Below are 72089 nucleotides of genomic sequence, written 5' to 3'. Positions count from 1 at the left end.
TCTCTCGAGCTAGATTCAATTTCTCTCTTATTTTTTTTTGTAATATTTAAATTTTAGCTCCCATCTTACCGTCTATCTCATTCAACTGTTGATCTTTATCGAAATTTACATATAAAAAATATATTAAACGTTTAGTTGAAGAAAAATATGTTCTTACTTTTCAAAATAAAAGCATGAGATTCTTCTCTCGTTGGTGGGCCCTTTTTTTTCTCTACACAAAAATAAAGTTTCTAATGCTTTCTCAGTTGGATTTTCTGTGTCATTTTTTTCGATTGCTTTTGTTATCAACTAAAGTTTGCTGATGAAAAAATTATTATGTCGTTACCGGTTTTGTCATAGATATATCATATATCACAATATGTGTCACTCGTGTGTCAGGGGCGGAACCAGGATTTGAGCATAGGGGGTGCTAAATAATATAATATAAAAAAAAATACATAACACAATATAATACAAGATAAGAAAATCCTTCTCTATTTGATTTCATAAAGGGCCTGTTCGGCTGCAAACTAAAGTTTACTGTTCACGTGGGAAAATGAAAATTCACTCTGATTGAATTTTTTTTTCCCACGTGAACAGTAATTTTTAGTTCAAAATTTTTGATTCCCGTACCCATTCCTATTTCCACTGGTGCAACCGAACAAAGTGTCATGTCTATCAAAATTAAACTAAACACATAATATTTATATATTTTTATTTAAATTTTGCCCTATGATTTCCTAAAAGATCAAATGTAGTAATAATCTCATATGAAGTAATATTATTAGCTATAATAAATATTATTTGTTTATTCGTTTCCAATTCTTTTCTAATTTGTTTATTACATTGTGCAAAGAACAGAAGGTCCAGGCCCAAATAGATCAAATGAGTCAAGTTATATTTTTTTAAATTTACATTGAAGCCCTCTAATTTAAATATTTTTATAGGGGGGGCTTGTACATGTAAAATGAACAATATAATATAATTTCTATATAATTATAATAAAAAAATTGCAAAGTTGGGGTGGCTTAGCACCCCCCAGCTATAGGTAAGTTTCGCCCCTGTCGTGTGTCGTCCAATATTACCCTTCAATAGAAAATAACACGTCGCACAAATTCACCTGATCACGTCTTGTCACATTACATGACTAGTTTTTTTATTTAATTTATTTGCAATAGTTTTTGTATATTATTTTTATTATTTTATATAAATGAACTTAAAATCATAAAAATAATTAAACATGACGTAACTATTTGTAAAACATAACTGTTGTTTTTTTACTATTTTAGTTATATCACATCATATTATGTAAAAAATATTTTATTCGTATACCGTGATATGACATGACCAGCGGCGAAGCTAGAAATTTTATCAGGCATAGGCAAACATATATAGTTGCAAAAAAAAATTTAACAAAATAAAAGTTACAACATCAATGCCTTAAAATCTAATTTCTTGAAATTAAAAATCATGATAATATTCTAAGCGTTAAACCGAGAATTTCAATACAAAGAACTCGAAAAATCTCCAAATGGTTGATTCTATATGGATTTTACAAGATTTCACAAGATACGAATATAATTTTGGGTGCAATTTGGGTACAACCAAAGGGAAACTGACCAATGGGACACAGAGAAAGGAGGCAGCACCATGTCATTTAAATTTTCGAGATATCCCTTCGTTTTGTATAAACCTAGACCACCTAGACCATGTGAACCTTGTTCAAATTTTCATACAAAACATACGTACCCGAATTCAAGACATAAGCTAAAGAGATGGTTGTGAGGCCAACATATAGGGTCCCTTGATCAGATCCGTCTCCCTCTTCTCCAACTCGTACAAGGCCGGTTTGAAAGCTAGGAAAACAAAAAAAAATGAAAAAAAGTCAAGAAGTACACTTGATAATAATCAAGAGAAAATGACTTTCCTGAACAGAGGCTAAGGATAAGCAACCCAAAAAAATTCTGATCTTAAAAAAAAAGAAAAATTCTAATGGCAGACAAATATCTACCTCTATAACACAGTAGCTTCGCCTCTGAACATGACTTAACTAAGTTTTGCCATATTAATTATGTTAAATTCTTTTCATCAGCAGCATTTGCCAATAAAATATAACACCTTGGTTTGGATCATATCTTATAAAAAAATGAATTCGATGGATAATTTGTTGCAATTGTCAACCTTTTCCCTTTCGTGCCGCTCGTTTTCAACCTTTTGAGTATAATTTTTTCTCTACTTTTTGTCTTTCTCCTCTGCTTTTTAATTTAATATGTTGACCCTCGTCTTCAGTTGTAACTTGATATTAACACATGACAAACAAGGTTAAATAATTATTTAATCCACACAATAAGTGCGAGCGCATCCTTTTCAGGGACCACGGACCTGCCATTCAATAAATTTAAAAACTAATATTAATATTGGTTTTATTTTCAGACACCGATCATACGTTTTAAAATTAATATTGGTTTTATTTTTTAGCTTTGGCAAGACAAAATAAACACGGATCCTTCATCCGAGAAATTCGCATTCACTTTTAAGTTTTAACCATAAGAAATTTCACAATCTAAAATCTCGTACTTCCTTAATTCCTTTCTAACATTACACGTCATTTCTATTCTCCGTACACTGCCTGCATTAAAAATTGTTGTGTCAAAATCTTCACCACCTAATTTTTAGAATTTTTCAAAATCAGTATTTTTTATTAAATAATAAAATTTAGAAAAACAATGATTTTAAAAAATTCTAAAAAATAATAGTAAAAGATTTTCCAAAAATATAAAATTTGGTCTCGAAGCACATTTCAATATGAATAACATATTAAGAAGTTCGGATTGACTATTTGAACTTTGAGACTAGAGATATGAGTGCAAATTAAAAAATCAACTTTAATTTGAAAAGCATGATATCCTATCTCATATATAGGAACTTGCTAGCATCCTACGCATAACATAGCTCCCCTCTATGCAACGGCTCAATATTCAAATTTTCAAAATCCTAACGGTCGATCCAAACCGTTCATCTTGTTCTCCATATTAATATGTGTTTGGAGACCAAATTTTACATTTTTTGAAATTTTTTTACTATTTTTTTAGATTGATTGAAAATCGTTGTTTTTTTTATGATCCATATTTGCTGAAAATAGCGATTTTCAATAAATCTATGCTACGCGTAGCATGCTAGCATATTCCCTCATATATATATATATATATATATAGAGAGAGAGAGAGAGAGAGAGAGAGAGAGATGAGCTACGGTGAGTTGCAAAGTAAAGCGACTATTTTACTTCACGCTCATATTTTGCGATTTTTAAGTTCAAAACGTCGATCCGAACCGTTCATCTTGTTCTTCATATTGAAATGTGCTTGGAGACCAAATTTTACATTTTTTTGGAATTATTTTACTATTTATTAAGCAATTTTGAAAGTCGCTGATCTGATGGTCTAGAAAATTTTACTGTTTTTTACTGTTCACAGCAAAACAACAATTTTAAAAAATGCTTAATAAATAGTAAAAAAATGTAAAATTTGGTCTCCAAGCACATTTCAATATGGATTAAACATCTAACGGTTCGAATCGGTCGTTTGGACTTTCAAAATAAAAATACGGCGTGAAGTCGAAACGCGTTTTACTTCGCAACTCACCGTAGCCCACCTCTATATATATATATATATATATACAAAGAGAGAGAGAGAGGCTACCATACATTGCAATGGATAGACATTTTTGTACATTGAACTATAAATTACGGGATTCGAAGTCCAAATAATCGATCCAAACCGTTAATCTTATTCTCCATATTAATATGTGTTTGGAGACCAAATTTTATATTTTTTGGAAATTTTTTACTATTTTTTTAGATTTATTGAAAATGATTGTTTTTTACGGTGATTTATGATTTTACTATTTTGTTAAGCCACTGTTGGATCGGTGATTTTCAAAGTGGCTTCATAAATAGTAAAAAAAATCATAAAAATGTAAATTTGGTCTCCAAGCACATTTCAATATAGAGATCACATCTAACGGTTCAAATCGAGGTATGTTTATGTAAGTAGAGTAGCCAACATATATATATATATAGAGGTTGGCTAAGATCAAAGTGGTAGTTCCTGAGCTTTGGTGCTACTAATTAGTTTTTCAATTTTCAAAGTTCAAAATGTCGATCCAAACCGTTCATCTTGTTCTCCATATTAATATGTGCTTGGAGACCAAATTTTACAGTTTTCTGATCTTTTTTTACTATTTATTAAGCCACTTTGAAAATCGCTGATCCAACAGTGGCTTAACAAAACAATAAAATCAGAAGCCACCGTTGGATCAGCGATTTACAAAGTGGCTTAATAAATAGTAAAAAAATTTAGAAAAATGTAAAATTTGGTCTCCAAGCACATTTGAATATAGAGATCAACTTGAACAGTTCAGATCGACGTTTTGATCTTTGAAAATTGAAAAACTAATTGGTAGCACCAAAGCTCAGGAACTACCACTTTGATCTTAGCCAACCTCTATATATATATATATATGAGCTACGGTGAGCCATGAAGTAAAACACGTTTGTACTCCACGCCATATTTCCATTTTGAAAATCCAAACAACCGATTCGAACCTTCCAACATGTTCTCCATATTGAAATGTGCTTAGAAACTAAATTTTAAATTTTTTTCGAATTTTTTTATATTTATTAAGAAATTTTGAAAATTGTTATTTTGTTGTGAACGGTAAAAATTTCTGGACAATCGGATCAGCGATTTTCAAAGTGGCTTAATAAATAGTAAAAAAATTCCAAAAAGTGTAAAATTTGGTCTCCAAGCACATTTCAATATGAAGATCATGTTGAGCGGTTCGGATCGGTCGTTTGGATTTTCAAAATAAAAACATAGTGCCATGGAGCACAAACTCATTTTACTCCATAGCTCATTTTACCCCCAATCAATCTTTATTTTCTTCCACAAGTCTGAAACGAATCAATAGAGTTAAAGACTAGTATTTCCTGATTTTCTTGTGGATCGATACCCAAAGTACTACAAGGATAGATTGTGCGCTTGCATCTGACCATTCTTTGAGTATTTAGATTTATAAATTTAAAAGTCTAAAGAGAATAAAAATAAGCATAAAATCATATACTTAAAATACTCAACAGTAAGCACTTCGCACTTCGTCGAAGTGCTACCGACAACAAATTATATATATATATATATATATATATATATATATATATATATATATATATATATATATATATATATATATATATATATATATATATATATATATATATAAAGGTATGCGGTAATATGTGGTTGAATATGCGGTAATAATATGTGGCCGAATATGCGGTAGTAATATGTGGAACTGCATATATTGACCGCATACAGATTTATATGTGGATTACAACCGAATACGCATATGCAGCCGCAGAGACGGAACTATAATATTGAGATGAGGGAGGCTAGAAAATAAAGGGTAGTGTAATTTTATTTTATAGAGAGGACTAAAAATATTAATACATATAAAATTTATAGAACTCTATGGATAAATTTACAAATTTTTAATACATCAGGGTGGCTTAGCCTCCTTTTGATTCTATTATCTGCCGCCTCTGTGCAGCCGCATATGCGACCGCATAGACCAAATTTATTAGATGAGTATCCCAAACTTTGAGTGTGTTTTTTGGGAAAATCTCAACCTTCAAATACGTTCTGCACAAATCTCAAACCACAAGTAATACCACCCCCCTGCGCTATCGCACCTACACGTCGGTCACACAAAAGTTGATATATCTCATAAGATACGAACTCCTAAATTCGGTCGTCGTGTCGTGTGTCAAATCAAAACTGAATACTTACATCTCGCTATCTCAGAGGATACGCACTCTCTTTATTCTCGTGCCAAACCGAGAAACCAGTTGCAGTGACTAGGGACTAATGACTAGTGAGTAGGGTCATAATAAAAACGAAAATTTCAAAAGTTTGCGAATTTTGTTTAAAAAAAAAAAAGTTTAAATGGTGCGGTAAAACCATTTCACGTGGAATTTGAATTTTTTTTTAAAATAGAATTAAATTTAAATATTTTAACAAAACAAATAAGCTGAACTTGATTTTTATGAAAAATAGTTCCACCGATCATGAGAATCACCTCCAGTCTCCAGAATCGGTGAAGGCAGCTACTATGTTTACTGTGCATGTTTACTATGCTTACTTTTTTGCCTCTACCAATCCACAGTATCAGTGAAGTTGTTTTCATAAAAATAAAATTCAGTGTGCTTGTTTCGTTGAAATATTTAAATTTGATTCTATTTAAAAAAAAATCCTGAAATTTGCCGAGATAAAGAACATTTGATCGGTATAGTTGGTAATTTAATACAATTCCATTAGATATTATAACTCAATTTAACCTATTTATATGGGCAAACAAGGAAGAAAAATATTTTACTCTTTTCTTGTTATCATCAAGTGCTGTAGAATGTTCCCAACCAATGTCTAATGATTTACTCGTATCTTTACCTCTACTAGTCATATCAATATTAATTAACAAAAGCAACAACAAAGAAGAAAAATAGTAAAACACTAACATTTTTTTTTCTTAAAATATGATTGATTATTGTAATTAAATAAGACATAGCACCTGAAAATGGAAAATTGAGAATTTCTTGTAAGTCCTTCGAGTTGCTTTCATACCTTTCGGTTGTTCGAAAAGTGACTTATTCATTGGTCGCCCATCGCAATTTATTCAAGCCAAAAGATTCATCACTTTTGTCAATTTCATTCAATCACGAGTGTTTAAAGTCAACTTACTTTCATCAAATGTAAATAAAGTTAAATGGAATAAAAAAAAATATTTATGTTGTTATAAATCCACCTAAAAAGATCTTTTAACTTATTTCACATTATTGTTGTTATTAGCATTGTTATCTTCATTATTATTTTTGTCGTCATCATCATCATCATCATCCGAGAGAGTTGGAAATTAAAATATCAGTCACTTATTATTATTATTACTATCATTACAACAACAACAATAATAATGATAATAATTGATATTATTATTATTATTATTGTTGTTGTTGTTGTTGTTGTTGTTGTTGTTGTTGTTGTTAATAATATTTAGAGTTGCTAGCTAGTGCTACTGATATTTAGAGTTGCTGGCTAGTACTGTCAAAACAAAGTTGACAAAGAAATTAAAGGTTTATGTAATGTGATCTGTGCTATCACTTAATTTGCATTTTCAACTCTAGTTTAGTATGTTGTGTTCTAAATTACTCAATGTTACGTTAGATATAAATCATGAATAACATCAATATGTGGCACTGAAAATCAGTCTTTAATATAATGACAAAAATAATACGTACGAGCGGTCGTATGTTCAAAATCATGACAAAACCGTGCTTATAAATATTAAATAATTGGTTGTCATGACACCTAATTCTTTCTTGATATAACACCGGTGCATGCTAGGAAATAATCATGTGATTAAAATTATTTTTATTGTGTTAATTATGGGCAAAATAATTTCTATTATTTCCTGATAAAACACCGACGCATGCTAGGAAATAATCATGTGATTAAAATTATTTTTATTGTGTTAATTATGGGCAAAATAATTTCTATTATTTCCTGATAAAACACCGATGCATGCTAGGAAATAATCATGTGATTAAAATTATTTTTATTGTGTTAATTATGGGCAAAATAATTTCTATTATTTCCTGATAAAACACCGATGCGTGCTAGGAAATAATCATGTGATTAAAATTATTTTTATTGTGTTAATTGTGGGAAAAATAATTTATGTTACGTTCTTTGTGGATTCAAGGGGTCACTCCATTAGGACATTGACATCAAATCCTAGTGGAATTTAACAGGAATCATGCTATTTGCCTATTTGTACACCAGTAGTTGAGGTTTTTGGTTGTCATGGTTCTCACATGGCAAAACTTTTGCCACAAAACAAATGCAAATCACATGTTATTATTTCTTTCTTTCTTTCTTGTGATAACACACGTTATTCTTTTTTATTTCAAAGTCTTATTAGTGCTTGGCGTCACAATCACATCCACTTAGTTCTTCCGTATTTTATGGGGGACCATTTTGGCATTTTGCTCTTGCTTTTGGTGTTCTGTTTGTCTTGTATATAAGAGTACAATTGAAGTATGATTAGAAGTAGGGGTGGCGAAAAGGATCGTAGATCGTGACTTTTGGTTTAGTTTGCTCGTCAGTTTACGAGGTAGCTCGGTTAGGCATTAATATTTGAATATGTATGAATTTTTGTTCATTTTCTACTGTCCAGCTTGGTTCGGTCAGTCCATTTCAGTTCAAAAATTTGAAAATTTTATTTTCTTCTTAATACAAGATCCAGCTAAACCCAGCGAGCCAGCTCATGAGCTCGCGAGGTAGCTCGGTCCAATTCGTGACAATTTCAAGCTAAGATTTTAGCTCGGACTCTTAAAGTCAGCTCGCTCGTGACTCAAACGAGCTAACTCATGACAAGTTCAAGCTGGACCCAGCTCGTCACCACTCCTAGTATGGTGGCCCGTTTTGGCATTTTTCTCTTGTCTTTGGATGTTTTATTTGTCTTGTACGTGTGTATAATTGGAGGATGATATATATAGAGAGAGAGATGGGCTATGGTGCATTGCAATGCATGAATCTCCTTATGCATTGCACTATAATCACGGATTTAAAGTCCAAACGACCGATCCGAACCGTTAGATGTTTAATCCATATTTAAATGTGCTTGGAGACCAAATTTTACATTTTTGGAATTTTTTTACTATTTATTAAGCATTTTTTAAAATTGTTGTTTTGCTGTGAACAGTAAAATTTTCTGGACCATCAGATCAGCGACTTTCAAAATTGCTTAATAAATAGTAAAAAAATTCCAAAAAATGTAAAATTTGGTCCCCAAGCACATATTAATATGAAGAACAAGATGAACAGTTCAGATTGGTTGTTTGGACTTTAAATCCATGATTAATAGTGCAATGCATAAGAGGGTTCATGCATTGCAATGCACCATAGCCCATCTCATATATATATATGTGTGATGGGCTACGCTACTTCATGAAGTAAAATGCGTTTGTACTCCGCGCCATATTTTTATTTTGAAAATCCAAACAACCGATCCGAACCGTTAGATGTGATCTCCATATTGAAATGTGCTTGGAGACCAAAGTTTACATTTTTTGCTATTTATTAAGCATTTTTCAAAATTTCTGTTTCGCTGTGAACAGTAAAAAATAGTCAAATTTTCTGGACCATCGGATCAGCAATTTTCAAAAATACTTAATAAATAGTAAAAAAATTTCAAAAAAAATGTAAACTTTGGTCTCCGAGCACATTTCAATATGGAGATCACATCTAACGGTTCCGATCGGTCGTTTAGATTTTCAAAATAAAAATATGGCGGCATGGAGCACCAACTCATTTTACTCCATGGAGTAGCGTAGCCCATCCCATATATATATATATAGGAGAACTAGGGTGTTCTTAAGCTCACCAAAGTGTTTGGTGAGCTTAACTCTTAAAACTCAGCAAATCGATTTCAAATGACGAATCCGAACCGTTGGAATCCGTCTACCTTACGAGTGATGCGTCTACATGTAAAAAATTTAAATATTTGAATTAATTGAGTATAAAGTAAATCAGTCAAAATTAGAAGGTTAATAAATTCATTTTACTGCATTCATTTTTTGAACGTTTTTTTGACCGCTTGACTTTATACTAAATTAATTCAAATGTTTAAAATTTTCATATGTAGACACATCACTCGTAAAGTAGGCAGATTTCAACGGTTCGGATTCGTCATTTGAAACTTATTTGATGGGTTTTGGAGTTAAGCTCACCAAACACTTTGGTGAGCTTAAGAACACCCTAGTTCTACACACACACACACACATATAGAGAGAGAGAGAGAGACTAATGTGCATTTGTATGCATATGGCCCGATATGCATACGTTCCAAATTTAAAATTTCAAAATCAAAAACTTCGATCCGAACCGTTCATCTTGTTCTCCATATTAATATGTGCTTGGAGACCATATTTTACATTTTTCTGAATGTTTTTACTATTTATTAAGCCACTTTGAAAATTGCTGATCCAACGGTGGCGGCTGATTTTACTGTTTTGTTAAGCCACCGTTGGATCAACTATAATGCACAATTTTTTAGAAATTTTTTTACTATATATTAAGCCACTTTGAAAATCGTTGCTCCAACGGTGTCTTTTGATTTTACTATTACAGTTGGATCAACGATTTTCAAAGTGGCTTAATAAGTAGTAAAACAATTCCAAAAAAATATAAAATTTGGTCTCCAAGCACATATTAATATGGAGAACAAGATGAACAGTTTGGATCGGTCATTTGGACTTTGAATCCAGTGATTTATAGTCCAATGCACAAAATGCCTATGCATTGCAATGTATGGTAGCCTTTCTCTCTCTCTCTCTCTCTATATATATATATATAGGAATATGCTAGCATGCTATGCATAGCATAGAACCCCTCCGTGCAACGGCTCGGATTTTGAGTTTTCAAAATCCTAACGGTCGATCCGAACCGTTCATCTTGTTTTCCATATTAATATGTATTTGGAGACCAAATGTTACATTTTTTAGAATTCTTTACTATTTCTTTAGATTTATTGAAAATCGCTGTTTTTTTATGGTCCAGATTTGTTGAAAACAGAGATTTTCAATAAATCTAAAGAAATAGTAAAAAAATTCCAAAAAATGTAAAATTTGGTCTCCAAACACATATTAATATGGAGAACAAGATGAATGGTTCGGATCGACCGTTAGGATTTTGAAAACTCAAAATCCGAGCCATTGCACGGAGGGGCTCTATGTTATGCATAGCATGCTAGCATATTCCTATATATATATATATATATATAGAGAGAGAGAGAGAGAGAGAGAGAGAGAGAGAGATAGGCTAATGTGCTTTCGGTAGCATATGGGCCGAAATACACGGTCCAAATTTGAAATTTCAAAATTCAAAAAGTCGATCTGAACCGTTCATCTTGTTCTCCATATTAATATGTGCTTGGAGATCAAATTTTACATTTTTATGAATTTTTTTACTATTTATTAAGCCACTTTGAAAATCGCTAATCCAACGGTTTTACTGTTTTGTTAAGCCACCGTTGGATCAGCAATTTTCCAAGTGGCTTAATAAATAGTAAAAAAATTCAGAAAAATATAAAATTTGGTCTCCAAGAACATATTAATATGGAGAACAAGATGAACGGTTCAGATCGACTTTTTGAATTTTGAAATTTCAAATTTGGACCGTGTGTATTTCGACCCATATGCTACCGAAAGCACATTAGCCTATGTCTCTCTCTCTCTCTCTCTCTCTCTATATATATATATATATATATATATATAGGAGTAAAGCTAGGGTGTGACATGCTCACCAACAAAGTTTGGTGAGCATAACTCCAAAAATATATCGGATCGACGTCAAATGCCGAATCCAAACTGTTGAAATCCATGTACTTCATGAGTGATGCATAAACATGCAAAATTTTGAAAGTTTCGAGTTTATTTGCTACACGGTCAAGTGGTCAAAGAAATAATAAAAATTGAATATATAAAATAACTTATAATAAAATGTTCATTTGTTTGACCACTTGACCATGTAGCAAATAAACTCGAAACTTTCAAAATTTTGCATGTATATGCATCACTCATAAAGTACATGGATTTCAACGGTTTTGATTCGGCATTTAACGTCGATCTAATATATTTTTGGAGTTATGCTCACCAAACTTTGTTGGTGAGCATGTCACACCCTAGCTTTACTCTATATATAGAGTTAGGCTGGGGTGCTATGGATAGCATAGTGGCCTCTATGCTACGGCTCAATATTCGAGTTTCCAAAATCCAAACGGTCGATCCGAACCGTTCATTTTGTTCTCCATATTAATATCTGCTTGGAGACCAAATTTTATATTTTTCTGAATTTTTTTACTATTTATTAAGTATTTTACAAAATTGTTGATCCAACGGTGGCTGCACAAAACAGTAAAACCGTTGGATTAGCGATTTTCAAAGTGGCTTAATAAATAGTAAAAAAATTCAGAAAATTATAAAATTTGGTCTCCAAGCAGATATTAATATGGAGAATAAGATGAACGGTTCGGATCAACCGTTTGGATTTTGAAAACTCGAATATTGAGCCGTAGCATAGAGGCCACTATGCTATCCATAGCACCCCAGCCTAACTCTATATATATAGAGAGAGAGAGAGAGAGAGAGAGGCTGTGGCTAATTTGTTGCCGGCAGCATTTCTGCCGGCGGTGCTGCTGCCCCTTTTTTTATTTTGTGATGTCCAAACAACAAATCCAAACCGTTAGATGTTTATTCTATATTATAATCTACTTGGAGACCAAATTTTACATTTTTTGGAATTTTTTTACTATTTATTAAGCTGGTTTGAAAACCGCTGATTTCAATGCTGCAGAAATTTACTGAAAACAACGGTTTTCAAATTAGCTTAATAAATAGTAAAAAAAATCCAAAAAATGTAAAATTTGGTATCCAAGTAGATTATAATATAGATTAAACATCTAACGATTTGGATTTGTTGTTTGGACATCACAAAATAAAAAAAAAAGACGGCAGCACCTCCGGCTAAAATGCTGCCGGCAGCAAATTAGTCGGACCATATATATATATATGAGTGATGCTTCTGTGCATACAAGGACCTATTTGTAAAATGAACATATTTTTATTTTCAAAGTTCAAACAGTCGATCCGAACCGTTCAACTTGTTCTCCATATTAATATGTGCTTGGAGACCAAATTTTACATTTTTCTGAATTTTTTTACTATTTATTAAGATGGGTACAAAATTCAATGGTCTGAATTTGATATTTTTTTTGTACTCATCTTAATAAATAGTAAAAAATTTCAGAAAAATGTAAAATTTGGTCTCCAAGCACATATTAATATGGAGAACAAGATGAACGGTTCGGATCGACTGTTTGAACTTTGAAAATAAAACTATGTTCATTTTACAAATAGGTCCTTGTATGCACAGAAGCATTTGCCTATATATATATATCAGTACAGAATAAAATTTAGAAGCGTGTTAATTATTGTTTCGGAAACGATTGTCTGATTCATCCGGATGTGAGCATAAAAGTTCAGAATTGAGCACATGAATTTGATGTGTCAGAAAAGATGAATTATATAAATTTTAAATTTGTCCATGGTTCATTTTATAAACGAACTAATTTAATCAGAGAAATGTTAAAAATTTCCAATTAATTATTTTTGTTGTACTTTATATTGCGCAAAATTAAATTATATTAAAATGATTAATTATGTATAAATTTTTGATATATCTGAGAAAATGTATTGAAGTTTTAATTTGAACATAATTTACTTTCTTCAATACAACAAAATTATATCTGAGATTAAATTGCACGCAAGGAAGAAGAAGCTCATGGCGGAGGTTTCTGACATTATTGCTGATGAGATGGTGTGCGATTAGTTGGTGATAATGTTGTTCTGCTTTGTAGTGAATATTTGCGTTACACTTCCAATCCACTAGTTGGTTATAATTTCGGTACCATTAATTAGTGATGGTACAAAATAGTAGTTATTAGTACTAATTTTGTGAGTATGCCAATGTGTAGTAGTTATAGTGCGTCACTAATTGCTATCATATATAGCATTGTGATATTTTTTTTATCAGTTAGGTTTTACATAAAGAGGAGGGTTCAAATGTCTCATTTTTCGTGTCTCAACTATGCCTTCATTTTTATAACGTGAATAAATCAAAATTTAAATTATAAATGTTAAAATAAAACCATTAGATGTGATTTATGTTATTTTCTCTACGTGCTCATAAAATTTTATCACATTTAAATTTTGCTTTTATTTGAATCAATAAGTTGAAAAATTAACGTTTAGAAAATTTCCACATTAGTACGTTTTTTCAAGCTCTTTATCACAATAAAAAAAAATTGAATTTTTTTAATATTTTTAATATTTTTTAAGATAGGTACAAAATTATTGTTTCTAGAATCTGAATCATTAAAAAATAGTGATTTTCTACCTATCTAAAAACATTGTAAAAAAAATTCCAAAAATTATAAAATTTGACCTCCAAATATATTTTAATATGAATATCATATTGAACGGTTCAGATCGATATTTTAATCTTTGAAAATGAAAATATAAAATGTGAAGCATGATAAGGTATGAAAAACATAAGGTACTAGAAGCCTCCTCTTTAAACACACAGCACTAACTCGTCCTATATGAATTATGAAAGCCTACGGACTAAAACCCAAAAAAAAAAAGGAAAAAAGTGAAACAATTTACTAAAAATTCACAATCTTAAGTATTTTTAGAAATAAAAATCTAAGTTTCTAATGATATAAAGATATAGTACTAAATCATCAATGTATAAAATTTTACGGCTAAAACTGAGAAAAGAAAAACAGTGGAAAAGTTATTGCCACATGATTTTGTCAGCATGTTCAAAATTTCCTAGGCCTCTGGCTCTTAGCATTTACCAGAATATTATTTAGGGCATTTGTTATTAATCAAAACGAAAATAAAAGATAATGGGTCACCATGTTTTAATCTCCTTTTGCAACTAAAATAGTTAGGGGTGTCAATGGGTACGATACGGGTCGGATGGAGGCATTTTTATATTCGAATCTGTTATGATAACGAAAAAAAAAATCTTTACCTTTATTCTTATTTTCGAATACAGTACGAGTTGGGTAAACAGATAAGAAAGTGTCATTAACATTTCGATTTGTGTTTTCGATAAAATATTTTTCAAAATAAGAAAAAAAAATAATAATGAATACAACTAATTTGTATTATGAAAATTTAATAAATACAAAACTTAATTGTATTATATATCATCTTCATACAATTATATGAGTGAGACTACCATACATTGCAATGCATAAGCACTCTTGTACATTGGACTACAAATCACCGGATTCAAAGTCCAAATAACCGATTCAAACTGTTCATCTTGTTCTCCATATTAATATGTGTTTCGAGACCAAATTTTATATTTTTTGAAAAAATTTTACTATTTTTTTAGATTTATGAAAAATCGTTATTTTTCAGACAAATCTAGACCATAAAAAACAGCGATTTTCAATCAATCTAAAAAAATAGTAAAACATTTCCAAAAAATATAAAATTTAGTCTCCAAACACATATTGATATGGAGAACAAGATGAACGGTTTGGATCGGTTATTTGGACTTTGGAACCGGTGATTTGCAGTCTAATATACAAAAATGCCTATGCATTGCAATCAATGGTTTAAATAGCGATTATAGCGGTATAGCGGGACGGTTTAAAAAAAATAAGCTATTGCACTAAGTAGTTAGTTATAGCTAGCTATTTAGAACACTTATTGCAATGCATGGTAGCCTTACTCCAATTATATATTTATATATATATAATTTTATTTTTAAAAATTATCTTATATGAATACAAATAAGATAACAGAAAAAAAAATCATTATCCTTATTTGTATCCGATAAGCTAATGAAATTTTATTTTACGTTTATCTTTATTTTCACTTTATCTATGTTTTCGAATATGATATGAATGGAGTAAACTGGAAAAAGGATGCCATTGACACTCCTAAAAATAGTTCCTTGTTATAATATTAAACCTGATCTTGAAAATTGACTGGTCTTGATTTGAATAAGGTTGGTGACACGTGGACACGTAGACGTTTCTTCAATACAATCTGACCATCTTTCTTCCGTCAAATTTCAATCCACGACCTGATTCATATAGTCGTATACTCGTATCCATCCACAAAATCTCATTTTTATATCGTGCTTGAACTATTTTAAATCATATACAGCACAGTAATGCATCTTACATGCGTTACTTCTCTTCTCTAGGTCAAGAATCAAACCGTAGCCCGGACTCGGTCACGGACACACTATGTGTGCTGTAATCCGACACATTTATGTTCATACTGGTCACTGGTCAGATTGATGCGTCGCATGAAGAATTTTCTGTTAATAAAGATATTGACAGAGTCAATTTAGCTTCGTGCAGAATACTATCACTTGGAAGAAATATCAAAATGTGTTATTATTAGTGTGTTGTATAAAGTTAAAACAGCTCTGTCCATTGAGAAATATGTTCCTACAAACAGAAATTTGTACGCATTTCTAACGACAGATGTAAACGCGTATACATGACGACATGTGCTTATGGTCACAATATTTCTTGACCTTTTTTAGTTACTAATCGAGGTCTAATTTTGACTTCAAACATCTGATCGTAATTTGAATTCGTTACCACCTCTCGTAGCAACTTTTGGTCAATTAATTATTGCAGTTGCCTACGGGCACTTTCTCTCAAAAAAATAAAATAAAAAATAATAATTATTATCATTATTCCAGTATTTTAAATACAAGAAAGCTTCCAAAAAAAAAATCAAACTCTTAATGTGCTATAAATATTCAAAGAAATGAATAATCATATTTTAATCTAGTGATAAAAATAATAGTTTGTGTGTGGATATTAAATAGTTAAGTGATTTGACCTCTGATATTTATTGAAAAAAATTGAAAAAAATATCTAAAAATGTTTTAATAAACTTATAATATTAGATACATAGAGCTGGCTTTCTTATGTATTCATTTTTTTTTTGTTATAATTAATATCAACATTGTTATATGCAAACTTTATAATTTATTTTGATATTCGTATTAAATTTGGTTGAATTTAAAGTATGAACAAAAATAAATTACACAAAATTTATTTTGTAAATTTTGACATGTGCCGTATGAATATTTGATGTGAATATATATATATTTTACATGCATGCAAATAGTATTGAGTGTATCTACCAGCATTTATTTTGAATTTAAAATTTTAGATTGCCGTTTTGTATCTGTAAGATGAAAGCATTAGAGCCATCTCATGAGATAAAGATTTTAAATATAGTACTGTTTTGTTGGATTCTAGACATATGAATTAGGTTCTAGACATGAAGTAACTAACTATTATCTTAAGAAATTTCTTTTATATCTTTTAAAATTGTGAAATTATATATTTCTTCTTCAAAATTGATATCATATTCACCTTTCTGAATTTTATCACAAATTTATCTAATTATTGTCTTTTCTTTTATTAAAACTCATTTGAAATTTATAAATATTTTTGTTTTTCCTTTCTTAAAGTAATAAAAATTATGTAGCATGTTTAAGAGAAATGTTCAACAGCTTAATTAGTTATTTTTTTACACTGATTAACGTATGTATAAATGTCACTGCATATGTGCTACTAAAAGAATGATTTTTTTTTTTTTCAATCTTATGAAGAAATTGAACCAATAATTCAGTTCCTTTGACCTTCATTAAACCATCAATTTGATTCTTTTGAACAAGGAACCGATAAACCTAACATATGATTCGGTCTATTATTATTTATTTATTTTATTTGATTAAACGGTCTAGTATACCCTAGCATTTTTACATGCTATCAATCAATTTAATTCCTGCTATCTGTGCACCGTTAAATCTCAATTTTTATTTAATATCACTGTCACAAAGAAAAAAAATACAAATTATGAGAAATTTGAAAAATATCAAGACCTCTAATTCAATCTGCGGCTCTATTCTTGAGGCCGAATATTAAATTGTAAACCCCAAAAAATACACTCTAATATACTGATATTTAAGTTTTTGAGACCGCAAAGTGAATTAAAGGCCCTGATACTTTTCAAATTCTCCAATTTCAGTGATGTTTTGATTTTTTGATTTTTTTTAAAGGGTCTGAATTATGACCCAATAGTTCAGTACATTAGTCTTTTTTCTAAAATTACCGAATCAGAAGTTAAAGGAACATCAGATAGGCTGTAACACAGTTGATTAGAGGAAAAAAAATTAAACGTAATTTTAAAAAATACTCCATTTTTTTCTAATTTTTTTTTAAATATTACCTAAAATAAAGAAAATTCAGGCGGATGCCAATGGAAAATAAATTTCAACCCTATTGTGGTATTCATAGGACTACATCAGAACCGACAACCGACATGACTCAGCAAAAATGCCAGATGTATATCTTGATTCTTGAGAGGCGCATATACTGACAAAATCGCACAGTAGAACAGGTCATAACCCACCATCCATTATATATAATTGACTTAAATCCGAATTGACTTGGATCTATCATCTAACTTGTGGTCTGGACCTTGTTCTTAAATCTTGATTCAGATCTAATTATGAAATAATAGTGGGTGGACTCTGATGGGTTGTATTTCAACCGCTCTATTAATGCATTTTAATTAGGGGTGCAAACGGATCGGATACGCATCGGATAGTGGTAAAATTATATCTTAATCCGTTTTTATTTTTCAGATACGGATACGCAAATGGTTACAGATTAAATATTAAATAAATATGGATACATATATTTATTTTTTATAATAGTAAATGACATAACTTTTTTTCTAATATTTGAATATTGAATATCAATATCTAATTTTTAGATATAGATTCGCGTACGGTCAGATAATATCCGACCGTTTGCACCCCTAATTGTTTTAATTGGATTGCACGTGTTTGATTGCAGATTTCCGTTGGTCAATTAAACCTATTTGAATCAAGACGAATTGTCAAAGCAAAATTCGCTCTTTCATAAAGAATGGTCTGATTATACACACAAAATTTGATTCTGTTTTACACTTCTAATTGGCGTAGTTGGTCTTCTTATATAATGTGTGGAATTATGTTGAATCTCTACAGGCTGCATTCAAAACATCTTTTTTTTTTTTTTTTTCTTGTTTTGGTTTTAAGTGTATGTGGGCACCTTCGAAAAGTACAAACTTTGACGACAATCAAAATTTCTTCCTTTGTGATCATTTTTCCGAAGGGAAAATGAGATTGACAAACTTCACACGGATGTTTTTACGCATTCCTACCTTCTTTTTATAGCTCATGCATGATCAGATTTAGTTCCACATACTAGCGCAGCTCATGTTTCTATTTGATGTTTCTTTAAATTTAGTTTCACTTATTCGCTATACGTATTTTTTATATAAATAAATTGTATCATTTTTTTATTGATCATAATTTATTTATATATTTTAAATATTATTTAAAAAATTTAATTGATTGATAATTAATTAGTTATATCTTCATTTCTTTCTATTATTGTTATATCATTTAAGAAATATTATTTGTTATTTAATATGGAATTTGTTTTATGAACTTAAATCAAAAAGATAAAATAAATTTTATTTAAGAAATATTATTTGCATGTATATGTTATTTGAGCAAAATTATTTGTCATTTAGTTAAAAAAAGTATTTTTATGAAAATATATTTTGTATAAAAGAATTTTTTTTTCTTATAATATGTTTTCGTGATAACGCACTGATACGATACTAGTATCATGTTATGCAAATTAAAAATAAAGATAAAGTTAATTGTTCTTTTCATATTTAAGATAGTCGTCAAACTAGCTTAGGAAATGGATATAGTTACTTCTTGATATATTGTTTTAGCATATGGTCTCGGGCAAACCAAAAGCATCTCATACTAGAAGAGCCTGTTCGGCTGCACCATGAAAATCACTGTTCACGTGGGAAAATTAAAATTCACTCGGACTGAATTTTTTTTTTCCACGTAAACAGTAATTTTCAGTTCAAAATTTTTCATTCCCCGTACTCATTCCTATTCCCACTGGTGCAACCGAACAGGGCCGAATTGAGATCAACTAAAATCTCCAATCCCAATTTCAAGATTCTGAAATCCCTCCTGTCTCTCTTCTCTCTTCTCTTGTTCACATGTTGGATCAACCCAGACTTCGTCGTGGTTGATTTTTTAAAAATTTACTTAGTTTGATTATTTTTAGCATAAGATATGAAAAGTCAAAAATTTCAAATTACCTCAATGTTTCGTCATGTTTGACCAACTTTTCATTAAAAATAATAGCATATTCAATAAATTAGCATACGATATATGGACTCATTTAACCTCCGAATAACACTATCATGATCGATCTTGCAAAAAAAAAAAATACATATAAGTTGACCATAAATAGAGCAAAACATATTAATTATAAGCACCAGTACACAGCGTCTTTTAATAAGGTACTCTAATTAACATTATAATAATCATTCTTTCCATTGTTAATTACCTATCAAGTAAGGAACTCTAGCTGGATCACCAGTTCTTTTGTGGGCAGAAAATTCTGGTCTCTAAAGTCACTGACACGTGAGTTCAGAGTGAATTTTGACATTTAAATATTATATATAATTTTGCCTCATTTTAGATTCATGTGTCAGTAAGTTTAGAGGCATGAATTTCCTGCACATAGAAAGGCGATTTCATGAGACAATTCTAAACTTACATTATAATTGTATATCTAATGTCAATAACTTTAGATGCATGAATTTCCTGCACATAGAGAGGCGGTTTTATAAGACAATTCCAAACTTAAATTATAATTGTATATCTACACAGAGAGGTAGTTTCATAAGGCAATTCGAAACTTACACTATAATTGTATATCTAGTGTCACTAACTTTATATGTATGAATTTTCTGCACATAGAGAGACAGTTTCATGAGACAATTCCAAACTTACATTATAATTTGAAACGAATACAGAGAGAAAGAGAATGCAAGAATTTATTTTGTAATTCTTGATCAATCTGTTTATGGTACAGGGATCCCTTTTTATAGGGTATCAGTATCCTAATTACAATACTAACTATGGTTAATTATATGCTAACCACAGTTCTAACAATATCTAACAAACTCAACTATTTGTTACAATAATTAACTTCCTAATGCTTCTGTTGACTTTGTGAGCTGATTCTCTTCTGTGTTCGGAACAGAACTGGAAGTATCCAGTGATGCCTTATTATAATTATATATCTAGTGTCAGGGGCGGATCCACTGTAGTACATGGGGGGGTCAGCTGCCCCCCGCTGGATTTTCAAAAATAGTGCTAAAAATCTGTTTTTCGGACCTCTGCCCCTCCCTGGAATTCAATTTGCCCCCCTGTAGTCCATTCTGGAAGTCTAATAGACGGAACGAGATCCATATAAATTATGAGCGAAACAAATTAGCAGAGCCCAAATAGGCACTGATCCCAAATAGCGAAAATTAGTTGAACCAAAATGTTTTTTTTTTTTTTTTTTTTTTTTGAATTTAAAGGCAGAGGCTGCCAAGTTGAACCAAAATGTTGATTTCAAATTCTTTATAAATGTTGAATTTTTTATTTTTTTCAAGTAATTTAGGATTTTTATTATATTGATTGGTTTTTTTTGTTATGTTGAATTGTACCCGATAAGCTATTGGGTTTGAACCCGATAAGCTATTTGCATCTGATTATTGCCCCACCCTGACAAAAATCCTGCGTCCGCCCCTGTCTAGTGTTATTAAATATTAATTATGAAATGTTTTGAAAATTCTCCAAATAAGTAATGGAGGGATATATCATATATGTACCGTGTACCGTGTACGGTGTTTAAATTCAAAAAGGTGATTGATTAATTAATTAGAGTAATTTGTGTTTTTAGTCATCCGACCGAGTGGTGAGAGTTCCCCTTTCCCCACTCAACAACCACCTCATTTCAAGTCATTTTCAACTCGGTGATCCTTTCGTCTGTATATAAATAAGCGCATCCTCCTCCTCCATCTTAATTAACTAGGTACCAAGTCTTCCTCAGCTGATCAATTCTCTACAACAAGAAAACTTAATTCAAGCTTTTATATATGTCTCTAGCCATGGCAGCACCCCACACCACCACCATAGCACCTCGCCATGTCTCTCCTCTAAACCCCAACTCTCGCACCTCCTTCAAAACCACCACACCTGGTACAAGTACAACAACTAGTACCAAAATCCATCTCTCTAACCTAGACAAGCTTCTCTTAAAACATTCACAACCAAAGCAAGATCAAAATCCAATAATAACAAACAAAGAGCAGCCACCTCAAAACCACCATGAGAAAACACCCTACCTTCTACACGCCCTAAATTTGCCTTCTTTATTCCCTTTCATTCGTAAACCCGCACCCTCTGACGAGATGTCCCCACGCAGCCTTACTCATCTTCAACGCCTCCTGTCGGACTCGTCACGGCCATCTCCAAAGAACTCGATTGCATCACGTTGGCACATGTACCACGGTCAATCGGATTGGTACGGGCTTCTTGACCCGTTAGACGAGAACCTACGTCGAGAATTGGTACGGTATGGTGACTTTGTTCAAGCAGCGTACCATGCTTTTCATTCCATGCCAAAATCTCCTTCAAAAAACCGACACATGATACTACCTGACCGGTCGTACCGGAGCACATGCAGTCTTTATGCTACGTCTTCTCTGACACTGCCTGAGTGGGCCCACCGACCTGGTACACCGGAATGGCTGACTCAGCGCTCTAGCTGGATTGGCTACGTAGCTGTCTGCGACTCAGAAAAAGAGATTGCGCGCATGGGAAGGAGAGACATAACCATAGTTTTACGAGGCACTGCCACGTGTCATGAATGGTTCGAGAATCTACGGGCTTCTCTAACTAACCTAGAGGAAGAAGAAGAAGATAACCAAGCGCACGTGCCAAAGGTGGCAAGTGGATTTCTAAGCTTGTACAAGAGCGCAAGCGAGGAAGCAAAGAGCCTCTCAAGTTCTGTAATAGAAGAGGTGAAGCGATTAATGGAGGTATACAAAGGAGAGGAGTTAAGTATAACCGTTGTGGGACACAGTCTAGGGGCAGCGCTTGCTCTGTTAGTAGCAGACGAGATAACCGCATGCGCACCAAACGTGCCTCCGGTAGCCGTGGTTTCCTTCGGAGGTCCCAAAGTCGGAAACAAAGCCTTCGCCGAAAGGCTCGAAAACAGAGGAGTTAAAGTCTTGCGAGTGGTCAATGAAGGTGACGTCATCACGCGCGTGCCAGGTATTGGAATCGAGATCCCCAGGCGCAATCGTGCGAGAGAGGGATACGAACACGTGGGGGTCGAACTGAGGGTAGATTCGAGGGTTTCACCGTGTCTCCGGTCCGACGCGGGACTCGCCTGTTCTCACGATTTGGAGGCGTATCTTCACCTGGTCGATGGGTTTACGGGAACCGGTCAACCATTCCGGTCCAATGCGAGCAGAAGTATAGTGAGGCTTTTGCGGCATCAGCGAACCAGTGTAAAGGAGGTTTATGTGAACCGGGCCATGGCGCTTGGAGTTGACCCGACCGCTGCGGTGCTGAACCGGGCTGAATCTTTCGGGTGCATTCCTAGCCCAAGTTATCGGTAAACCGGTCGTGGTTTTCTTCTTGATTGTGTCATATTTCACTTTTCGCCAATTTTGAAAAGTGCAACATATTTTATAATTTGGAGGGTCCAGAGGAAAAGTTCACGGAAATGGTGCGGAAATGGATTGGGACCTACGGATTTGATTAGGATTGGTTAGGTGTTTTGCAATTGAATTAGGCGAGAAAAGTCAAGCTTCCAAAATTGTTTGTAAATATAATTCTAAACAATGTGAATAGGGGAAGATGAAAATTTTATTTATTTGTTCTTATAAGATAAATTTGGATAGAAGATTTGGTGGGATGTGATACACAATCCACTTTTGAGGTTAAAGTGTTCAAGGGAGAAAATATTTGTACACAACCTTGTTTTTACATGTTAAAATTTGGTGATTCTTGGATGCAATTATCATATTTCCATTTACATAATTTGGGAACAAGTTTCATTTTGAAGTAGAACAAGCTATAAAAAAAATGTTTTTCTTTTATTATGAAATACAAACAACTGTCATTAGTCACATGTCAATAACAATAATAATATAAATGATTAATAAAATAAATAGTAAGCATATAATAACGAGTCCGGCTCGTATGACATCGGTGTCATTTGACACCAACTATAAAATTGATTGGATAGACTTCAAACAACTAATCTAAACCAATTTACTTTATAGTGATGCGTTTACATGCAAATTCTTTATATTTTTTAGTTATTTTAATATCAAATCAAGCAGTCAAAAATGTTGAAAAATGAATGCATTAAAATTAACTTAAAAACTTACACATTTGACCGCTTGACTTGATACTAAATAAATTCAAAAAATTATAATTTTGCATGTAAACATGGAACTAGGGTTGTAAATGAGCCATGTTTGAGCAAGTTACCCCCAACTTGAACTCAGCTTATTTAATAAACGAGCAAGTCAACTCGAGTTGGGATGAAAATAACGAGCTGTAGAACCAACTCGAACTCAGCTTGTTATCAACTCGAGTTGACTTGCAACTCGTTTAACTAGTCAAGTTCTTAGGTATTGTTATACACTAATATGCGTTTATCTATATACAGACAATTGAAATGACCTAGTAATAGTTTATCTAAATACAAACAATCTAACAGAGATAATAGGTCAACTCAAAGCAAACAACAACTTATAATCCAACAATTTTACATAAGTTGAGTTATAAATGAGCGAGTTAGGCTCAGCTCAAACTCAACTCATTTATTAAACGAGTCAGCCAACTCGAGTTGAAACTGACTCGAGTTATAAATGAGCGAGTTAAAGCGAACCATTAAAGAGCGAGTTGCCAGTTCGAGCAATTTTGTATCGCCTTAGATGCAACTAATGAAATAGATGAGTTTGAATTCACCATTTGAAGTGCATTCGATAGATTTTAAAATTAGTGTTATATATAGAATAAAATGACATTGATATCGTACTAGTCAGACTCATTATACTTTCCTTTAATATTACATTACATTTGTATTTTTGGACGCACCGCCAGATAGAGGTTGAATAATACCCTTAACGGGTATACCCGCCCGTACCCGCCCGTACCCGCCAACTAGGGTACCCGTGCCCGAGCCCGGGTATGGGTCGGGTACTCGGGTACGCGGGTACGGGCAAAAACCGGACCGGACCCGTTATTTTAGACCAATACCCGAGTTTACCCTACCCGAGTTAACCCGTACCCGAGTACCCGTACCCGTATACCCGAGTACTGTTCATCACAGTTCAAAATTCAAAAAATTTGATTTTTCCCCCCAAAAAAATCAGAAAAAAACCAGAAAAAATCAGGAAAAACCAGGAAAAACCAGAAAAAACCAGAAAAAATCAGAAAAACCAGAAAAAACCAGAAAAAACCAGAAAAAAAAACAGCAAAAAAAATAAATAAAAAAATACCCGTACCCGCCCTACCCGTACCCGTACCCGCCTTACCCGTCAAGGGTACACGGGTAAGGGTATAGGACGGGTAGGGTATGGGTTTTGAAAATTATATCCGCCATACCCGTACCCGAATACCCTTGTACCCGAGTATACCCGTACCCGAGTCGGGTATACCCGGGGTACCCGTACCCGCCCGAGTTGCAAACCACTACCGCCAGATAATAGAACATTAATTGTATGGATATGAAGCAATCATTAGTTTAGTTAGGTTGATATTTTAAATTATGTTAAATAGTAACATGTCGGCGTGCAGTTGACAACTATATGGATGTACAACTTTAAATTATTAAATTATTAAACAAAATTAATGTTGCAGGAATGGAAATAACATGAAATTTAGTGTGAAAGATTATTATTAAAATTATTAATTTCTAAAAAATTGTTTTTCATACTTTCAGAAATTAAGAGTTTCTCCATCCCTGAAATTATATGAATTTCTAATATGATGTGGCAATTTTTAATTATTATTCGCTAAAATATCTATTACACACTAACTTAAGATGGAGAGGCTTAAAGATACTCTAAATAAAAGGAAAAAAAATTATATATCATATAAATAAAGATTCACTATCAGAGCTAACGCTATCAGGCATTGATATTTTTACTTGTTCTACCTCGATTAATTCGAACTCGTATTTGACGATAATAAGACTTTATCAAATAAAGAAGGCTACTTGACAACATCAATTGCAAATTTGCAACTGGGAACCAACTAACTAATTCGCATTAAATGCCATTAAATGGCTGCCTACGACTCCGAGCACTGTCAACTTCATGATCTGGACCAAGGCCCAATAAGAATCCATTTTAACAGACTAATTTGTCTTTATTCAGCGCACGAACCGTATGCAGCGTTCTTTCGATTCTACAGTCTGTGAGCTGCATGAAGTTAAAATTACTCTGTTAAAGTCTTTTTCCAAAATATCCATGCAAAATCTTTGAAAAGTATCCTCCCAGGTACTGTAAAATATTATCTTGACTTTACGGTTTGAGATTAACTCTCAGCCTCATTGAGATTTGGGCTACCAGGGGAAGTATTTGTGCTTTAAGAGTCGTGCCAAATTAAAAATAACGGTCCAGATTCACTAAATGAAACAGATTCCCTATTACGGTACCGGAGAGGATCTGAATTCCAAAATTTTATATGGAGAGAGATGAGAGTTCGTATTCTCTGAGATATCTCAACTTTTGCGTGACCTACGTGTCCAATGCCTAATCGGGGGTGATGTGGGGTCAGTATTATGTGTGCTTCGACATTCGTGCAGAACGTATTTAAACGGTTGGGATTTTCCATAAGGTCACGCAAAGTTTGAGATATCTCAGAGAATACGAATTCGGGAAATGAGAGACCCCCGCTGGCAGAAGCGGGAAATTTTGAAAAAACAAATTTTCGACAAAATGTAATCAAGATTTCGAGCTCAGTCGTTTAGTTTCTGGAACCCTAAAGATGGATAAGAAGGAAAAAGAGATAAAGATTGAAATGCGTGCATTCCCTAATTTCTATTTTCTTGATTCAGAGGTTGGTACAATCTGTCCTCTATTCGTTTTGTTTTGAGTTCTAATTGGCATTTTGTCATACACTTAAAGAGCAATTTCTCTTGCGCAGATTTACGATGATTCCTCTTGCTCGCTTTCACTTCCATCTCGTAAGTGATCCTAATCTCGTTTCTTCTCCTCTTAATTTCTTAACAATTTATGTTTATACCCTTTGATTTTTGGTAATTTGTTCTAAAGTGGTAAAACTACATTCTTCCAGAACCCCCTGATATTAGAAACTGGATTGCTAGCTACGAATCGGAACAATCTGCCGATTCAAACGAAGAGCCTTTTGAAGATTCTAGAAAGAGGAAGCTCCAAGAAATAGTAACTTCTTGATATATTCTCTCTATAAAGCTCTTTAATCTTTATTATTCTAATTCAAGTTTGTGATTAAGAATTTTCCATATTAATCTCTTTAACTTTTACATATTAAAATTTGCTGATTCTTGGATGCAATTATCATATTTCCATTTACAGAATTTAGGAACAAGTTTCATTTGGAACTAGAACAAGCTATAAAAAAAATATTTTTTAATTATGAAATACAAACAATTGTCATTAGTCACATGTCAATAACAATAATAATATAAATGGTTAATAAAATAAATAGTAAGCATATAATAATGAGTCCCGCTACTATGACATCGGTGTCATATGGCACCAACTATAAAATTAATTGGATAGACTTCAAACGACTAATACAAACCGATTTACAAACTGATGCATTTACTTGCGATTTTTTTTATATTTTCTAGTTATTTCAGTATCAAATCAAGCGGTCAATAATATTGAAAAATGAATGCATTAAAATTAACTTAAAAACTAACACATTTTACCGCTTGACTTGACACTAAATAAATTCAAAAATTATAAATTTTGCATGTAAACATGCAATTAATGAAATAGAGGCATTTGAACGGTTTGAATTCACCGTTTGAAGTCGATTCGATAGAATTTGAAATTAAAGTTATATAGAGTTAAATGACACTGATATCATACTAACCAGACTTAACATACTTTCCTTTAGTATTACATTACATTTGTATTTTTGGACGCACCGCCAGATAATAGAACATTAATTGTATGGATATGAAGCAATCATTAGTTTAGCTAGGTTGATATTTTAAATTATGTTTAATAGTAACATGTCGGCGTGTAGGTGACAATTATATGGATGTAAAACTTAAAATTATAAAATTATTAAACAAAATTAATGTTGCACGAATGGAAATAACATAAAATTTAGTGTGAAAGATAATTATTAAAATTATTAATTTGTAAAAATTTTGTTTTTTATAAATTCAGAAATTAAGAGATTCTCCGTCTCTAAAATTATATGAATTTCTAATATGATGTAGCAATTTTTAATTTAATTTGACAGATGTACATAATTTCTTAAATTAGAAAGATTTTTTACCGTCAGCGTGGCACAATTTTTTAATTATTATTCGTTAAAATCTCTATCACACACTCTAATTTAATTTCTATCATCTCCTATATAAAAAGGAATTTTTAAGATGGAGAGGCTTAAAGATACTCTAAAAAAAATTATATATTATATAAAGAAGCATTCAAATTTGCTGAAATCCCTACTCCTATTTCAAGACCTTGAAATTTGAACTTGGGATTTCAGCTGATCCCAATTCTATAAAGAAAGATTTACTATTAGAGCTAACGTTATCAGGTATTGATATTTTTACTTGTTCTACCTTGAATTATTTTGAACTTGGGATTTCATCTAATTCCAATTCTATAAAGAAAGGTTCACTGTTAGGGCTAACGTTATCAGGCATTGATATTTTTACTTGTTCTACCTCGAATTATTCTGAGCTTGGGATTTCAGTTGATCCCAATTCTATAAAGAAAGGTTCACTGTTAGGGCTAACGTTATCAGGCATTGATATTTTTACTTGTTCTACCTCGAATTATTCTGAGCTTGGGATTTCAGTTGATCCCAATTCTATAAAGAAAGGTTCACTGTCAGGACTAACATTATCAGGCATTGATATTTTTTCTTGTTCTACCTCGAATTATTCTGAGTTTGGGATTTTAGTTGATCCCAATTCTATAAAGAAAGGTTCACTATCAGAGCTAACGTTATCAGGCATTGATATTTTTACTTGTTCTACCTCGAATTATTCTGAGCTTGGGATTTCAGCTAATCCCAATTCTATAAAAAAAAGGGTTCACTATCAGGACTAACGTTATCAAGCATTGATACTTGTTCTACCTCGAATATTTTGAATTTGAGATTTCAGCTGATCCCAATTTTATAAAGAAAGATTCACTGTCAGGACTAGAGGTGCTACTTTTATCCTATTACTCGGATCCAATTAATTTGGATAGGGTATGGTTTAAAAAATATAACCGGTTAAATTATGGGTACGGTTACAAAATTAATAATTTAATATCCGACCCGGAACCGGTACTATAATGGATAGAATATGGGTTTCATTTAATTATCCGACCCATAATCGAACCCGACTCGATACCTGTATTATTATCTGATAAAACATATATTAATAACTATTAATATATAAAAATACAACTTTTGCATATTAATTTTTGCATAAGCCGTGGTGAGCTCAGTACTTTTTTTAATGTGAGAAAATATAATGCAGTCACATATTCACTATGTTTATACACATAGATGGATGCCAAATTTATTTATTCCATAACAGCCGCATTAATTTTTTAAATAAAATTTATTACTATGAATACATCCTTCAATATTTGCCTTAATATCCTCTGCATAATAATGGAAATTATTGCTCTCATTGATATGTCATTTTTACAAATTATTAGTATTTCATTCATAGATTTTTTTGAACCATAGAAAAGGAAATCGTCATCTCCAATATTTTATTTTCTAAAAATTATATCTCTTCTTCAATATTTTTATTATCAAAAGTTGTTTTCTCTTCATCCTTCTGATTTTTTTGTGACATATACTCGCTCCGGAACTGCCCTGTATTCGAACCGGACCCAATAATCTACAAACAAGTTATGAGTATCTATCTGCCCGGAACTGAAAGACTGGACCCGAAATATCTACGGGTAGATAGGTATCCGGAACCGGACCCGATCCGATTTGAAACAAATAAGTATATGAATCAAAATTCAGACCCGAACACTTTTAAGATACGGGTCCAAATATAATAGTGTCTGAACCCGATCTGACCCGATAGCACCTCTAGTCAGGACTAACGTTATCAAGCATTTATATGTTTTCTTGTACTACCTCGATTAATTCGAACTCGTATTTATCAAATAAAGAAGGCTACTTGACACTTGACAACATCAATTGCAAATTTGCAACTTGGGACCAAATAACTACTTAGCAATTGGCATTAAATGCCATTAAACGGCAGCCTCCGACTCCGGGCGCTGTCAACTTCATGTCTTCGTGATCTGTACCAAGGCCCAATAAGAGTCCATTTGATCAGTCAAAATCCAAAATATCGGCTAAATATTTTAACAGACTAATTTGTCTTCATGCAGCGCACGAACGAAAAAGCTCGTGGCTCGTCTCTAGCTCTCTCGCTAACAGCTCGCTCGGTAGTGGACTGAGTTGTTAACGAGCCAGCTCGGCTCAGGCTCGGACCAAAATAAACGAGCTGAGCCAGGGGTCAGCTCGACTCGTTAAGCTACAGTGAATTTAGAGTTTAGTCTCGTATAATTTTAAGTCTAGTTCTATTTTTAAAGGCGCAATTATGCAAAATTGATGTATTTTCAGTTTGGGAAAAAAGATATGGCTTTAGTTGCTTGAAGATGTGCCTGTTGAACAATTTCTTAAATTTTTTGAATGAAATTTCTTATTTTTTTATTTTTGAATTTGTATAATAACAGCCCAGCGAGCCAACTCGTCAGCTCGCGAGCTAGCTTGGGCTGACTTGTCACAAGCTGAGCTAGGAGTTTTGGCTCAGGTGACCTAGGTCCAGCTCGCTCGGTCCAGGCTCGAGCCAAAATAAACGAGCCGAGCTAAAGCCCAACTCGGCCCGAGCCAGCTCGTTTACAGCCCTGTGACGAACCACATGCAGCGTTGTTTCGATTCTGTAGTCTGTGAGCTGCATAAAGCCAAAACTCACCTGTTAAAATATTTTTCCAAAATATCCATGCAAAATCTTTGAAAATTATCCTCCCAGGTACCGTAAAAGATTCTCTTCAGTTTACTGTTTGAGATTAACTCCCAGATGCTTTGAGATTCGGGCTAGCCTGCGGGCAAGATTATTGTGCTTTGAGATTCGTGCCAAGTTAAAAGATTTCCTATTACGGTACCGGGGAGGATCTGAATTCCAAAATCTTATACGGAGGGAAATGAGAGACCCCCGCTGGCAGAAGCGGGAAATTTTGAAAAAACAAATTTTCGACAAAATGTAATCAAGATTTCGAGCTCAGTCGTTTAGTTTCTGGAACCCTAAAGATGGATAAGAAGGAAAAAGAGATAAAGATTGAAATGCGTGCATTCCCTAATTTCGATTTTCTTGATTCAGAGGTTAGTACGATTTGTCCTCTTTTCCTTTAGTTTTGATTTCTAATTGGCATTTTGTCATACACTTAAAGAGCAATTTCTCTTGGGCAGATTTACGATGATAACTCTTGCTCGCTTTCACTTCCATCTCGTAAGTGATCCTAATCTCGTTTCTTCTACTCTTAATTTCTCAACAATTTATGGTTATCCCCTTTGTTTTTTGGTAATTTGTTCTAAAACGGTAAAGCTGCATTCTTCCAGAACCCCCTGATATTAGAAACTGGATTGCTAGCTACGAATCGGAACAATCTGCCGATTCAAATGAAGAGCCTTTGGAAGATTCTAGAAAGAGGAAGCTCCAAGAAATAGTAACCTATTGATATATTCTCTCTATAAAGCTCTTTATTATTCTAATTCAAGTTTGTAATTTAGAATTTTCCATATTAATCTCTTCAATTTTTTACTTATTTCAGTGTTTGTCTCCAGAAAAGGAACAGCCTGATCTTGGCAATGACACGTGTGCAAGAAATTTTACTTTTAATTCAACTATGGAAATTTTTCGAATGAATAGCACCGGTACTGACAGTGTAGTAGCAAAGAAAAAACAAAGCTTGCGGAAAATACTGGGAGAGGAATTTCTGACAAACTGTCAGAAAACCATAATAGACCAATCCATCTCGCCTGAAATGGATAAAATAGACCCAAGAAGTGACATGTTGGAGGGAAAAACATGGAAAGAGAACTTAGAAAAGAAATGCCAGGAGCAGAGTTCAAATAATTCTGAACAAAAGAAAGAAGATCAGATACACCACACGGAAGAAAAACTGCACGAAAATACCAGTGTAGTTGATTTCATTTCTCCCAAATCCAGGCCTAAGTTGCATGGTAATCAAGAAAATGAGAGCATGAATAGGGGTAATTTTGACAGGGAGGTTCATGATTCGGGTGATTTTAGAAGGTTGCTGATAGAGAAAACTAATCATGCGGATAAAGGCAGAGATGGTGGTTTAAGGTACACTTCAGTGAACAAAACTGACTCTTCAGTTGATGTTTTATCAACTGAAGAGCTACCATCTGGGAAATGGCAATGTCCTCGTAAAAGAAAGCCATATGTGGGCCCACCTCTGAAGCAGCTGAGGCTTGAACAATGGATAAATCGAGCGAGTTAGTGTTTTTTTCTTGCATGTTATAATTGTTATTTTACTATTCCACCTCCAATGCTAGTTTTGTTGTTGAACTATGATAATTTGAAAGAACGTCTAACTTTTTTACACTGGACAATTTTGCCCTTATGCTATATCTTTCGAGCCTCATTGGTAATGGCCACAAATGGTTACATTGTGCTTGGTAGTTTACCGTGATTATCAAGTATCAATTTGTCTTAACAAAAGGAAATAAATTCTTAAGTAACAATTAAAATATATACATACACAAGTTAGTCAGGTAAAAGATACCCTGTACAACATCATTTATGTTGAACCAAGCTGCAGAGATGTGCTTATCTGTAACGAAGGATGCCCTTGACCTTGGTGAATCGGAAGGATTACAAATTAAGATCCCTGCAATGGACACTCGAGGTACATATTTTATATGGGAATGACATATGCAAACATGCAATATACTGGTATTAGAAAGGTTATACATGTTGCCACGGTTTCTGTTGTTTCTGTCATAGTCATATGACCCCCAAATTTTTTCAAGCTATATCAAGGGAAATAACTTTACGTAATGTGTTTCATATTTCGGAGAACTGCTAGGTTTGTGCTGGGTTAATCTCACATTTAAAACCTTTATGGTTTTGCAATTGAACTTATTGAAGAGGTCACTGGAAGAGAAAAGATTGGATTTTTCCAAGTCTCGTCTAAATTGACTAATATGATACTGTGGTCTGTGTATCTTCCCATTTGTATAGCATGTTTTTTCTCAATGTAATTGTGTTGAATTGGCATGTGATACAGCAAGTTGCTGAGCAGTGCTGAGGGAAAAAAAAATGACTTTGTTATTTTAGAATGCTGATCAACTAGATTTCCATAATGGTTTAGTGACTTTGTACATTTCAGTGGGGTACATTTAGTGGTTCCACCAATGTTCCTCGAGTATGTTACAGGATGTTGCACCATACAGCCAGAAAAATATATATATAAATTTTGATGACTTTTGAATATGGTTGGGTTTCAATGTGTATGTCAACCAAGGAGCTTTCGGACATTTTGACAAAATTCATAGCACTTTTGAGTGATGTATTTCTTACATGCATTTGTTTGTGTCGCTTTAGACAATAGTTGTGTTCTTAATGTCCATTTGTTTTCTGACATTCCATGAAGATATGTTGCACACGAATTTTTATTTGGGTCTTTATAAGGCCGCACCTAGTGCAGCGGGTGTTTGCTGCAATTTCTGTGTAGCGGATCAGTAGTTTCCGGTGAAGTCAAGTGATAGATAATGGCATGACAGAAGTTTCAGACATGGCAATTAAACTGTGGAAGTGAAGTAAAATGACATTCGTAACGGCACATTTTTCTTTTTTCGGTTCAATTTGTTGGGAATCATAAAGGCCAAACAATTACGCCTTATCTAGAGATCAAATAATTACATCTCATCTAGGAGTCAAATACTTACACTCCGGGGAAGAAGAAACAATCCCCACCTTAACCTAAGACCGTTCTATGCCAAAGAGACCCAAAAACATAATCTTTAGTGCGGAATACAATACCTGATTCCATGTCGTTTGTCATGGAATATCAAATCCTAGGTTGGAGAAGCAACCGTCTCCGTGAGCGCGAGACAAGACTCTTGCAAGTTTTTCCTTTCACGCCCTTTTGGTTGGATCTTAGATTAGGTCTTTCAAAGCAACAAGATCGCCCTTGAGAAATCATTTTCAAATTTATAATGGATTTCTCCTCTCAATTCTTTGATGGTGGAAGAGAAAGAGAAAGCTCTCAAAATTCTGTATATAATAATCTCTTTTAGAATTCTGAGATGAGTTAGTTCATTTTGTGCCTTGGGGACCCATCTATATATGATAATACACTTCTGGCGACACGAGTGCGGGTGGTCCACCCGCACTGGATTCAGTGCGTCCGCACTGGGTCAAAACGTGTCTAAGTAACCGCCTTAAAATTCAGCCCAAAAATAGTCTGTATCCTAAGTGCGTCCGCACTCAGGTTCAGTGCGGGTGAGCCACCCGCACTGGGCTTAAAACAGAACTTCTAAAATTGACCAAGTCCTCAGTGCGGGTGGTTTACCCGCACTGCGCTTGGACTTTTTCTTGCGTTATTCTGAAGTTCCCAAAAATTGGCTAAGTACTGAGTGCGTCCGCACTCAGATCCAGTGCGGGTGAACCACCCGCACTGGGCCACCAAAAAAGGCTCCCAGAATTTGGCTAACTCCTGAGTGCGTCCGCACTCAGATCCAGTGCGGGTGGACCACCCGCACTGGGCTCAAAAAAGACAGTTTTCTTAATTACAAATCTCAGAATCAGTCCATCAATGATTTAATCTTTGCCCAAATTATTCTACACACTTATGGACCACATCCTATTGAATACATTGATTGTCTAATATCTTAATTCCATATTAGATCACTTTAATTGTGACAATCATATATGACAATAAACAATTCATAATTATATCACATATATGCTCAACGTTGGATTAAGATCCAACACAATTAGGTCTTTTACTCTTAGGATTTTCTCTAGTTTTGTGGACATGAAATGTTATTGTACTGCTATTTTTTCCATCTTTTTGTTGAATTTCTATTCTCCTTGTAAATTCTTTTTTTTAGTTTTTTAAAAATTTAGTAGGCAAAGCTTCAAAAAAAGTTATTCAAAGATGATAAAATTACATGATACCAGTAGCGGAGGAGCTGTATCAGGCATCAAATTGACCCATTGAAATTTGCCAACCTATGTTCGTGTATTTATGAAAAAAAAAAAAAAACCACCGCAGTTTGTTTTGGTGTTTGGCAGCATTGAAATAATTTTTAGTTTTCTTCCAAGGTCTAATTCATAAACTTGTTTATGCTTAGAAGTGCTTTGCCATTTTAGACCTACAAATGATTCACTGTCAAAAGTTCTGAGTTGTTTATTTTGATCAGGCACGATTTGCTCTCGGGTAGGGTACGGGTACCTTGGGTAAACTCGGGACGGGTAACGGGTAGGCGGGTACTCGGGTACTCGGGTAGAATGGGTACGGGTAGGCGGATTTTTTTTTCAAAAACTCTACCCTACCTGTTTCATACCCGTTATGGGTTTTAGCAAACCTCTGCCGCACGAATCTCAAATTGGACCCCTGTATTCTAAATAGGAACCGGGTGATTTTAAGAATCTATATCCTCTAAGGTAACAGAATCCGGCCAGAGGTGGAACGCTCAAGACACTTTAATAGTCATGCGGATTCTGATTGGACGGTCGAGATTTAAATAGAAATATTTGTTACTTAGGTGATACGAATTCGTGACTTCAGCATGCATTTCTTTAATTAGCATTTTGTTTAAAAAAAAAAAAAAAAAACAAAGTTGGAGAACATTAGACAAAATTTCAATGTTAGCTGTTACACAAGCAATATTTGCGTAGACTTAGAACAATAAACATACAATGACTGCGCACTGTTAAAAATATTTTCTTTCTACATTCTACGCAATTATTTATGATGTTTGGTGTTGCTTTTGGTTTATGCGGACTCTACTTAACGACTAACTCTCAACTATCCATTGCTTTATGTGGATCCTAGTTTAACCTGCTTTTGTATTGTAACTTCCATAATGATTAATTAATGAAACTTCTAATAAACAACTATTTTTGTTGGGCCTAAAATAATAATGAATGAACATTCTAGTATATAAATTTTTTTGTTGGGACGATCAAGATAATAAAAACTGGCACATGAAGAAAAAAAATTCAAAAAATGCTCAGACAATGCCTACATATTATCCCAAGATGTACGCAGACATTACTAATAAACCTACCATACTGGAGGACTCAACAGAACAGATTCAAGAGAAGCACATGAGTCTAGTCAAACTAATTAGCTTAGTCAAAGTTAGTTAGCAAATGTTGTTAGGCTATTCTGTTAGACTCAAGAGAAGCATTAGTCTAATCAAACTAATTAGCTGGTCAAAGTTAGTTAGCAAATGTTGTTAGGCTATACTGTTAGTAGAGGTTCTTGTTGGAATTAATTTCAATTAATTACAATATATGTGGGCTTATATGTAATATAAATATATATTGAATAATAGATTGTCAAAATTAGACCCGTTATGAAGTGATCAAATTAAGTATTATTTATCGGGTTCAATATGTGTCATGAGAAGTGGGGCCTTTGATGTGTAGAATGTGTATTAATAACTTTATGATTTAGTGATGGTTTAAATTATATGAAGTTTGGTAATAATACAATTATGCTATTGGTCCCTGGAGAACACAATCAAATATGGCAATGTTCCGTAAATAAGGAAATACCCAATAAGGCAAGTTCTGAATTCAGACCCGCTAAGGATTCAATAAGAAAATAGGCTACAGATCAAATAAAGAAACAAGATTAATTAATTAATTAATTAACTGATTAATTAATTAATTGATAGGTGCGCCTATTCAATTGGATAAATGATTGGGTCTGTATCATCCTCCGAAGATACGGCTATATATCCTCTTTGATTATTAATTGAAATGATATATATGAACCTGCAGTGTCCTTTTAATTAAGGGTCATGCCTCTCTGTCTCTCTCTAGTCTCTCTCTACAGAAGAACAAAAATTAAAGATTGATCTAGAGTAATTGAGAAGGGAATTTTCGGTAAAGAACTTGTGATTCGGGTATCCCTCCTTGTGAAGAAGAGAACGTTGTCGCTACTGTCTCTTTCGCTCTCTCCATCGGACTTGAGAGGGATTACTTGAAAATCTAAGGGCTTCCGGTGATCAACGGTGATTGTGCATCCCTGGAAGATCATGGCTATGGATCGATCAAGGTAACTTTAAATTTCATATTATAGTTCACTAGAGAATCATGACAATTTAGAATTTACATATGCAATACGGTTCTGCATAAAATTAAATCCAATAGTTCTTAGATTAAGTTATTAAGAGAAGTTAGACACTGTAATACGTCCCTATATAAAGGGTACAGCTTGTACATGAAATTCAATCAAGAAATGAAATAAACATTCTTGCATTCTTCATCTCTGTACTTACAAATTCATCAATTACTCACGCTGCTTTTGAACGATGCGTAAACAGTGCCTACATAGTACAGACCAACTAACATTTAAAAATTTACAACAAATATGTAACTTTGTAATTTTTTTTTAAATGCTAAATAAAAAGAATAATTATTTTAGTACCAGCGCTACAGTATTTGTGCTACAGTACTCGCACTTAGAGAAATAGTGTATTATGGTCCCTACTAATTATAGTCTCAACTAATTATTATTCTAAAATCCCAGCAACATCATTTCTCTATGGTCCCCACTAATTATATAGTTTCCCTTTTATAATTCCCGCACTCGTTCTCGCGTCAACTTTTTTCTAACAAAAATAGTTTACTTCATATGAATAAATACTTCAATGCATATATATAAATACTTCCAGTGTCATATATAAAAAATACTTAGATATGTATACATTCGCAGTTATAAATACTTAGAAGATAAAGATATTAACACTTAAAAAAATATTAATACTTTGATACGTGACTTGTTATGATTATTCCTTTTCGAGTTCTCCAATCATCCCTTCGTCAGCCTTCCTCTAGCAAAAATAGTTGACCTCATGCTATAAATACTTCAGTGTATAAGTATAAATATTTTCAATACTTTGATATTAATACTTTCAGTGTCATATGTAAAAAAATACTTGCAATTATAGGTAAAAATACTTGCAATTATAGGTATAAATGCTTGTACGATGAGGTATAAATACTTGCGCGACGACGAGTCTGAAAGTACATCATCACGGATCTCATTTGAAAGAAAAAATTGCATAGGTATTAATAATATGGAAAAAAAAATTAAATTGTGGAGATTTTGCAGTCCCTGCAGGAAAGTATCTTTCTGCATTTAATTTTCGGTGGTCCCCCCGCGGGTACAGTGTTGCGGGTACTATTATCTTTGCGCTACAGTACCTGCACAATAAATAATTGTTCACCTCTTAGCTATAAATACTTTCGTACATAGGTATAAATACTTTCATGCATAGATGTTAATACTTTAGGAAAAAAAATTGAATTATGGAATTTTTGCGACCCCCACAAAAAACTATTTTTTCACATTTAATTTTCGGTGGTCCCTCCTGCGGGCACAATGCAGGCACTGTTATCAGCTTCGAAATAAAAAATGAGGAGGGTTCAAATGCCTCCATCATGTCTCCATTTTTAAAAACTTTTATAGCTCAAAGTTTAAAACTTAAACATCAAAATAAAACCATTATATGTGATCTATGTTATTTTCTTTATGAACCCATAAAAAATTATCACATTTTGATTTTTCTTTTATATGAATTAATAAGTTGAAAAATCAACGTCTAGAAATTATCCATATTAGTATACATTTTTATAAGCCCAAAATGACAACCAAAACAAAGTTGAAATACAATAATTTTTTACACGTGCATAGATAAAATAATGTAGTTTATATCCAACGGTTTTATTTTGAATTTTAAGATTTAAATTTTGAATTATTAAAGTTTTTAAAAATAAAGACATAATGGAGACACAAAAATGGAGGCAATTGAACCCTCCTCATAAAAAATAGGAAAAATTTCTGGTATACCCATACAAAATTTCAAAGTAGCCAATTTTCTCATGAAAACACCATAATATCCAATATACCCATAAAAACTTACAATCCTTTCTTCTATCCCATTTTATTTATTTAATATATTATTTAATTGTTTTAAAATAGAAATTGACAAATTTAGCCTCCTCCCTCCTCTATCCTTCTCCTTTACTCTTCACTCTTCACTGTAGCAACCTTACGTCACCATATGTTTTAAATCTTCCAAATCCCTGTTCAATAGCAGGAATCACATTGATTCAGAATACGCAAAATTCCAAGAATATGCATAGCCAAGGTGACTAAATATATTTTACGAAGAGAATAATACCAGCTTTGTGAGGCAGAGTAATCCAATTTTTTGTTTGAGGTGCCACATTTAAACAAAGCAATGCAAAATAGTGAAAAGGTATACCTTTCATCTATCGTGCTCAATTTAAATATGGAAACTTTCCTTGGTTCTACTACAGTTTAAACTCATTTTACTCAAAAACAGTTTAAACTCATTATGCTTATTACACATAGTATATACAAATCTTAAATTATATGACAAATAAAAGTAGTAATTCAGAGATAAAACAATTTATCATACTTACAGGGAATTAATAATTCTATCACCATCCTCTGTAAATCCTCCATCTGGTCTGAGGTAGTTCAGCCACCTTAAACGACAGGTCTTGCCGCACCAATTCAGAATTGAGATAAAAATACATATTTTATATGAAAAAATAAGGTTAAAGTAACTGGGATTGATCAAGATGTTACAATAATAACAAAAAAAAATTATAATATACAACATAGTCTCTTTTATAATCTCTATTTAAGTACAATGAGAAAACTAGAAAAGGCACTAGAGTTGAGTTTAAAATCGAGAAAACAGGGCGTAATACAAAGTGTAAATAGTTGATTTGTATATGTCTTAAAGACTAATTAGTTTAAAATAGCCAAGTACAGTGATTTGACGACCATTTGTGAGCAAATAGTTGATTTGTCTAGGTCCGGAAGAACTGAAGGGGAAAAAAAGGAAGATATGAGACAAAAGAGGTTTGGATAAAGATAGTCGTTTCTCACAGGAAGCTCTGGAAACTGGGACCAACCAACCTTATTTTAATCATTTAGCGTATAACCTTCGTAATTTAAGGTTGCTGCAGTTAAGAATGGAGGAGAAGGACAAGGAGAGAGAGAAGGAATGAGGATATATTTGTCAATTTTAAATTTTAAATAACTAAATAATAGATTGAATAAATAAAAGGGGATAGAAGAAAGGATTACAAGTTTTCATGGGAATATTGAATATTATGGTGATTATATGGAGAAATTGGCTATTTTAAAAGTTTGAATGGATACATCAGGAATTTTTCCTAAAAAATATGGGTTAATTTTTAGCCCGTCAGAGTATTGCACACGCTCCGTTACTGTATTTGACAGAAGACAGGAACTCTCCAAAATCAATAATTCGGATCCGATAAAGTAGCTCAAATTGTGAGCTTAGATCCGTACCGTCGATCTTCTGTGGCACGAATATTAAAAGGATCTGTGCATTCCACTTCAGGACCGGATTCTGATCGGACTGTCCGCCTCTAAACTCAAAATTTGAGTTACTTTAGGGAATTGGACTCCAAAATGGATAGTTTGATTGAATACGGTAGATTTTGGTAGAATTCGTATTCTCTGAGATATCTCAAACTTTGCATGATTTTTGGAAAATCCCAACCGTTTAAAGACGCTCTGCACGAATCTCAAGCACACAAAATACGGACCCCCTACATCAACCCCGAATAGGCACCGGACACGTCGGTCACGCAAAAGTTGAGATATCTTAGAGGATACGCACTCAGATTGGTACGGATGCTATTCGACAGGGTCTTTTCAGTTCATTACACAGTATACACTAAATTGGAAAAATGCAAAAGGTTGGAGAGCTCATCTCGCGGTCGCGCCACCATCTTCACCGCTCAATCCGACCGATCGCTTCCTTGTCTCGCGTCGGAGATTCTAACTTTCCCGGTGGGACCACCACAACACCTCGCACTCTACCAGGAGGGCCCGTGTGTCAGCCTCCCTCTCTCTTCCGTGCTTCATTTCGTAGACACCTCATCCTTCAAACCGCTTCTGAGCCAGTTAAATTAAATCGCCTCTCTGAATCAGATACAGGTTGTACCTAATTCCTATTTCCTTTTCTACAATTCAGGCCGTACCAGAATTTTGAGAAATTTTATTTAAATTAGGAATTGTGGAGGTGAAGTTTGATCGGCCTGAGGCGAAAAATGCAATTGGAAAAGAAATGCTGAAAGGGATTCAAAGAGCAATTGAGGCTGTCAATGGTGATTCATCCACTAATGTTGTGATGCTATCAAGCTCTGTCCCAAGGGTTTTCTGTGCTGGTGCTGATCTAAAGGTGATTGCCTCTTTGTGAAGTATTCAGATATATTTTTAAAATGTAATAAGTTGCTTATTTTTCTCTACTGGCAGGAAAGAAGGCTAATGGGGCCCTCCGAAGTACAATCCTTCGTTAATTCTTTAAGGTCAACTTTTTCCTCCTTTGAGGTATGTTTAATTGTACCAGACTTTACCAGAAGGTACCAGAGAGTCTATCTGACACTTAAGAAAAATATATAGTTTTAAACTAGCAAGTTTAAAAGATGAGCTGTACTTGCGAGACTATGTTGTAAACTTTGGCTGTGAGGAAATTTTAGAAAATTGTCTTCATATACATGCATTGCATATATGTTTAAAAATATAATGTTGATCTTTCCATGAATAATGTGTTTGCAGGAATTAATGGATTTTTCTCAGAAACAAGTCCTTGTGCCAAATATTCTTTGCCAAAGTAATCTTAGTTTTTTAAACAGCTAAGAAAGAATGTTGCAGTAGCTTTGCTAAATTTTGTTTCATAACTAAGCAAGTTTGCACAATTTTTTTTTTGATAGAAGAGTTAACCACTATTATTTTGAGGATGAACTTGAAAAGTTACAATATGAATTAAAAAACATACTTGTGCGATATCTTGTGGGCTATGGTGCTTTAGGAAGCAAAGCCCTTGTTGTACTTCCCGCTCATTTTTTGTGATTTCAAGGTCCAAACAGTCGATCCAAACCGTTAAACATGATCTCAATATTAAAATGTGCTTGGAGACCAAATTTAATTTTTTTTAGGAGTTTTTGTACTATTTTTTTATAGGTACAAAATCACTATTTCTATTTACTTGAAAGCAGTGATTTTCTACCTATCTGAAAAACAGTAAAAAATTTCCAAAAAGTGTAAAATTTGGTCTCCAATATTTTAATATGGAGATCATGTTGAACAGTTCAGATCGACTTTTTGCACCTTGAAATGGATATTTGGGGAGGAAGTAAAACGGGTGTCTTACTTCCCAAAGCACCGTAGCACATCTCTAGTTTTCTTATCAAAATGAAAAGCTCAGAAATTTATTGTTCATTTATTGTATTCTCCCACTTTATCTCATTCGATTTTTTTTTTTTGTTAAGGCCATTGAAGTACCAACAATTGCAATTGTAGAAGGAGCAGCTCTAGGTGGTGGGTTAGAATTGGTTCTTTCATGTGACATCCGTGTATGTGGTAGGCCTTTAATTTTGTTTGAACTAACAATTCTCAGTTTAGACCTTGCAATCATTCAACTTCAAATTGATTTCTCCTTGTTCCTAGGAGAAAGCGCAACATTTAGTTTGCCAGAAACAGGACTTGCTATAATTCCCGGGTAATTTCAAATATATTTATCTAACTATGATTTTTCTTGTCTGTTTATTGCGCACTCCCTCTCCTATTTTATGCATAAATTGTAAGAACTCAGAATTACCATACTGGCTGCTTAAAGATTATTAGTTATTGCAGGATACTGGTTGCTCAACCTGCGATACTGTTATAGCAAATAATGACATTAGAGAAGTAACTAAACTATATTTTCTAATATATTTATAGAGCCGGTGGGACCCAGCGTCTGCCAAGGATGGTTGGAAGGTCCATTGCAAAAGAGCTCATTTTTACCGGCCGTCGAATTGATGCGAATGAAGCATTGTCAATAGGTAAATGAAATTAAGTTATCGGTTTCTTTAACTCTTTTAGATAGCTTGTCCCAAGCTAGGAAAAAGGAGGAGGGTCATGATAGGCATGGCGAGCCAGCGGTCAGAAAACAGCCTTTTATGGAGATGAAACCCACACGTAGACTTTGTGACTCGGATAGGGTTTCATTTCTAGCCTACCCCAACTTGTTTGGGAGTAAAGGCTCTGTTGTTGTTGTTGTTGTTTAACTCTTTTAGATTTTAATCTTGGCAAAACACCCTCAGTATTTGACATGAATCTGTTCTCATAACCAGGTTAGCAATGCTATATTATTTGCATATACAGCTCAGTATGGGATGTTATTTGAGAAAGCATAACCTTTAATTCATTTTCAAAATTTTATATGTTTTTAACTTTTGGACCATCTTTTGACAGGGCTAGTTAATTATTGTGTACCCACAGGAGAAGCGTATCAAAAAGCTCTTCAACTGGCTCGAGAGATAAATCAAAAAGTACGGCTCACTTATGCCAACATTTCCTTGTTACCAGGGGCGGACCCACAAATTTGGTTAGGGGTAGGCAAAAAAAGTTGGACCCGGATGGCGTCCGATGGGCATCGGATCAAATTCGGTCCAATGTATGGTCAGAGCCATTCGATTCGTGTCAAGATTTTTTGCGTACTTGATAAGCATGAATGTTGAAGCGGTCCGCACGAATCTTGAAGTGGATGAGACAGTTACGACTGGGTATTTGACCAAATTCAGTTCGATGCAATTCGGTTTGATGCCCATCAGATTAGGGTTACCAGGATAAGCACGCCCTCCCGCCTCAGACAAGTCAGAAAAAAAAAATTGCCTACCCCTGGGCTACACTGGGTTTGCCCCGCTTGTTACTTGTTTCTCTAAACTCTTAAGCATGTAATTTTGCTGAACTTGTAATATGTAATTGTTAGGGGCCATTAGCTCTGAAAATGGCAAAGAAAGCCATAAGCGAAGGCATGGAGGTCGACTTGTCGTCTGCATTAGTTATCGAAGAACAGTGTTATGAAGAGTTGCTGAACACAGAGGATCGGCTTGAAGGATTGGCTGCTTTTGCTGAGAAAAGGAAACCAAAGTATACTGGTAAATAGGTGTTGTACTTGACACCCCATTTACATAATAAAGTTTCTTCTTCAGAATTTTGATACCAGAATCTCGGACCCAAAGTTGGATGATTTAGATGCAGTGTTGGTGGGGTGATTGCTGGGAACATTCCTTTGTGAAACTCATTTTATTAGTATAAATATTGAAGTCCATGAGAAAAATATTATCTTTTCTGAATTCAGGTTCTCTATGGTGAAAATTGCTCTTTGAAATGACTCTAACCATGTTTAGTTATATGCAATTTGCAACCTTCATTTGGGAGATAAGTGCAGATAGTACTCAAAATTTGTGCGGTGCTCTTACCTACTGTTAAACATGTTTAATTTATCCAAAATATAGGAAGCTCTTTCTTACCTGCGCATAAGCTTGTTATGAGTAGATTTGGTTCAGTAAATTTGTAAAGTTAGGGACATTGGGTCATTCTTTGCATGACCTAAACTCTTGGTTCTAATTGTTTCTCTGGCATTGCAAATAATACATAAATTGGTGGTTGATAATTAAAATATGTGACAAATGTTGAGTCTCATAAAATAAAAAAAATAGAGCAGTAACTTGCTAATAGATTTTTTTTTTTTTTTAAACTGATAAAAACAATATACTGACAATGGGCGGGACCTGCTGGTTAGTCAATTAAGGTAGAGCAGCCAAGACTGGAAGCTCCACCAAATGGCTTGTCTCAACTCTCAAGTATCTTTAGTGGGCCCTGAAATAATGTATAACTTGGAGAAGTGGGCCCATCTACTGTTTTTCCAAGTTGTAAATATATATGGCTCTTATCTGGATTTCTATGAAAGTTGCATGGATCCCACCAATATCAGATCAGGTAATTTATATCGGGAGTGAGGTTATGGTACTATGCATAGGAATTTGCATCCTCTGAGATATCTCATATTTTGCGTGACATGTTGGAAAATCTCAACCGTTACGTTTGAAATAATACTGGCCCCCTACGTCACCTCCAAATAGGCACCGGACACGTTGGTCACGCAAAATATGAGATATCTCAGAGGATACACACTCTGTAAAGTGTATATTGATTTGTACTATGGATTAACATCTTTATGTTTCAAATTTAAATGCTCGATTTGAACCCAGTTAACATGATTTTTATATGAAATTGTATATGCAGACTAAATTTTATATTTTTTATAAAAAAAATTACTATCTTTTTTAGATAGGTATAAATCACTTGATCTACATGCATATTGTAGACCACTCAAACGTAGTGATTTTCTACTTATCTACAAAATAGTAAAATTTAAATTTAATTAGCAAGTACATTTCATATAGAGATCATGTTGAACTTTGAAATTGAAGATATCGATCCAAAGTACAAACCAACATTTTATATCAAAAGGTTCCTATCACATTCAAAAACTCAGGTTTGGCAAATGCATGTACAACCTCACATTTCCTATTCTACTTGAAAAATTTTGGGTCTTGATGAGAAACTCTTCAATTTACAAGAACTCCATCTATTATGTTTGATCCAAATTGCTATTTGGACTCAATGAGTCATTTATTTTACTTATATTTATTATGTTATTTAGACTCTTGATGAAAGAAAAAATTAGTAAATTCAGATTACTCCACATAATATCTTTGTCTCTCCTCTCTTCTTTTTTTGTGCTCAAACCCTAACACCATTTTTCTTTTTCAGAGAAAAATTGCCAATAATGGATATATTTTTTAGTGCTTAGTAGGACCATACTAATATAGGGAAGGCGTGCTAAAGTGAGGTTGTTCATTAATGCCAAGAGGGTCTCTTTCCACTATGTAAAGTAAAGCCTAATTTTGCATATTTAAAGCTTAACTATATATGTGGCATTTGCCTCTTGGCGCCGGTTCCTTTATATTTTATCATGAGCAGCAAAGTTTTCTGTCACCTCTTTTGGTCTGGAACCAGAGTAAATTCCAATCATTTTATCATTTTCTAAGTTTAGCAGAGTTGGGACCGCTTGTGCTCTTCTCTCAATATGATATGATATACTTCTGTGTTTGATTTCTATATACCAAATGGAATTATTTTTATATAGTGTACTTTACAACTACGCTGCTTTAATAGTATATATGTAGCTGTATGTCATGATTACAATCATTACTTATCAGTTATCAATAACAAAATACTTGTCGTTCTCCTGGAAATCCAGATAATTTTTTCTCTTGTTAACATTGGGAAAAGGGAGGTGTGGTTCATAAGAGACTCGTTTAATTTACTTGCTCATTTTCTCAATCAGAATAGTTGATCTTATGCACCAATCACTCATTGGCTCATTAATATTTCTAATGTTGTTCTTCTATAGTATGTTCGGATGTAATAAGAATAGGGGCTATTTGAGAATAGAGCTATTCAAAATAGCAATGCGTGCAGATAACAATCTTGCTATCCATAATAGCTAGAATAATTGTAATTGTCTATTTCTTGTAAATGTTGGAATAGCTACTATTTAAAGTGTGAAAAGAAAAAAAAAATGTTTTGTTCTCGGATTTCCACCAATACAGTTTTGAAATGATAAAGTTGACGTGACTTCTGTTATTTTATCTGCCTATCTGTCCTCTTAATTAACACTTTGTTAACACAATTTTTGTTCGATTACATCTATTCACTATTTCAAATTTATAATCCAAATAATATTTTTTGCTAATCTAAATAGCACTATTTTCACATTAGTATGAAAACCACTATTTTTTTTATCTATTCTCATCTACTAATTTCAAATTTTACTATTCTAACTATTTACTATAGGGAGCACCACAAGAGAAAATAAAATAACAAAAAAGAAAATTAAGTTTAAAGTGCAATGAAATACGTATAACCTCTAATTTCTCTTGTGATATACTAACAAATCTTCTATGAATCATCCTTTTGAGTTAAATTATCTTTTTTACATTGGTAAATATTATTGGTCAGTGGATTATAGAATGAGTGCATGAATGAATATCTCGTACGGTATTACCTAAGGTGACAAAATATTTCTGTTTGGATCTGGACCGTCCAATCAGAATCTGCACGAATATTAAAGTGATCTCGTGCGTTCCACCTCGGACCGGTTTGGCTCGGATTCCTATTGGACGGCCGTGATCCAAACAGAAATATTATGTTACCTCAGAGGAAATGGATTTGTACCTGATGAGGTCAGGTTAATCAATGCTTTAAGATTCGTGCAACTTAAGTTTAAACTAGATGTCATTTTCTACAGTAATAATTACGTACTCTACTCGAAGTCGTGATGAGAGAATACGTTTGCTGTCTCCTTCATGCTCCCACTATGCAATTTAAAAAATCAGAACCTCATTAGTGGATGCTCAGGTTCTGACTAAAATATCTGAAATTTGATTTTGGTGCCTCCAAATAGGAAACCTCATGCTTTATCTTTTCTTTTTTCCATGGTTTAATGTACACATCAGCAATTCAACCACAACTGCTACTTGGAATATAAATATAATTATAATTATATTGAGACCTAAAACATATGTAATTAATATTATTTATAATTATTAGAGAAAGAGACATATTCCTAGTGGTGCAAACGGATCAGATACAGATCGGATAGTGGTAAAATCATATCCGTATCCGTTTTTATTTTTCGGATATGGATACAGATTGGATATTAGACGGATACGGATCGGATATTAACCGAATACGGATATCCGCTTTTTATAGTAGTGAATAACATAATTTTTTTCATAATATATATCTACTATTCGGATACGGATAATTAAAATTCAAAACCGTATCCGTATCCGCACGGATATTCGGAATTCAGATATCCATATTAAATTTTCGGATACAAAGTCGGATACAGTCGGATAATATCCAACCCGTTTGCACCCCTACATATTCCATTAGAAACTCAAGTATCTTTTTAATTTAATCAGCTGGTTTGATGACAAATATAGATGAAGCGGCTCAAGAAATATTGTAGTGGGAGACAAATTGTTAAAAGGAGAATTGTGTAAGAAAAAATGGACACTGATGTTCAAGTCCGCACTTTCACAGTGTAACTTAGTGTATTATTTACTAGTTGAGAAGTGTAAACTGAAACATTTGTAAATAATTTTTTTATCAATATATTGTCAGCCAGCTAATTGTCAGTTCACCTTCAAAAAAAAATTAGAGCCATCCCCAATCAAGAAAAATAATATCCCAAAAACTCAATATTAGCAACTATTAGTAATTTAGTATAGTCTCAGCAATTCCTTTGAGTTATTTATTGTTTCTCAAATTTATGATACACACACACAAGTGTGGTTTTTTTCTTTCAAGTCCCTGGCTTTTTCCCATTCCATAATTTCCATCCATCTCTTTCTATGACAAAGTAAAAAATTTCAGTCAAAAAGTGAACAGTAATAACAAGTATATCCACTTCAGTAAGGCAGTAATTGACAGTTTGCTTTTTCTCAAAATAATTAAATAAAAATTTGACCATCTTTTTTTCTTTATTTCAAACCATCACCATATGTTATTTAAATAGAACATGAAATTTGGTGTAGCATGTCATACACCATATATTATGTTCTGATATATGACACGACATGACATGACACGGTAAGACACATTACTAGTCTCGTGTCAAAGACAACATGCATGCAACGTTTTGTGTCAAGAAATTTGTTAGACAGTTAATATGAAGTTTTGACATATCTTAAGATTGTGCGGCACGATTCTTGTCATATGCACATCACGGTATTTTATTTGTTAGTGTACACTTCTAGCTTTTGCAATTAAAGACGAGCAGTTCAGAAAAAAAAAAAAAAATTGTTCGAATTATTTACAGCTAACTGTATTTTTTTTTTTTTTTTACTTTTGTGCAAGTTTTGTAATTTTTCAATATTTCTTTCAAATAATTCGAAAAAAAGAACAAAGAAAAAAATTATTCAAATCTGGAAGTTCAATATTTTTTTCAATTTTTGTACATCTTTTTCGTATTTATTTAATACGTATTACCTCCAACAAACAGTAGATATATTAAAACAAAATATGGGATAATATATTAATATGTATCAAGTACATACACTCTACACACATGTCGTGATTGTCTCTTTTTCAAACCTAAATATTTCGAATAACTAACAATGTGCCAAATCCTATACTTTTACGTCATATGATTTATAGCAAAACCATATTAAAAAAAATTATACCAAAAAATTATGTTTTGGCCTTTGGGGATTTTGAAAATTGGCAGGGCTTTCAAACCATTTTGCAGCTCTATTTTTGAGGAGCGCAAATTGGCTTGGCGGCCCTCTAAAAACCAAAAAATACACTATAATATTAAATATATTTATGTTTTTAAGGAGTCTCCAAATCAATCTGCGGTCCTCTAAGAATAGAGCAGTAGATTGACTTAGAGGTTATGGTATTTTTTGAAATCTTCATAATTTACTGTGTTTTTTTTAATATGATATAAATAAAAATTTCGACAAATTTAAGGGATGCAATATGACACGTTCATTGATTAAACCCTGATACTCTATTTTGTTCAAAGACTGGAGAGAACTGGACTGTCCAACCTGGAGAGCATTGCCACGTCATCTCCCAACTAATTGATGCATAAACGACCTTCTATCTTGTCATTTCCATTGTTAGATTCTCCAAACAAAATAATGGACTTGGCATAAAAAAAAAATTGAAAAGGCAATACAAACTCAAAAAAAAAAATGAAAAGCCAATAACCTATTTTTGTAAGTTATTATCTGCTTCTGACATATTTCTCCCGAAATAAAACACGTGTGACAATAAATATTGTTTTTAAGGAGTCTGCGTCCGCATTAATGTACCGTTTGAGTTTAGTTCCGGACCAATTCGGCTCATACATGTAATTAAAAAAAAAAAAAATTCAAATTATGTGGTTAAACGTGGATAAAGTTTTTTTTTTTAAATTATATATGCAAATGAAGTCAAGAATATAAAATTTTCATACTGAGAATGAAAATAGACATCAATTTTACAGTTTTCATGACATGACTTTATATAGAAAAACATATACAAATATAAAAATATTTTTAAAATTAATGAGAATCAATTGACCTTCATTCATTGTCATGTCATGAAAACTACAAATATCGAGAAATCATCTTTGTCACTATGTCAATTACTGATTTTTTTTTAAAAAAAAAATCATTGTTAGTTCCTCTTAATTACAACTATACTATACCAGAAGCAAAGTTTCTTAATGTGGTTGTTTTTTTTTTTTTTCCGTTTGGATAAAATAGGGAAATCACATAAAAGCACAGGTAGTGGATTCTCCTATTATTCAATTAATAATCTAAGTGCATGAGCAAATCAACCAATAATCTAATATTGGATTTTTGTTCTCATCAAGCGCATGATCACATGGCCCCTATGAAAAAAAAAAAAAAAAAAAAAATCCGACCAGAGGCAGAGATAGGTGGTATAGACGTGGAGCTCTCTGGTTTCAAGAACTAAATAATTTGAAAATTATGATTCCGAACGGTAATCAATCTTGCAAATTATTAAACGATTTAATAAAGTTGACGATAACGGCAACAAAATCAACATGGTTTTGGTTTTGCTAAGGAGATATTCGGATGCTCTTTCTTTCTAGCACGAGATCAGATTTTATTCTCTCTCTATCAACATTCCTTCAGAAATATACGGGGAGGATCCGAATATGCTGTAATTCGAGACCAGTGAACAATGATTCTGAAATCACTGCAAGTCAAATTTAGTAGTCAAATTATTTCGAGATACATGTAAAAAAAAGACCAGCTGTTTTGAAATTCGTTCTCGAAAAAAAAATCAACGGTTAACTTCGGAATTACAGGAATTTCATAAAACTGTTTAGTCAATTCAAAATTGCAGCAGATTTATTTTCAAAAATTATATCATATAAAATTAATTTTTCTCATCTCTCTTCACAAACTTTTCAAATAAAAATGTTGAATTCATCAGTGCTCCGTATTGGATAAATTATATTTGTTTAAAATCTCACATAAGTTTAACATTTTATGAATTACTTAATTTAATTTTCCAATTTGAAAAGAATGCTTTTGGTTAAACCGTTAAACCCATATGTAAAACAATAAAAAAAATATATATGAAAATCCTTCCAAAAAAAACGAATAAGAAGAGCACTAAATACCAAACATGGCACATGACCTTCACAAGTTTTTTTTTGAAAACTTGGTAGTAGCTACCAAAATTCGTGAGAGAAAATCTAACTCTCGACCTTTGAATATAACAATTCTACGACATTTTCCTACCTTTCCTTTCTCGACCTTCACAAGTTAAAAACAAAATAAACCGCAACCATCTTGGCATTTAAATAACCATCCCTTTTTTTTCAGATCGTTTTCCTGGAATGATAGTATGTTACCTATCTCTCTCTCTACACAAGTGGGTCCCACAGAGAAACCATATATCCAGAGAGTCGTTTGCTAAAGCAAGAAGGAATCATGGAACAGACTAGAGAGAGAAGCAGCAGGGAGAGCGTAGGGACCAGCAACTCATCCCTCCTTTCCCTAATCCCAACGCAATCGGATTTCATCCAACGAGCGTCGCACCAAGTTCGATCCAACATCGGCTTGGAACCGTCCGATCGACATCAAGATCAAGTGCTCACCCGATGGACCGGGCATTGGTCCGACGCCCATTGGACTGCATCCCAACTGCAATTCCAACGTTTAAATTTACAACTGAAAAGCAATGCCTATTCCTATTCCTACTGCTGCTATTCCTGGTCGTAGCTCAGTAGTCAGTAATTCTTGTCAAAAAGGAGGGGGAACCTCTTCTTTTGTTGAATTGGGGGGGATCCCTAGGGAAGGTGGTGTGGTTTTAGAAAAAGCCAACTCTAAAGTCTAAACCTAATCTAAAGATAGTATATGATTAAATATATTCTAACACTAATCATTTAATCACGCCTTAGTCCCGGATCTATTCTCGGAACTCGCATTGACATTATTTTTTACCAGAGATAATAATTTAGAATCCCAATAGAAAATAATAATAGTGGGGAATATAATACGCTATTGAATATTGATGCTGATGGGATAAATGATGTAACTGCATTGGGATACTGTCAATTTTAATTCATCTTAGCTGCGCTATATATATATATATATATATCCAATCACCGTAGATAATCATGCTTTAATTTTATGCTACTATTCAGAACGAAATTTATAACTGACTCGTTGAGTGAAGCCAAAATAGCTCTGTAAATATCGTTACTCCAAAATTATTGGCGATATGAAATGGAAATAACAACAGAATGTCAGAAACGATCGTAGGCAGCACCGCTCTCATGCCAGTATATCAGTATGGATCTCCATACCATACATGGAAAGAGTTGGAATGCGACGGGTAGTTGTCAAGTAATTGCTCAAATGATATAGACCCATTAGCGGTCCAGGCTCCTACTTGTCATTGAATCAGACATCTAAGGGTTGCAGAGCACATGCATTGAATTTGAAGGCTGAGCAGGAATTAAATTTCAAGTACACCAGATCAGCGTTTATATATAGAGAGTGAGGATACGGTACTTTGCAAAGTGTGGGTCGATCTGTAATATAAATTTATAATTCTGTTTTCAAAGTTTGATTTGAACCATTTAACACGGTTTTCATACGAATATATACTTGGAGACCAAATTTTAATTTTTTTTTAAACTTTTTTTTACTATTTTTGAATTCTTGTAGATAACTAGAAAAATATTTGATTTAAAAATTCTGGATCATCTGAAAATATTGATTTGTTACTAATCTAAAGCGGTAATAAAACAATTCTAAAAGGATATAGTTCAGTCTCTTAGTACATTTTCGTATAGAGATCACGTTAAACAGTTCAAATCAATTGTTTAAATTTTAAAACAGAGATATGTGAATCCATGGCATGGATGGATTCACACTTTGCAAAGCACCATAGTCTCACTCACAAGTATATAACTTATAATGATCACGGTTGCATGCGATGTTGAAAACATGCTTATATATGAGACGCAATATTGTTACTGTGTTCTCAAGATCAGAGATGGATATATCTTGAATAAATGGAGTCAATTGACCTTTATTTTTTATTTTTTTATTTATATATGATTTTCTAAATAATTTAGAATCAAGGGTCACAAATACAGTAAAATTGATTCACATTCTCAGCATAAAAAAAATTATATAATTGATCTCATTCACGTTTGATTATCATAGTTTGAAAGTCTAGTTTCGTCCTGCTCTAGATTAAAGAAAAATAATGATGATGATACTAGTAATAATAATTATAGCTGCCATCAAATCTGCAGAAATTTCGGAAGCTACAAATTTTAAATAGTAGAAAGGATGTTAATTTTATGATGTAACGGGATTTGTAATATTATAAAATTTTAAACTTCATATTTGCTAATTACCATGGGACCTTTTTGTAAAATAATATAAATTTAGGGCCCTTGATGAATAATCCCGATGCTTCAATTAAAACTTGTGACATATAGTTAACATGTAATATTAATAAACTTTTTATTATATATACTATTGCTTTGAATTTTTTTTCTTTTAATAATGTACCGAAGCAAATAACGGCTATTTCGTTCTCCCCCTTGATTTAGGGCTGCAAACGAATCGAACCGAATCAAAATGGTTCAAAATTGGAGTAAGGTTTCAAACTAAAAAGAAGAATTTGAGTTTGATTCGGTGCGATTCAAACCAAACTGGTTCGAAATTGAAGCAGGATTTAGAATTAAAAAGAATAGTTTCGAACCGAATCAGACTCAGTTCGAGTTCGATTCAAACCAATTTCAAACCAAACTGAGTTTGATTCGTTTCAGAACCAAACTGGTTTGATTCATTTCGAACCAAATTTTTTTCGAATCAAACTCAATCGAATCACGATCAGATCCAGTGAAGTAACCCAATCTTTAGGTTTTTAATCAGGACTGTTCGATTAAAATCCGTGATAATCTATCCGAAGTGGAGCACACACATCTCAAGAAATGAATTTGAATCACGAAGCAATCTCGAGCGACGGATTTGAATCGGACGGTCTCGATCCAAAACCCAAAGATTGGGTTTCTTTATGGGATCCGGGCCCACCCTACCTTGATTACTCGTTAGGTGTTAGCATGTAGCAAGACAACTGTATTGTATAATTCTTTTTGGTCAAACGAAAGGAAGTGACATAAATTTTGGTCGAGGCAGACAATGAAAATGACAAGGGATTAAAAAGAAAGTTCGAGGCGTTGGTTCTGTACTTCTGTGACGACTGATTGGCGTGATGCATGTTGCTTGCTAAGATGGAAACATGCAAATGTTATGCTTGAGCTCTGTTAATAGAAAATTAAACAATGCTGAATAATTTGAGACTTAGGTCCTGTTCGGCGCAGTTATTGCGTGTGTGGGAAAAAAAAAAATTTAGTTAAATTTTTTTTTTCACGCGCACGGTCACTCAATTAGGCCCATATCTCATGCCCGTTTCTAATTTCATGTGTCCGCTGAACAAGACCTTAAATTCAAGTTATTTCGTTGATGTATCTTAACTAGATTCAGCAATACTATAGAGAAAATTAAGTTTGAAATCTCTTTTGAGAAGAAAAAATAGAAGTCTAGCTTTCAATTTCTATTAATCGAGATACCAGGGTATCAATTAAGTTTGAAATCTTATATTACAAAATTTTATCAGAACAAAGCTGTAGAAAGGAACAGAGAATTGTCAAGAGAATTGTCAACTTTAAGATATATATATATAGAGAGAGATGGGCTATGGTGCATTGCAATGCATAGGCCATGGTGTGCATTGGACCATAAATCACCGATTCAAAGTCCAAGTGACCGATCCAAACCGTTCATCTTGTTCTCCATATTAATATGTGCTTGGAGACCAAATTTTACATTTTTTGGAATTTTTTTACTATTTATTAAGCCACTTTGAAAATCGCTGATCCAACGGTGACTGTTTGGAACAGTAAAATCAGAAGCCACCGTTGGATCAGCGATTTTCAAAGTGGCTCAATAAATAGTAAAAAAATTCCAAAAAATGTAAAATTTGGTCTCCAAGCACATATTAATATGGAGAACAAGATGAACGGTTTGGATCGGTCATTTGGACTTTGAACCGGTGATTTATGGTCCAATGCACACTATAGCCTATGCATTGCAATGCACCATAGCCCATCTCTCTCTCTCTATATATATATGTTAATAGAGATAAAGTTGAAATTTTTTACGAATAAAGTATCTTCTGAGAACTATAATATTTAAGATACAAAATTTTTAAGATGTATGTCTTTATTAAAGAAATGAAGATTATATCATTTGTATGGAGAGAGAAAAAATAAGTATTTTAGAAGTAAAATCATTTACATAAGTACTTATTAAATAATATACATTGTGAGAGGAGAATTTAGTGGCTTGACTTTTATGTTCATTTTAAAAAAAAAAATATGTCGAGATTAATATTGCTTGCAGAAACACAAAAAAAATCAATGTAAATTAGTTTTTTTTATTTGTATGCATATTGCTTTCAAGTTTCAACTCTCCTCCTCACTCTCCTTCTTCTTCTCCTCTCTGTTCGACCTCTTCTTCTCATATCCCTCGCTATCGTCTCTATTGTTTAACTTTTATTTTTCATTGTTTTTGACAACCTTCTGTCTTGCAGTGGTAGTAGTGTTGCGCTCCATGCTCCCCTGCATGAAGCACTCATTTTTCATCCTATTCTTTTCCCTCTCCCGCTTCCTATCCTTCCTCCTCTTATCTCTTTCTATTGCCTTCCTCACCCTTATGTCCCTCTCAATTTTGCTTTCCTCATCAGTCGTTTCTCTCACTTTTTCCTTCATCAGTCTATCGTTCTCTCTGTTCGTCTAGACTATGTGTTTCCTCTCTCTTTTGTCTTCACGAATTCGTCAGACAGAGAAGTCATTGGAAAGGTTAAAGGCGTGATATCTTCTTCTCACAATGACATCTCGTTATATGGACCCACGGCCCACTTTACTTCCCTTAACTGCTTCCTTGTGAGAAGAAGATCTCACTCCAACTGTAACGACAAATTATCTAAAAAAAAGGTTTTCCAACTGCAACAGACGCCTTTGACCTTTCTAATGACTTCTCTATCTGACGAATTCGTGAAGACAAAAGAGAGAGGAAACACATAGTCTAGACGAACAGAGAGAACGGTAGACTGACGAAGGAAAAAGTGAGAGAAACGACTGATGAGGAAAGCAAAATTGAGAGGGACATGAGGGTGAGGAAGGCAATAGAAAGAGAGAGGAGGAGAGGACATGGGAGAGGGAAAATGACAGGATGAAAAATGAGCGCTTCATGCAGAGGAGCATGGAGTGCAACACTACTGCTACCGCAAGACAGAAGACTGTGAAAAACAGTGAAAAAGTAAAGTTGAACAACAGAGATGGCAGAGAGAGATTTGAGAAAAATAGATCGAACGGAGAGAAGAAAAAGGAGAGCGAGGGAGAGAATTGAAAAGCCACAAAATATTATTACTTGTAGATGCGAGGAAGAGAGCTGTGATAGCAACAAATACTTCCATTATCATTTTCAAAATATTATTTAATAATCGATTTTAACTTTAATTAATGATTATAGTCGACAATCCAGATAACACTTTGTTTCTTTTGAAAATAACCCGCCACACCGAATGGACAGTTGAAGGCCACAAAATATCAAATCCTTTGAGAAAAGACATCTCGTCTTCTTTCGCAGACAAAGCAACAATTTTGAACAACTGTTAGATTCTCTTTAATATAACTTCCTTTCACTTCTTTTCAAGCGCATAATCTACAACCTTTCGATTAAGTCACAATCCTGGGGTGAGCCTAATCAACGGCTGAGATTTAACGGTCTAGCGCTCTTTACCGTGTTCTCTCTTTTTTTTTTATTACCTTTAAAATGTGTTTTGTGCACGTCAATCATAATCAGGTGGTCACAAAAAACTCAGGTCCAATCGACAGGTGCTACGCGCATTAGATGCAAATGCACTTCATGCAATGATGCAAATCTAGGAGGTGCAAACGGATCGGATGATTAGATGTGGATATTTGATATTTGAGTATCCATATCCACACAGATATAAATATAGATTTAAAATTTTAATTATCGAATAATACATATATATTATATAGTTTAGGGCAAAATTTCGTCAGAGGTCACTAAATTTTGTCATTTGTCACGAATTGATTACTCAAATTTGATTTGTCTCTTTCTAGTCACTCAATTTTATCATTTGTTCTAATTAAGTCATTTTATATATTTTTATCAAAAATCTTAACGGGTTATTCTCATTCCGTTCAAAATATATTAACGAAATATACTCATTATGTCCAAAATACTAACAAAATGAGCATGTTCCGTCCAAATTACTAACATAATGAACATATTTTGTTAGCATTTTAGGCGGAAAAATATAAAATGATTTGATTGGGACAAATGACAAAGTTGAGTGACTAAAAAATGACAAATCAAACTTGATTGACGAAGTTTAGTGACCTCCATTGAAATTTACCCTATAGTTTAATATATATTATGAAAATATTTATGTATAAATTTAAGATATCTAATATCCGATCCGTATTCAAAAAAATAAAGCAGATATGGATATGATTTTACAATTGTTTGATCCGTATCCGATCTGTTTGCACAAATAAGGCAGTCTTTGGCTGGAATGAATGATATGTCGAATTATCAATTTACCCGAATTTTTCAGGGCACTTTTTATTTTTAGAAATACATAAGATATTTTGTCAAAAAGAAAATAATAAACAAAATATAAATCATAGTCTGTGGCAATATTTCGAAATTATGAAATAAGTCTGGCTATGCTACTTATATAAGTACTAGCATCGTACCCGTGCGTTGCAACGAAAACATATTATTTCATTATAAAATATTATAAAATGAAGAAGATCAAGCGTTTCATTATTTGCGTGACCTTTTTGAAAATAAACCGTTCAAATACGTGCTGCACAAATCTCAAAGCAATAATAATACTGACACAATACGGATACGACGATACGGCAATTTTCAAAAATGAAGGATACGATACGGCTATTAATATATATATATATATATTATTTTATATATGATATTTATATAATTATAATTTAAATCAAATTTGTAGAGAAAAATAGTTAAATATTGTATTTATCTACAAGATAACACATGTGAACTCTAGTGTAGTGGTAAGAATTTTGGCACCAACAGAATGCTCGGTCCGCAGGCGTCGTGCGTGGTTCAGAGGCACGGTCCACGGGTGTGGCACACGGTCTACGGGCGCTGGAGTCATATGCGGCGCGACCAGTGCATGCTTAAGTGTTGAAGCGCATAATTTGAAAAATTCGTCTATGTGCGATCTGGAAATTCAACAGAAACAGTAAATCAAGACCCTTGCAGGATCTAGACATTAAACTTCTTAATAAGAACGAGAGATATGAGGGGATATGCATGCTTGTAAGTCATATATATGTTTTTAAAGTCCAAACAGTCAATTTGAATAGTTCAGCATGGTTTTCATATTAAAATGTGCTTAGAGATTAAAATTTACATTTTTTGGGGGTATTTTTAATATTTTTTTAGAATTTTTGGAAATGAAGAATTTTCATATACATATTGCATTAAGATTCGTACAAAAACTTGCATGTTTTTACCACTAACTCGGTACTAAATATATTTGAAAATTTTGAATTTTTATATGTGAATGAAGTTCTCAAGAAGAAGATGAGTTTGAATTTGTCATTTTAATTTTGAAAATAAATATATAACTTATAAGCATATATCATTGTATTTTTATATAAATAGCGTAGTCAGACTCTTATGAAATTTATATTAAATAATGACCATTGAATTTTGTAATATTCTAGCAAAGTAGCAATACATACTTCCTTCTTCTTTTTTTGTTCGGATTTTAACGGAAAAAACGACTAGAAAAATATAAAGTGTCTTTTCTATTTTACTAAATTCGTCTTAAAATTTATAAATTTTTTTCCAAAACTAATTATTATTATTTAATAAATTTACCCCGACTTAAGTCTCCTATTCGAATAGAACAGCGATATTCGTGCATAAGCACCTATCCTTCTCCTTTTTAAACAATGTATGTTTTTTCAAATGTTACGCAGGATCATAGAAACACTGTTTATTACAAGAATGGAACAGTACCCGCAAGGATAAAAAATACTATTGTTGAAAGTACATCGATAAAAACGTGCTATTTCTAAATGTATTTGTATTACCGACAGAAGTATCTACGATGATACTGTCGGTACAAAAACACTTTCAGTGAGGATATTGACGTTGCATTGGAATATGTGTCTAATGCTACATCCAGGGCGGATGCACAAAATTTTCCGGGGAGTGGTGGGGGGGGAGGGGGGGTCAATGCATGGCGGATCTTAGTGTAAGTGAAAAAATGCTCAACTATTTTCGTAATTTTAATTTTTTGTAATTAGGTATGTTAGAATTTAATTAGATTTATATTTTTCTAAGTTTCTATATAATTCAACCATCTTATGCGAACTTGTAGCCTATTAGTTAAAATTCTCATTGTATTTTCTTCTAAGTTTCTATAGACATAAAATTCTCATTGTAAGTGTGAAGAATTTGAGTTCAAATCCACCAATCACATCATATATTTTTACATTTTATTTTCAGTCATCTCTATCTAAATTTTATAGTTATGCTCCTAGTTCGATGTTAACAAACTTTCAAATTGAGATAGAAATTATAATATGAGAGTCGACTGTGGAAGTAATTAGTAAACAATATAAAAGTCAATCATAGTTAAAACTAGGGGTGGAACTAGACTTTCAAGTTATGGGGGTCAATCATATAAAATTTTCTTACTGCTAATGAGAGTCATTTTACACTAATTGTAACATTTTACTATAAATTATATAGAAAATAAGTTGCAAATTAATTTTTTTTTATAAAAAAATGGGGTCAATTAACCTCATTTTTATACTGTACATCCGCTTTTGATTAAAACTGTAATATTTTTTCAAAAATTTATAAAATAACACATACAAACAAAGTTATTTGATATATAAACGAAAATCAATTGACACTGTAACTATATACTAAGAATTCATGATCGGTTTAATAGACATTAGATGAAATTTTGTCTAATGTTCACATTTAGATCCACACAGAACCACATTCAACTTTAAGATTTTTGCGAAACAAATTCACATAATTTTTAATGCTAATTAAATGACTCTGACCGAACATTAAACCAAATTTTATATATTATCTATCAAACGGCCCCTCATTCCATGTACTAAAACATACTAAATTCTTACCTCCAATCGCTATGCATGAATATTCATGCATACAAACATATCTTTCTATGTTGCCATTTGGATTTGGTACTTGCGTTAAAATTGTTCGCATAAAAACAAAATATGTTGTTGTTCATATTCCTATTTTGGTGAGGCAATTATCAAGCTGGGTTTAACCGTTTAAGGTGTTTAGGCACACTCCAGGTGACTATTTTAAAGTGACTGATTTAGTTTTCAGTCCGATTTGATTCAGTGTCTACTCAGCTGATGAATGACTGTCCTAGTCCGATCGATTCAGTTCCCGATTTGGTTTGAATTCAGTGTCTTCTCGGCTGTACTATACATACAGAGGAAACCATCGCTAGGCTGCTGTCACTCTCATCAACCAAGGATGATCAATTTGCGGACAACATGATGCACATACTCCTGTGCATTTTTTTATTTGCTTAGCTGTATGTTTTTTAGAGACACTGGTTGTCTAATCTTATGTAACAACTACTTTATAATTTTTTTTTTATCAATGAAACTGTCTACGGATTTTCAGCCCAAAAGAAAGTTGTTTAGGCACTCGTCAAATTATTTTTAAGAATTTGATTATTGGATTAACAAACCTTTTGTACATACGACCAAACAAAATTTATTTTTATGGGACCAAACTCAATATCTAATACAACAACAACAAAATCTTTAGTCTCAAATAAGTTAGAGTAGACTAGAAATGAAACTCGATATCCAAAATATTCTAATAATTAGAATACTTTTGAAGTATCTGAACTTTAGATGGTTTAGAAGTATAAAATATATGTAAGCTAGAAACATGTTTTTTTTTTTTTTTTTTGTAATTACACTGTATCCTTTGAGAAAATAATTTTTTTTGTTTCCGAAAAATAAAAAATTTCACATTTTTTTTGTTTAACCAGCACATAATTCCACAAAGGTTGAATAAATTGCACCAAATTAATCATTATAATTTTAGTAAAGGACAAATTTAGTCTCTGACATTTTTTTTACCAAGTGGTCCTTAGAATGGCCAATGGAAAAAAAAATTATTTAACTTATTTCTGAGAAGTTGAAAACATAGTTTTTTTCTTTTCAAAATTTCATAGAGTAACCTAATTTTCTTTTAAGAAATAAGAACCATATTACAAATAATTCCAGGAGAAAACCTCAGACTCAGAAGTAAAAGAAAAATATTCTGCAAAGCAACAAGCAGAATATAGATATACCCTGCACTTTATTACAAGTCTACGCATTAAATTATAGACTAGGTCCAGTGGGATTTATACATTTTGAGAGAAGATAGCGACAGGAAGCGCAGTGTCGCGTGAATGAGTTACACGCGTGGACCCACTTATGGCCCACTCGTCTCTCCACTTAACCGGAATTGGGAACGATCTGAGTTGCATCGGACGGTCCACTACCTGATCAAAGCCGTCCAATTTGCATCAAACTTAGCGCTAACAAATATCGATGCAGATTGGACGGTTTTGATCGAAAAGTGGACCGAGTTTGGTCCTATTCCTATTGTACTGTCTTCACCATTTAGTACGTCCTTTTAAATCTTAAAATAAGTTGCTCTGTTTTTTTTTTTTGAGGAAAATAAGTTGCTCTGTTAGTAACTTAGTACTAGTGCCGTTTATATTTACAGCGTCATCTACATTAAATTAAATTAAATTAATATATACTTCTCGACCATTAATTAATTGCAGAGAGAAAAGAGAAGAGAGAGAAAAAAAGGAAAAGAATTCCCCGTTGCTGCTCTCGTACACTCTCCGCTGCCACTTCTTTTTCTTTTTGCTTCTTTTCTCTTTGGTTGGAGAGAGAGAGAGAGGGGAAGTAACTCATAACTGCAATCCAGGGTACTCCAAAACCTAGCTTGCTTGCACGAAACCCTAATCTAGTATCTACCTTGCCTGATTTGGAGCAGCGGAGAAGCTAATTCCGGTAATTTCTTTTGCCTATCTGTGGAGATTCTGATTTTTTTCTCTTCCTTTGGATTTTCTAATTGTTTGCTCTTGTTGCTTCTTTTAGTTTGCGTTAGTCCGTTAGGTGGATCTAAATGTGGTTTAGTCGGGTTAGATGGTGAGAATCTGGGACAATCTCTTCTTAGATTTGGATCATATTCTTTCCTTTCTTGAGATTTGGTTTTAAAACTGTAAAATTTCCTCGGGATTTTCTTGATTTTGGCCTCCATTCCCTAAAAAATCTCGTGAGTTGATAAATTCTAGCTTAATTTGTGCATCTGCAGAGAGTTCTGTACAAGCATCAGGTCAATGTGATTCCATCATTCTTTAATCTTTTCGTGTTTTTGTGACTGTACTTTTGTGATGAGATTATTTGACTAAAAATCCTCTTCGTTTGGTTTCGCAGGACACCCGCAAGAACAAGAAGATTAAATTAAACTAACCCCCGCTGCAAGTCTTACATTTGTGGATAATTGCATAAAAATAGTGCTTATTTCTTAAATTTTGCACTGGTGATGTGATTATCCAATGGAAAGAACTAAACCCAACCTGAAATCATTACCCATCAAGCTTCCTCCCACCATCCACCAATCAGATTTGATCACTGCCATTTCAAGAAGTAAAGATGGCCCTATGATCATTGCAGAGCAACCTGTGCCGAATGATTCATCGAAAGGGAAGAGCTTCTACACAGAAGACAGGGATTTCTCTGCCACTGAAGGGGAACACAGTTTTAGAAGTGTTGCCTCATCAGAAGAAAATGGATCGGGCTCCTTCTGTGGTGCGATCCACCCTCCTGAACCCATTGACATGGATTTGATGAAAACAGTTTTTGTGGCAATTGATGAAGATAAGCCACAACCTGAACCTGTTTGCGTTGTTAAAGGCCTCTCGGCCAAAGGTCCCTTTATAGAAGATCTCTTCATTCGGCCTCCAGCTTTGAAACCCATTGTTGCAGAGGAATCCAACACATCTGAAGAAAAAGAGTGTGTTTGGGACGCCTCTCGACCGCCAAGCGGTAATGTCAGCCCACATAGCAGTATTGATAGTTCCGGTCTGGTAAGTGGGACAAGCACATACCGAAACGAGTTAGCTAGTACAACTACAACTACCACCACTACCACCACGACCACCACAACCAATACAGCCACAACACGAGGCGACTCTTTGGAGAGTGCGAAGACCAGCCTAAGCCGTGCAAGCGACAGTAGTGGGCTGAGTGATGAGAGCAACTGGAGCAATATTACCGGGTCTGGTAACAAGCCCCACAAGGGCAATGACCCGAGATGGAAGGCGATTCTGGCAGTGCGGGCCCGGGACGGCGTCCTGGGCATGAGCCACTTTCGCCTACTAAAGCGTCTTGGTTGCGGTGACATAGGGAGTGTTTATTTGTCTGAGCTTAGTGGGACCCGGTGCTACTTTGCCATGAAGGTGATGGACAAGGCGAGCCTAGCAAGCAGGAAGAAACTGAACCGGGCACAGACAGAGAGGGAGATCCTCCAGCTACTGGATCATCCTTTCCTGCCAACACTATACACACATTTTGAGACGGACCGGTTTTCTTGTCTGGTTATGGAGTTTTGTCCCGGTGGGGACTTGCATACGCTGAGGCAGCGGCAGCCTGGAAAGCACTTTTCAGAGTATGCTGCAAGGTAGAGTCTCTATTACTTCACCTTTTTTGTATATTTTAAGTAGATAGCTCAATTGCAGCACCATAAAGCAGGTATAAAAGTTTTCTAATTTTCATACTTCCTCCGGCCTTTTTTTTTTTTGTATGGGTCTCTGTGAAACTTGTAGTTACAAAATTTAGACTGTTTACATTAGATTGATGCATATGGATGTTTGATATAGATATTTTGCCGCCCAAGTAGAGTAACTATTTGGACCTTAGAACTGTGGACAATTGGGAAAAAGAAAAACATTGAGGAAGAGCTCTGAGTTAATGTTACCACTAAATGCAAATATTTTAAATTAATGCAATTTTCAATTGAACTCGTTTTTTAAAATATGCATAGCTTTGCCAAATTAAGGCTGGTGATGATAGTGAATTGCCAATCTTGGAAGAATGATAGCTTGGTTTTATCTAATTTAACCTGGACTGTACGCAGTCAGAAAAAAATCTGTGATGTCATGCATTCAACCAAAAATTAGAATATTCTCAACAAAATTTACACTGTAGTTGAATATTGATTTTTTTTCTGTTATCTATAACTCAGGTTTTATGCGGCGGAGGTTCTTCTGGCCCTTGAGTACCTCCACATGCTCGGCGTGGTGTACCGTGATCTGAAGCCGGAGAACGTACTTGTAAGAGATGATGGGCACATAATGCTTTCTGACTTTGACCTCTCCTTGCGCTGCGCTGTGTCCCCAACTCTGATTCGCACTTCCCATCTCGACCCTGACCGCCGTTCAGGCCCCGCATTCTGTGTCCAGCCTACTTCCTGCATCGAGCCTACCTCCGTCTGCATCCAGCCCTCCTGTCTCCTCCCAAAAAAACTCTTCCACTCTAGGAGCAAGAAGAAGATGACATCAGCGGCCTCCTCCCCAACTGCACGCAAGTCAAAGCATGATTTAGGGGGCCCACTGACTAGCTCAAATCTTCCTGAATTCATGGCGGAACCTACCACTGCAAGATCCATGTCGTTTGTGGGGACCCACGAGTACCTGGCACCTGAGATAATTAAAGGAGAGGGGCATGGGAGTGCTGTTGATTGGTGGACTTTTGGCATCTTCTTGCATGAGTTACTGTACGGTAAAACCCCATTCAAAGGGTCTGGCAACCGGGCCACACTTTTCAATGTGGTTGGGCAGCAGTTGAGATTTCCAGAGTCACCCTCGACCAGCTATGCAAGCCGGGATCTTATAAGGGGTCTGTTGGTCAAGGAGCCGCAACATAGATTGGGGGTTAAGAGAGGTGCAACTGAGATTAAACAGCACCCCTTTTTTGAGGGGGTAAACTGGGCCTTGATCCGGTGTAGCACACCTCCTGAGGTACCCCGACCGGTGGACAATGAGATAAAGTACGGGCCACCACCACCTGGTGCACCTGCAGGGCTGATTGGTGGTAGTGCGAGCAAAAGAATTGTTGGGATGGATGCTAAGCCTGCTGGTGGTGGTGGTGAAGGAAAGTATCTTGATTTTGAGTTTTTCTAGTTATGGTTGCTAGTTAGGTTATTAATTGTTGGCTTGATGGGGGGTCTTTGTGTTGGGTTCAATCCAAGTGCTTGTACTTTGTGTTGTATTGTTATCTGGCCGGTATTAGATGGGAAGTTCTTCATGGCTTTAAGTTCTTGTGTGGTCTAATTCAGTTAACCCTGGTGAAATATTGGAGTTGTTCGATTTGTGTTAAAGCCCGGTTCGGTTCGTTAGGTCAGTTTTAGTCTATAGATTGTAGAGTTGAAGAATTGGTTATCTCCCTCTGTTTCTTAACCCAGATAGATAAAAGATTTACTAATTTCCAAGGAAAATGTTAAACAATTCGATAGTCATTCTCTTCCATGCACATTACCATTTACCAGTGCCAAATACTAATTATCAGCAACGGACTAGTTTTTTTGCTCATTGCTTGAATAAGAGAAACTTGACTACTCGAGTGTTTGGTCGGCTAGTGGTAAATGCTAACTTTGCTTTTGTTCCACTTTAATCCCAGGTTCTTTTGCTTCTTTTGAACTTCTGGTTAGACTAGCATCGCCTTCTTTTGACCTGGCAGCTTTTGTTTAATTATTAAAGAAGCATCTGTATCACGAAATTTTGTCTTTTTAAAGACACAGCCAACGAACTTTGCTGCTGTTGAATGTTTTGTATTTTGGTATATATACTTGGTTTAAATTTTGTCCCTTTTGTAGTTCAAAAGTCCTAGTCGACGCGCTTTCCAAATGACCTGGAATTCAAATCTGTGTCATTTTCTCGAAACAGTATATTTTCCAGATTGCTGCTACATTTGCCCTACAGGCAACAAACAGAGCAATTCATCCATTTTTTTCTGGTAAAATAGTTCCTCCAACATAAAGTCGCATGGGAGAGCGATCCGGGAGGTGAACAACGAATCCTATCTGAGACATGTACAGTGTCTTGTCTTTTTTTCGTTTTCTTTTTTATTCACATTCCATAAGATATGTTTCTTCAGGCAATTAAAAAAAAAAAAAAGAAAAGAAGAGGAGGGATCCAATTACACATTTTTTTTGGTAATACCAGATTACACCCTACATTTTTAAAGCTCAAATAGTCCATCTAAACTGTTAAACATGATGAATATATTAAAATGTGCTTGTAGATCAAATTTTAAATTTTTTTAAATATTTTTTACTATTTATTAAGATGGGTACAAAAATTCAATGGTATGAATATAGCAATTTTGTTAAATACTTAATAAATAGTAAAAAAAATTTGATCTGCAAGCACATTTTAATATATCCATATGTTGAACGATTTGGATCGACCATTTGAACTTTGAAAACTTTATAAATGAAGAGTGTAATTCGGTGTCATAAAAAAAGATATAATTGGATCCCTCCTAAAAAAAAAAAACAACAACTACAGAATCAGAATATAAAATATTAGAAAAGAGTAAAGACCTCGGATTTTAAATTATACCTATTTCCCTAATTCTTTTTTCAATTTTCAGAAGATTATATTCCCAAATATAACAACCCGAATCAAGACTTTATTGTTTCTCCTTACTGGGCCGAAAGCCCAGTGCTTGGCTTACTGCCGATCACCGCCTTTCTCTCTTCTTCTCCAAGTCACGTGCATTTTATTGCGTACATGATCAGACACAATTTATCCAATCTTAGTTAAGCCTTGAAATAAAAGAGAAAAATTGTGAGCTTGCTTGCATTTTAAGCACCCCTTTGCCCTTTACCTCTTTCATCCAAACCAAAATCTTAAACCCCCTCCTCCTCTTCTTCTTAGGTAATTACTAATGGCAGGATCGAGCAAGAGATGGCTTCCGCTCGAAGCCAACCCAGATGTCATGAACCAGGTTTATTTTAATTCATTCTTTATATTTCTTCAATTTCTCTCGCATTTCTCGGTTCTTAGGTTGAGGTTCTATTTTGGATTTATTTGCACAGTATATTTGGGGTCTCGGAGTACCAGAGGAGGAGGCAGAGTTCAACGATGTGTACGGATTGGATGAGGAGCTTCTAGAGATGGTGCCTAAACCTGTTCTAGCTGTTCTCTTTCTTTTCCCCTACAATTCCCCTGTAATTTATTCTCTTAATCCTTTCTTCTCTCCTTGTTTCTATAACTTTGTTTCTGCTATTTGGTGGATGAATTTATTATTATTATTATTATTTTTTTAATAGAGTGATGATGAAAGCAAGGAGGAAACTGTAACTGAAACAGAGAAGAAGGTAATGGTCTCGTTGACTTAAAATTTTATTCGGTTTTCAAAAATCTAACCGAATTAAACTTGTGAACCGAATAAAAGCCGAAGTAAATTTCGGTTTTGTTTGATTGAACCGAATTAAGAGAGATTAACTATCAAGAGGTCGATACTCAACACTTGCACAAATACATTTAATAATTATAGAAATAAATATCAAGATATATATCAGTCAAACTGAAATAAGAGAGATTGAACCGAACCAGATATAAAAAATCCAAGTAATTCATGTAAATTTCGGATTGTTTGGTTGAACCAAAATAAGAGAGATTAAACCAAGCCAAATATAAAAAACCGAAGTAATAAAAAATTCAACCGAACCAAATTATTTAAACCAAAAACCAAACATTTCATCCAAAATTTTTCGGTTCGGTTGAAAACCAAATAAACCGGATCCAATGAACACCCCTAGAGTCAATTATCCCAGCTCCTGGATTTAATTTGGTTTGTAATCATTTGTGATTATAAATCCTGGATTGAACGAAGTCTATCTACAATTATATTGTGATTCTAGTTCATAGACTAAACTAGGTTTATCTGCAATTGTATTGTGATTATAATTTGTGCTAACTAAATGTGATCTTTTTTAGGAAGCAAGTAAGAATGTGTATTTCCTCAAACAAACAGTTGGAAATGCTTGTGGGACCATTGGGATCCTTCATGCCATAGGGAATGCAACCTCTGAAATCAAGCTAGGTAAAACTGATAATTTGTTAATTTATTTTGATGTTTATTTTAGAAAGATGTATGATTTAATTACTAAACATTTTTCATGTTTTGCTGCAGCTGAGGGATCGTTCTTTGATAGGTTTTACAAAGTTACAGCTGACATGGATCCATATGAGGTACATCTTGCATATATTATCACTGTCAGATTAGATTATTTTTTTTCTTTTCATGTGATCATATTATTGAACTTTGTTCATCTTTTCATTTATTTTTATTTTTGGATTTTGCAGCGTGCAGCATTTTTAGAGAAAGATAGAGAAATGGAGGATGCCCATTCTGTTGCGGCCACTGCCGGTGACACTGAGGTAACTTTTACAATTTGTATATTATCACAGAGTACCTAATTGAAAGTACTATTTATAAATAATATAATATATGCATTGGATAGCAATATCTAGGCTCATATTTGGCACATTCATAGTTCAGCTACTGGTGCATATTTTAGACTCTTTTGATAATATATTCTTGGTATATTGAGATTAATTGCTATTCGAAGGAAATCAAACAAATTTACAAATTTGAGCATAATCAGAATATTCACAGTATAATGACCCGTAAGGTTTATGTAAAATTGAATGGGGTGGTAGCATAGTTGGCTAGGAAAAAGTCCTAGGACTGTTAAAAACCCAAAGGTTGAGAGTTCGCGCCCCTCTCACCAGGCTGCAAAACTTTAAAATAAAAAGGTTTATGTAAAATTGAGAATTTGAATTATTTCAGTTCGTATTTGAATCGTATACCCAAAAAATCTAATAGGCAGGGAAGTAGCAACTTGTAAATTTTTTTTTTGCCAAAGCTGATTGCATTTTTTATACTCTCTCCTTAACAGGCTACTCCAGAAGTGAACGAACATTATATTTGCTTCACATGTGTAGATGGTACGTGTTGATTTGCAAGTTGTCGGTACAGTCTTTACTGGTACCTGTCAAGTGACTACTTATTGGGGTCTATTTCACTAATTTTCTTATTTCGATTTTGACTTTTAATAGGTGAATTATATGAACTTGATGGAGTGAAAAATCAACCAGTGTTGCATGGTGTCTCATCCCCTGAAAATTTGCTCAAGGTAATTCTTTTCTTAAAAGCTGTCTTTTGGTGGGGTAATTTTCTTTGATTACTTCTCTTAAAAGCTGGAATTTTCATTAGGATGCTGCGAATGTAATACAGGCGACAATGGCACAAAATCCCGACTCGATAAACTTCAATGTAATGACACTCTCAAAGAAGCAGTGATGACTTGGCCCCACTGATTGATGACGTGGTTCCTTTTGCTCTCTTTCTACTTGTTGCACTATTTTCTTAATTTCTAATATTTACACTTGGACGTCTGGAAACGGTAACTGTTTTTGTGTTCTCAAATTCTCATCTTTCTCATGCTCTTTACACTGTTTATATGCCTGGCTTGGAATATGTTGCACTATTTTTTGTGTTGGTGTTTCTTAAAAGAGTTATTGGAGAATAAAGAATCGTTGTTGAAGGATTTTTTTTTAAAAACACTTCAAAGGTTACAATGGCGAAATTACCCTTTTATTGAATTCAAAATTGGCTGAGCATCCATCAAAATAATTGTCTTACATTTCCCCATTTTTGATTCAATATCTATAATGCTAATTAGAAATAGATAAGTTAATTACTAAAAAGAAATTAAGGGACTGGTGTGATGGTAAATTCAAAATATAATTAAGGATCACTGAAAGATATAATACATTGTACAATTCTATTATCTTGATATCAGAAAACACCTTGTATTTCTAATAAAATGGTTTCTTACCTAGTTTTGCCTCTTTATGCTCTGAAAATGTTATGAAAATTTCTTCCTCCAGCATTATTCCCTAAAAATGCACACAATTACTGATATCAGAGGTTTAAAATTAGAGGTGAAGCACGCTTATTCTGATTTCGTCTAGAGCTCTATTTCAATCCAATTAGATTTATACGAATATTTTTATACTTGGTAGTTGGTACTCAAATAAAGCACGTATACACAATTTTTTTAAATAAATAATACTACAAATAGAATATTAAAGTAATCATGTAGTAGAACTAGTTGTTTTTAAACTCACTAATAATTATTTGATGAGTTTATTTCAAACTCAAGGAAATGATTTTAAATGACGAATTCAAATTATTAAAACCGGTACTACTCTAAAAACAATGAGTTAACATATTAAATTAATTAATATAAAATTATACATCATTTTTTTTATAAATTAATTTTAATACGTTCATTTGTCATTTTTTTTAAGTTTGACTTTATAATAATTTAATTTATAAATTTTACACAAAATATATCACTCGTGAAATAGATAGGTTTCAACAATTTAAATTTATCATCAGATATTGAAGTTGAACTGACCAAAAAACCTGATGAGTGTAAGAACACTAGTTCTGCTTATATTTCATGAGTGAAGCTAGCATGTGTTAGACACACTAAAAGAACTTGACGAACATAACTCTGAAATTTATTGAATTAATTTTAAATTACAAAGTTATATCATCTACTTTAAAAATAATAATTGTACATGTAAAATTCTAAAAATTTTAAATTTATTTAACACAAAATCATTGTACAATCAACAAATGGTAAAAAATAAATACATTTAAATAACTTATAATATATTTTCTTATAGCTTGACTTTACGTTAAATAAATTCAAAAAATTTAAAATTTTACATATACATGAATCACGTGCAAAGTAAATTGATTTCAACAGTTTAGATTCATCGTTTTAATCCAATCCGATAGATTTTGAAATTAAACACTCCAAGCCTTGGTGAAAACTAGCCTCTTACACCAAAAAAAAAAAACAACTAGCCTCGTTCCAAATTTCCAAATTCCACTTATTGATTGTTGGTAGAAATTCAATAATTTTTTAACTATCAGAATGATTTATATTAGATATCTTAATACTCAACACCTACGTATTACTACTACTATATATACACACACACACACACACACACACAGTATCAACTAGCTTAGTGTATTATGATTTCCAATCCTTTTAACTATATTTTTATTTTGAATTCGCATTTAATAGCAATAAAAAATCGTCCGATTCATATATACGTTGTTCCAAGAATTAATAGATTTGATTAATTAACATAACTTTTGATATAACAATAACAAGACCAGTCAACATCAAATTAACAAAATATAACTCTCAAGGAAAAACACATTAATTTTTTACTAAAAGTATAATGTTTTCCTTCTTGAAAGAAATAAAATAAATACGATTCCAATCGAGAATAGAAAACTAAACCTTATAATTATTAGAAATTTACAGGGAAAAAGAAGAAGACAAAAGTAATTAATTAGGACGAATTGTACGAGTAAAGCTTAGATGCTATGAATAGCATAAGACTTATTACGATTTTAAAAATTTATTATACAAACTTCAAACTTTGATCTAATTACTTAGTAAATTAATTATATAACAAACTTGTAGAATATTAATTTTTATTATTTTAAAACTTTTCTTTTACTATTTGTTAAAATTTATGACAAAAAATAATTTAAATATAAAACAAAATTATCAATATTTTATCATATTTTATAAATCATAAAAAATAGTAAAATTTAGTAATCTGCAAATTCATTATACATCATTATATAACCAATTTAATTGAAAATAGTAAAAAAAAAAAAATTAATACTCCA

At 33.4% G+C, this 72089-nt stretch overlaps 5 protein-coding genes across 5 annotated transcripts; all 5 read left to right on the top strand.

Annotated features, from left to right (window-relative positions):
- The first annotated feature begins 21700 nt into the window (after positions 1 to 21700).
- On the top strand, positions 21701 to 23635 carry LOC144558383 (phospholipase A1-Ibeta2, chloroplastic-like). The gene has a single exon (XM_078307226.1). The coding sequence runs from the start codon at positions 21716 to 21718 to the stop codon at positions 23243 to 23245; it is 1530 nt and encodes a 509-aa protein (XP_078163352.1). The 5' UTR covers positions 21701 to 21715; the 3' UTR covers positions 23246 to 23635.
- Positions 23636 to 26622: 2987 nt separating this feature from the next.
- LOC144558462 (ATP-dependent caseinolytic protease/crotonase family protein) lies at positions 26623 to 32992 on the top strand. The gene is made up of 4 exons (XM_078307302.1): positions 26623 to 26705; positions 26793 to 26832; positions 26943 to 27049; positions 31670 to 32992. Exons 1-4 carry the CDS (start codon positions 26634 to 26636, stop codon positions 32363 to 32365), a joined length of 915 nt encoding a protein of 304 aa, XP_078163428.1. The 5' UTR covers positions 26623 to 26633; the 3' UTR covers positions 32366 to 32992.
- A 7856-nt stretch (positions 32993 to 40848) lies between these two features.
- On the top strand, positions 40849 to 44297 carry LOC144558388 (ATP-dependent caseinolytic (Clp) protease/crotonase family protein). Its single transcript, XM_078307232.1, has 8 exons — positions 40849 to 41116; positions 41191 to 41360; positions 41435 to 41509; positions 42451 to 42541; positions 42629 to 42680; positions 42902 to 43005; positions 43418 to 43494; positions 43935 to 44297. The coding sequence occupies exons 1-8, from the start codon at positions 40867 to 40869 to the stop codon at positions 44109 to 44111; spliced, it is 996 nt and encodes a 331-aa protein (XP_078163358.1). The 5' UTR covers positions 40849 to 40866; the 3' UTR covers positions 44112 to 44297.
- A 17778-nt stretch (positions 44298 to 62075) lies between these two features.
- LOC144558830 (Protein kinase superfamily protein) lies at positions 62076 to 65778 on the top strand. The gene is made up of 3 exons (XM_078307724.1): positions 62076 to 62297; positions 62724 to 63969; positions 64534 to 65778. Exons 2-3 carry the CDS (start codon positions 62846 to 62848, stop codon positions 65468 to 65470), a joined length of 2061 nt encoding a protein of 686 aa, XP_078163850.1. The 5' UTR covers positions 62076 to 62297; positions 62724 to 62845; the 3' UTR covers positions 65471 to 65778.
- Positions 65779 to 67096: 1318 nt separating this feature from the next.
- Positions 67097 to 69839, top strand: UCH3 (ubiquitin C-terminal hydrolase 3). Its single transcript, XM_078307345.1, has 9 exons — positions 67097 to 67298; positions 67390 to 67521; positions 67624 to 67671; positions 68294 to 68399; positions 68490 to 68548; positions 68663 to 68737; positions 69259 to 69307; positions 69419 to 69495; positions 69576 to 69839. Exons 1-9 carry the CDS (start codon positions 67239 to 67241, stop codon positions 69660 to 69662), a joined length of 693 nt encoding a protein of 230 aa, XP_078163471.1. The 5' UTR covers positions 67097 to 67238; the 3' UTR covers positions 69663 to 69839.
- Positions 69840 to 72089: the final 2250 nt, after the last annotated feature.

The sequence above is a fragment of the Carex rostrata genome, chromosome 8 (assembly GCF_964058835.1).
Source record: "Carex rostrata chromosome 8, lpCarRost1.2, whole genome shotgun sequence".
NCBI classification, from domain to species: domain Eukaryota; kingdom Viridiplantae; phylum Streptophyta; class Magnoliopsida; order Poales; family Cyperaceae; genus Carex; species Carex rostrata.
The sequence above is the reverse complement of the archived record's forward strand: the minus strand, read 5'-3'. Positions and strand labels throughout refer to the sequence as shown.

Bases quoted from the DNA above. Each gene is read 5' to 3' on its own strand.
- LOC144558383 (XM_078307226.1), top strand. From the start codon at position 21,716: ATGTCTCTAGCCATGGCAGCACCCCACACCACCACCATAGCACCTCGC.
- LOC144558462 (XM_078307302.1), top strand. From the start codon at position 26,634: ATGGATAAGAAGGAAAAAGAGATAAAGATTGAAATGCGTGCATTCCCT. The intron at 26,833-26,942 runs GTAAGTGATCCT...ACATTCTTCCAG, and splicing joins CTCGCTTTCACTTCCATCTC to AACCCCCTGATATTAGAAAC. The intron at 27,050-31,669 runs GTAACTTCTTGA...TACTTATTTCAG, and splicing joins AGAGGAAGCTCCAAGAAATA to TGTTTGTCTCCAGAAAAGGA.
- LOC144558388 (XM_078307232.1), top strand. From the start codon at position 40,867: ATGCAAAAGGTTGGAGAGCTCATCTCGCGGTCGCGCCACCATCTTCAC. The intron at 41,510-42,450 runs GTATGTTTAATT...TTTTTTGTTAAG, and splicing joins CAACTTTTTCCTCCTTTGAG to GCCATTGAAGTACCAACAAT. The intron at 43,495-43,934 runs GTACGGCTCACT...TGTAATTGTTAG, and splicing joins CTCGAGAGATAAATCAAAAA to GGGCCATTAGCTCTGAAAAT.
- LOC144558830 (XM_078307724.1), top strand. From the start codon at position 62,846: ATGGAAAGAACTAAACCCAACCTGAAATCATTACCCATCAAGCTTCCT. The intron at 63,970-64,533 runs GTAGAGTCTCTA...TCTATAACTCAG, and splicing joins TTTTCAGAGTATGCTGCAAG to GTTTTATGCGGCGGAGGTTC.
- UCH3 (XM_078307345.1), top strand. From the start codon at position 67,239: ATGGCAGGATCGAGCAAGAGATGGCTTCCGCTCGAAGCCAACCCAGAT. The intron at 67,299-67,389 runs GTTTATTTTAAT...TTATTTGCACAG, and splicing joins ACCCAGATGTCATGAACCAG to TATATTTGGGGTCTCGGAGT. The intron at 68,738-69,258 runs GTAACTTTTACA...TCTCCTTAACAG, and splicing joins CCACTGCCGGTGACACTGAG to GCTACTCCAGAAGTGAACGA.